Source organism: Triturus cristatus, chromosome 1_1 (genome assembly GCF_964204655.1).
Source record: "Triturus cristatus chromosome 1_1, aTriCri1.1, whole genome shotgun sequence".
Taxonomy (NCBI): Eukaryota; Metazoa; Chordata; class Amphibia; order Caudata; family Salamandridae; genus Triturus; species Triturus cristatus.
Window position 1 is genome coordinate 997881907 of NC_140579.1, and position 72089 is coordinate 997953995.

Genomic DNA, 72089 nt, shown 5'->3' on the forward strand with positions numbered 1-72089 from the left:
TTTGGAGGAATATTTGTACGTTTCAAAAATGGACATTTAGAAACTTTTCTGCTGAAAACCACACAATGGATTCCCATGGAAGGAAATACAATTTACTGGTAAGTATGCTTAGAATTACTTTCCAGGGTCAGTGCTGGGCTAAAAGATGCAGCCCTGGGTTCTCTCCTGATAACAGGTTAGTAAATCGGAATTCGTAGTTCGACGGATTTTGGAGGAATATTTGCACGTTTCAAAAATGGACACTTAGAAACTTTTCTGCTGAAACACACACAATGGATTCCAATGGAAGGAAATACAAGTTACTGGTAAGAATGCTTAGAATTACTTTTCAGGGTCAGTGCTGGGCTAAAAGATGCAGCACTGCGTTCTCTCATGATAGCAGGTGAATAAATCGGAATTCGTAGTTCGGCTGATTTTAGAGGAATATTTGTACGTTTCAAAAATGGACACTTAGAATAGTTTCTGGAGAAAACCACACAATGGATTCCTATGGAAGGAAATAAAAGGTACTGGTAAGTACACTTAGAATTACTTTTCAGGGTCAGTGCTGGGCTAAAAGATGCAGCACTGGGTTCTCTCCTGATAACAGGTGAGTAAATCGGAATTCGTAGTTCGGCTGATTTTAGAGGAATATTTGTACGTTTCAAAAATGGACACTTGGAAACTTTTCTGGTGAAAACCACACAATGGATTCCTATGAAAGGATTTACAAGTTACTTGTAAGTACGCTTAAATTTACTTTTCAGGGTCAGTGCTGAGCTAAAAGATTTAGCACTGGGTTCTCTCCTGATAACAGAAGAGTAAATTGGATATCGTAGTTCGGCTGATTTCAGAGGAATATTTGTATGTTTCAAAAATGGACACTTAGAATATTTTCTGGAGAAAACCACACAATGGATTCCTATGGAAGGAAATACAAGTTACTGGTAAGTACGCTTAGAATTACTTTTCAGGGTCAGTGCTGGGCTAAAAGATGCAGCACTGGGTTCTCTCCTGATAACAGGTGAGTAAATCGGAATTCGTAGTTCGGCTGATTTTAGAGGAATATTTGTACGTTTCAAAAATGGACACTTGGAAACTTTTCTGGTGAAAACCACACAATGGATTCCTATGAAAGGATTTACAAGTTACTGGTAAGTACTCTTAAATTTACTTTTCAGGGTCAGTGCTGAGCTAAAAGATTTAGCACTGGGTTCTCTCCTGATAACAGAAGAGTAAATTGGAATTCGTAGTTCGGCTGATTTTAGTGGAATATTTGTATGTTTCAAAAATGGACACTTAGAATATTTTCTGGAGAAAACCACACAATGGATTCCTATGGAAGGAAATACAAGTTACTGGTAAGTACGCTTAGAATTACTTTTCAGGGTCAGTGCTGGGCTAAAAGATGCAGCACTGGGTTCTCTCCTGATAGCAGGTGAATAAATCGGAATTCGTACTTCGGCTGATTTTAGAGGAATATATGTACATTTCAAAAATGGTCACTTAGAAAGTTTTCTGCTGAAAACCACACAATGGATTACTATGGAAGGAAATACAAGGTACTGGTAAGTACGCTTCGAATTACTTTTCAGGGTCAGTGCTGGGCTAAATGATGCAGCACTGGGTTCTCTCCTGACAACAATTGAGTAAATCGGAATTCGTAGTTCGGCTGATTTTAGAGGAATATTTGTACTTTTCAAAAATGGACACTTGGAAACTTTTCTGCTGAAAACCACACAATGGCTTCTTATGGAACGAAAGAAAAGTTACTGGTAAGTACGCTTAGGATTACTTTTCAGGGTCAGTGCTAGGCTAAAAATTGCAGCACTGGGTTCTCTCCTGATAACAGGTGAGTAAATCGGAATTCGTAGTTCGACTGATTTTGGAGGAATATTTGTACGTTTCAAAAATGGACATTTATTAACTTTTCTGCTGAAAAACACAATCGATTCCCATGGAAGGAAATACAATTTACTGGTAAGTACGCTTAGAATTACTTTTCAGGGTTAGTGCTGGGCTAAATGATGCAGCACTGGGTTCTCTCTTGACAACAATTGAGTAAATCGGAATTCGTAGTTCGACTAATTTTAGAGGAATATTTGGACGTTTCAAAAATGGACACTTAGAAACTTTTCTGGTGAAAACCACACAATGGATTCCTATGAAAGGATTTACAAGTTACTGGTAAGTACGCTTAGAATTACTTTTCAGGGTCAGTGCTGGGCTAAAAGATGCAGCACTGGGTTCTCTCCTGATAGCAGGTGAATAAATCGGAATTCGTACTTCGGCTGATTTTAGAGGAATATATGTACATTTCAAAAATGGTCACTTAGAAAGTTTTCTGCTGAAAACCACACAATGGCTTCTTATGGAAGGAAAGACAAGTTACTGGTAAGTACGCTTAGGATTACTTTTCAGGGTCAGTGCTAGGCTAAAAAATGCAGCACTGGGTTCTCTCCTGATAACAGGTGAGTAAATCGGAATTCGTAGTTCGACTGATTTTGGAGGAATATTTGTATGTTTCAAAAATGGACATTTAGAAACTTTTCTGCTGAAAACCACACAATGGATTCCCATGGAAGGAAATGCAATTTACTGGTAAGTACGCTTAGAATTACTTTTCAGGGTTAGTGCTGGGCTAAATGATGCAGCACTGGGTTCTCTCCTGACAACAATTGAGTAAATCGGAATTCGTAGTTCGACTAATTTTGGAGGAATATTTGTACGTTTCAAAAATGGACATTTAGAAACTTTTCTGCTGAAAACCACACAATGGATTCCCATGGAAGGAAATACAATTTACTGGTAAGTATGCTTAGAATTACTTTCCAGGGTCAGTGCTGGGCTAAAAGATGCAGCCCTGGGTTCTCTCCTGATAACAGGTTAGTAAATCGGAATTCGTAGTTCGACGGATTTTGGAGGAATATTTGCACGTTTCAAAAATGGACACTTAGAAACTTTTCTGCTGAAACACACACAATGGATTCCAATGGAAGGAAATACAAGTTACTGGTAAGAACGCTTAGAATTACTTTTCAGGGTCAGTGCTGGGCTAAAAGATGCAGCACTGCGTTCTCTCATGATAGCAGGTGAATAAATCGGAATTCGTAGTTCGGCTGATTTTAGAGGAATATTTGTACGTTTCAAAAATGGACACTTAGAATATTTTCTGGAGAAAACCACACAATGGATTCCTATGGAAGGAAATAAAAGGTACTGGTAAGTACACTTAGAATTACTTTTCAGGGTCAGTGCTGGGCTAAAAGATGCAGCACTGGGTTCTCTCCTGATAACAGGTGAGTAAATCGGAATTCGTAGTTCGGCTGATTTTAGAGGAATATTTGTACGTTTCAAAAATGGACACTTGGAAACTTTTCTGGTGAAAACCACACAATGGATTCCTATGAAAGGATTTACAAGTTACTTGTAAGTACGCTTAAATTTACTTTTCAGGGTCAGTGCTGAGCTAAAAGATGTAGCACTGGGTTCTCTCCTGATAACAGAAGAGTAAATTGGAATTCGTAGTTCGGCTAATTTTAGAGGAATATTTGTACGTTTCAAAAATGGACACTGAGAATATTTTCTGGAGAAAACCACACAATGGATTCCTATGGAAGGATTTACAAGTTACTGGTAAGTACGCTTAAATTTACTTTTCAGGGTCAGTGCTGAGCTAAAAGATTTAGCACTGGGTTCTCTCCTGATAACAGAAGAGTAAATTGGAATTCGTAGTTCGGCTGATTTCAGAGGAATATTTGTATGTTTCAAAAATGGACACTTAGAATATTTTCTGGAGAAAACCACACAATGGATTCCTATGGAAGGAAATACAAGTTACTGGTAAGTACGCTTAGAATTACTTTTCAGGGTCAGTGCTGGGCTAAAAGATGCAGCACTGGGTTCTCTCCTGATAACAGGTGAGTAAATCGGAATTCATAGTTCGGCTGATTTTAGAGGAATATTTGTACGTTTCAAAAATGGACACTTGGAAACTTTTCTGGTGAAAACCACACAATGGATTCCTATGAAAGGATTTACAAGTTACTGGTAAGTACGCTTAAATTTACTTTTCAGGGTCAGTGCTGAGCTAAAAGATTTAGCACTGGGTTCTCTCCTGATAACAGAAGAGTACATTGGAATTCGTAGTTCGGCTGATTTTAGTGGAATATTTGTATGTTTCAAAAATGGACACTTAGAATATTTTCTGGAGAAAACCACACAATGGATTCCTATGGAAGGAAATACAAGTTACTGGTAAGTACGCTTAGAATTACTTTTCAGGGTCAGTGCTGGGCTAAAAGATGCAGCACTGGGTTCTCTCCTGATAGCAGGTGAATAAATCGGAATTCGTACTTCGGCTGATTTTAGAGGAATATATGTACATTTCAAAAATGGTCACTTAGAAAGTTTTCTGCTGAAAACCACACAATGGATTACTATGGAAGGAAATACAAGGTACTGGTAAGTACGCTTCGAATTACTTTTCAGGGTCAGTGCTGGGCTAAATGATGCAGCACTGGGTTCTCTCCTGACAACAATTGAGTAAATCGGAATTCGTAGTTCGGCTGATTTTAGAGGAATATTTGTACTTTTCAAAAATGGACACTTGGAAACTTTTCTGCTGAAAACCACACAATGGCTTCTTATGGAACGAAAGAAAAGTTACTGGTAAGTACGCTTAGGATTACTTTTCAGGGTCAGTGCTAGGCTAAAAATTGCAGCACTGGGTTCTCTCCTGATAACAGGTGAGTAAATCGGAATTCGTAGTTCGACTGATTTTGGAGGAATATTTGTACGTTTCAAAAATGGACATTTAGAAACTTTTCTGCTGAAAAACACAATCGATTCCCATGGAAGGAAATACAATTTACTGGTAAGTACGCTTAGAATTACTTTTCAGGGTTAGTGCTGGGCTAAATGATGCAGCACTGGGTTCTCTCTTGACAACAATTGAGTAAATCGGAATTCGTAGTTCGACTAATTTTAGAGGAATATTTGGACGTTTCAAAAATGGACACTTAGAAACTTTTCTGCTGAAAACCACAGAATGGTTTCCTATGGAAGGAAATACAAGTTACTGGTAAGTACGCTTAAAATTACTTTTCAGGGTCAGTGCTGGACTAAAAGATGCAGCACAGGGTTCTCTCCTGACAACAGGTGAGTAAATCGGAATTCTTAGTTCGGCTGCTTTTATTGGAATATTTGTACGTTTCAAAAATGGACACTTGGAAACTTTTCTGGTGAAAACCACACAATCGATTCCTATGAAAGGATTTATAAGTTACTGGTAAGTACGCTTAGATTTACTTTTCAGGGTCAGTGCTGAGCTAAAAGATGTAGCACTGGGTTCTCTCCTGATAACAGAAGAGTAAATCGGAATTCGTAGTTCGGCTGATTTTAGAGGAATATTTGTACGTTTCAAAAATGGACACTTGGAATATTTTCTGGAGAAAACCACACAATGGATTCCTATGGAAGGAAATACAAGTTACTGGTAAGAACGCTTAGAATTACTTTTCAGGGTCAGTGCTGGGCTAAAAGATGCAGCACTGTGTTCTCTCATGATAGCAGGTGAATAAATCGGAATTCGTAGTTCGGCTGATTTTAGAGGAATATATGTACGTTTCAAAAATGGTCACTTAGAAACTTTTCTGCTGAAAACCACACAATGGATTACTATGGAAGGAAATACAATGTACTGGTAAGTACACTTCAAATTGCTTTCCAGGGTCAGCGCTGTGCTAAAAGATGCAGCACTGGGTTGTCTCCTGATAACAGGTGAGTAAATCGAAATTTGGAGTTCAGCTGATTTTAGAGGATTATTTGTACGTTTCAAAAATGGACACTTAGAAACTTAACTGCTGAAAACTACACAATGGATTCATATGGAAGGAAATACAAGTTACTGGTAAGTACGCTTAGAATTACTTTCCAGGGTCAGTGCTGGGCTAAAAAATGCAGCACTGGGTTCTCTCCTGATAACAGGTGGGTAAATTGGAATTCATAGTTCGACTGATTTTAGAGAAATATTTGTACGTTTCAAAAATGGACACTTGGAAACTTTTCTGGTGAAAACCACACAATGGATTCCTATGAAAGGATTTATAAGTTACTGGTAAGTACGCTTAGATTTACTTTTCAGGGTCAGTGCTGAGCTAAAAGATGTAGCACTGGGTTCTCTCCTGATAACAGGTGAGTAAATCGGAATTCGTAGTTCGGCTGATTTTAGAGGAATATTTGTACGTTTCAAAAATGGACGCTTGGAAACTTTTCTGGTAAAAACCACACAATGGATTCCTATGAAAGGATTTATAAGTTACTGGTAAGTACGCTTAGATTTACTTTTCAGGGTCAGTGCTGAGCTAAAAGATGTAGCACTGGGTTCTCTCCTGATAACAGGTGAGTAAATCGGAATTCGTAGTTCGGCTGATTTTAGAGGAATATTTGTACGTTTCAAAAATGGACACTTGGAAACTTTTCTGGTGAAAACCACACAATTGATTCCTATGAAAGGATTTACAAGTTACTGGTAAGTACGCTTAAATTTACTTTTCAGGGTCAGTGCTGAGCTAAATTATGTAGCACTGGGTTCTCTCCTGATAACAGAAGAGTAAATTGGAATTCGTAGTTCGGCTGATTTTAGAGGAATATTTGTACGTTTCAAAAATGGACACTTAGAATATTTTCTGGAGAAAACCACACAATGGAATCCTATGGAAGGAAATAAAAGTTACTGGTAAGTACACTTAGAATTACTTTTCAGGGTCAGTGCTGGGCTAAAAGATGCAGCACTGGGTTCTCTCCTGATAACAGGTGAGTAAATCGGAATTCGTAGTTCGACTGATTTTAGAGGAATATTTGTACGTTTCAAAAATGGACATTTAGAAACTTTTCTGCTGAAAACCACACAATGGATTCCCATGGAAGGAAATACAATTTACTGGTAAGTACGCTTAGAATTACTTTTCAGGGTTAGTGCTGGGCTAAATGATGCAGCACTGGGTTCTCTCCTGACAACAATTGAGTAAATCGGAATTCGTAGTTCGACTAATTTTAGAGGAATATTTGGACGTTTCAAAAATGGACACTTAGAAACTTTTCTGCTGAAAACCACAGAATGGTTTCCTATGGAAGGAAATACAAGTTACTGGTAAGTACGCTTAAAATTACTTTTCAGGGTCAGTGCTGGGCTAAAAGATGCAGCACAGGGTTCTCTCCTGACAACAGGTGAGTAAATCGGAATACTTAGTTCGGCTGATTTTAGAGGAATATTTGTATGTTTCAAAAATGGACACTTGGAAACTTTTCAGGTGAAAATCCTACAATGGATTCGTATGAAAGGATTTATAAGTTACTGGTAAGTACGCTTAGATTTACTTTTCAGGGTCAGTGCTGAGCTAAACGATGTAGCACTGGGTTCTCTCCTGATAACAGAAGAGTAAATCGGAATTCGTAGTTCGGCTGATTTTAGAGGAATATTTGTACGTTTCAAAAATGGACACTTGGAATATTTTCTGGAGAAAACCACACAATGGATTCCTATGGAAGTAAATACAAGTTACTGGTAAGAACGCTTAGAATTACTTTTCAGGGTCAGTGCTGGGCTAAAAAATGCAGCACTGCGTTCTCTCATGATAGCAGGTGAATAAATCGGACTTCGTAGTTCGGCTGATTTTAGAGGAATATATGTACGTTTCAAAAATGGTCACTTAGAAAGTTTTCTGCTGAAAACCACACAATGGAATACTATGGAAGTAAATACAAGGTACTGGTAAGTACGCTTCGAATTGCTTTCCAGGGTCAGCGCTGTGCTAAAAGATGCAGCTCTGGGTTCTCTCCTGATAACAGGTGAGTAAATCGAAATTTGGAGTTCAGCTGATTTTAGAGGATTATTTGTACGTTTCAAAAATGGACACTTAGAAACTTAACTGCTGAAAACTACACAATGGATTCCTATGGAAGGAAATACAAGTTACTGGTAAGTACGCTTAGAATTATTTTCCAGGGTCAGTGCTGGGCTAAAAGATGTAGCACTGGGTTCTCTCCTGATAACAGAAGAGTAAATTGGAATTCGTAGTTCGGCTGATTTAGAGGAATATTTGTACGTTTCAAAAATGGACACTTAGAATATTTTCTGGTGAAAACCACACAATGGATTACTATGGAAGGAAATACAAGGTACTGGTAAGTACGCTTCGAATTGCTTTCCAGGGTCAGCGCTGTGCTAAAAGATGCAGCTCTGGGTTCTCTCCTGATAACAGGTGAGTAAATCGAAATTTGGAGTTCAGCTGATTTTAGAGGATTATTTGTATGTTTCAAAAATGGACACTTAGAAACTTAACTGCTGAAAACTACACAATGGATTCCTATGGAAGGAAATACAAGTTACTGGTAAGTACGCTTAGAATTATTTTCCAGGGTCAGTGCTGGGCTAAAAGATGCAGCACTGGGTTCTCTCCTGATAACAGGTGGGTAAATTAGAATTCATAGTTCGACTGATTTTAGAGAAATATTTGTACGTTTCAAAAATGGCCACTTAGAAACTTTTCTGCTGAAAACCACACAATGGAATCCTAAGGAAGGAAATACAAGTTACTGGTAAGTACGCTTAGAATTACTTTCCAGAATCAGTGCTGGGCTAAAAGATGCAGCACTGGGTTCTCTCCTGAGAACAGGTGAGTAAATCGGAATTCGTAGTTTGGCTGATTTTAGAGGAATATTTGTACGTTTCAAAAATGGACGCTTGGAAACTTTTCTGGTGAAAACCACACAATGGATTCCTATGAAAGGATTTATAAGTTACTGGTAAGTACGCTTAGATTTACTTTTCAGGGTCAGTGCTGAGCTAAAAGATGTAGCACTGGGTTCTCTCCTGATAACAGGTGAGTAAATCGGAATTCGTAGTTCGGCTGATTTTAGAGGAATATTTGTACGTTTCAAAAAAGGACACTTGGAAACTTTTCTGGTGAAAATCACACAATGGATTCCTATGAAAGGATTTACAAGTTACTGGTAAGTACGCTTAAATTTACTTTTCAGGGTCAGTGCTGAGCTAAATTATGTAGCACTGGGTTCTCGCCTGATAACAGGTGAGTAAATCGGAATTCGTAGTTCGACTGATTTTGGAGGAATATTTGTACGTTTCAAAAATGGACATTTAGAAACTTTTCTGCTGAAAACCACACAATGGATTCCCATGGAAGGAAATACAATTTACTGGTAAGTACGCTTAGAATTACTTTTCAGGGTTAGTGCTGGGCTAAATGATGCAGCACTGGGTTCTCTCCTGACAACAATTGAGTAAATCGGAATTCGTAGTTCGACTAATTTTAGAGGAATATTTGGACGTTTCAAAAATGGACACTTAGAAACTTTTCTGCTGAAAACCACAGAATGGTTTCCTATGGAAGGAAATACAAGTTACTGGTAAGTACGCTTAAAATTACTTTTCAGGGTCAGTGCTGGGCTAAAAGATGCAGCACAGGGTTCTCTCCTGACAACAGGTGAGTAAATCGGAATACTTAGTTCGGCTGATTTTAGAGGAATATTTGTACGTTTCAAAAATGGACACTTGGAAACTTTTCAGGTGAAAATCCCACAATGGATTCCTATGAAAGGATTTATAAGTTACTGGTAAGTACGCTTAGATTTACTTTTCAGGGTCAGTGCTGAGCTAAAAGATGTAGAACTGGGTTCTCTCCTGATAACAGAAGAGTAAATCGTAATTCGTAGTTCGGCTGATTTTAGAGGAATATTTGTACGTTTCAAAAATGGACACTTAGAATATTTTCTGGAGAAAACCACACAATGGATTCCTATGGAAGGAAATACAAGTTACTGGTAAGTACGCTTAGAATTACTTTTCAGGGTCAGTGCTGGGCTAAAAGATGCAGCACTGGGTTCTCTCCTGATAGCAGGTGAATAAATCGGAATTCGTACTTCGGCTGATTTTAGAGGAATATATGTACATTTCAAAACTGGTCACTTAGAAAGTTTTCTGCTGAAAACCACACAATGGCTTCTTATGGAAGGAAAGACAAGTTACTGGTAAGTACGCTTAGGATTACTTTTCAGGGTCAGTGCTAGGCTAAAAAATGCAGCACTGGGTTCTCTCCTGATAACAGGTGAGTAAATCGGAATTCGTAGTTCGACTGATTTTGGAGGAATATTTGTATGTTTCAAAAATGGACATTTAGAAACTTTTCTGCTGAAAACCACACAATGGATTCCCATGGAAGGAAATACAATTTACTGGTAAGTACGCTTAGAATTACTTTTCAGGGTTAGTGCTGGGCTACATGATGCAGCACTGGGTTCTCTCCTGACAACAATTGAGTAAATCGGAATTCGTAGTTCGACTAATTTTGGAGGAATATTTGTACGTTTCAAAAATGGACATTTAGAAACTTTTCTGCTGAAAACCACACAATGGATTCCCATGGAAGGAAATACAATTTACTGGTAAGCATGCTTAGAATTACTTTCCAGGGTCAGTGCTGGGCTAAAAGATGCAGCCCTGGGTTCTCTCCTGATAACAGGTTAGTAAATCGGAATTCGTAGTTCGACGGATTTTGGAGGAATATTTGCACGTTTCAAAAATGGACACTTAGAAACTTTTCTGCTGAAACACACACAATGGATTCCAATGGAAGGAAATACAAGTTACTGGTAAGAACGCTTAGAATTACTTTTCAGGGTCAGTGCTGGGCTAAAAGATGCAGCACTGCGTTCTCTCATGATAGCAGGTGAATAAATCGGAATTCGTAGTTCGGCTGATTTTAGAGGAATATATGTACATTTCAAAAATGGTCACTTAGAAAGTTTTCTGCTGAAAACCACACAATGGATTACTATGGAAGGAAATACAAGGTACTGGTAAGTACGCTTCGAATTGCTTTCCAGGGTCAGTGCTGTGCTAAAAGATGCAGCTCTGGGTTCTCTCCTGATAACAGGTGAGTAAATCGAAATTTGGAGTTCAGCTGATTTTAGAGGATTATTTGTACGTTTCAAAAATGGACACTTAGAAACTTAACTGCTGAAAACTACACAATGGATTCCTATGGAAGGAAATACAAGTTACTGGTAAGTACGCTTAGAATTACTTTCCAGGGTCAGTGCTGGGCTAAAAGATGCAGCACTGGGTTCTCTCCTGATAACAGGTGGGTAAATTGGAATTCATAGTTCGACTGATTTTAGAGAAATATTTGTACGTTTCAAAAATGGCCACTTAGAAACTTTTCTGCTGAAAACCACACAATGGAATCCTAAGGAAGGAAATACAAGTTACTGGTAAGTACGCTTAGAATTACTTTCCAGAATCAGTGCTGGGCTAAAAGATACAGCACTGGGTTCTCTCCTGATAACAGGTGAGTAAATCGGAATTTGTAGTTCGGCTGATTTTAGAGGAATATTTGTACGTTTCAAAAATGGACACTTGGAAACTTTTCTGGTGAAAACCACACAATTGATTCCTATGAAAGGATTTACAAGTTACTGGTAAGTACGCTTAAATTTACTTTTCAGGGTCAGTGCTGAGCTAAATTATGTAGCACTGGGTTCTCTCCTGATAACAGAAGAGTAAATTGGAATTCGTAGTTCGGCTGATTTTAGAGGAATATTTGTACGTTTCAAAAATGGACACTTAGAATATTTTCTGGAGAAAACCACACAATGGAATCCTATGGAAGGAAATAAAAGTTACTGGTAAGTACACTTAGAATTACTTTTCAGGGTCAGTGCTGGGCTAAAAGATGCAGCACTGGGTTCTCTCCTGATAACAGGTGAGTAAATCGGAATTCGTAGTTCGACTGATTTCTGAGGAAAATTTGTACGTTTCAAAAATGGACATTTAGAAACTTTTCTGCTGAAAACCACACAATGGATTCCCATGGAAGGAAATACAATTTACTGGTAAGTACGCTTAGAATTACTTTTCAGGGTTAGTGCTGGGCTAAATGATGCAGCACTGGGTTCTCTCCTGACAACAATTGAGTAAATCGGAATTCGTAGTTCGACTAATTTTAGAGGAATATTTGGACGTTTCAAAAATGGACACTTAGAAACTTTTCTGCTGAAAACCACAGAATGGTTTCCTATGGAAGGAAATACAAGTTACTGGTAAGTACGCTTAAAATTACTTTTCAGGGTCAGTGCTGGGCTAAAAGATGCAGCACAGGGTTCTCTCCTGACAACAGGTGAGTAAATCGGAATACTTAGTTCGGCTGATTTTAGAGGAATATTTGTACGTTTCAAAAATGGACACTTGGAAACTTTTCAGGTGAAAATCCCACAATGGATTCCTATGAAAGGATTTATAAGTTACTGGTAAGTACGCTTAGATTTACTTTTCAGGGTCAGTGCTGAGCTAAACGATGTAGCACTGGGTTCTCTCCTGATAACAGAAGAGTAAATCGGAATTCGTAGTTCGGCTGATTTTAGAGGAATATTTGTACGTTTCAAAAATGGACACTTGGAATATTTTCTGGAGAAAACCACACAATGGATTCCTATGGAAGTAAATACAAGTTACTGGTAAGAACGCTTAGAATTACTTTTCAGGGTCAGTGCTGGGCTAAAAAATGCAGCACTGCGTTCTCTCATGATAGCAGGTGAATAAATCGGACTTCGTAGTTCGGCTGATTTTAGAGGAATATATGTACGTTTCAAAAATGGTCACTTAGAAAGTTTTCTGGTGAAAACCACACAATGAATTCCTAAGAAAGGATTTACAAGTTACTGGTAAGTACACTTAAATTTACTTTTCAGGGTCAGTGCTGAGCTAAAAGATGTAGCACTGGGTTCTCTCCTGATAACAGAAGAGTAAATTGGAATTCGTAGTTCGGCTGATTTAGAGGAATATTTGTACGTTTCAAAAATGGACACTTAGAATATTTTCTGGGGAAAACCACACAATGGATTACTATGGAAGGAAATACAAGGTACTGGTAAGTACGCTTCGAATTGCTTTCCAGGGTCAGCGCTGTGCTAAAAGATGCAGCTCTGGGTTCTCTCCTGATAACAGGTGAGTAAATCGAAATTTGGAGTTCAGCTGATTTTAGAGGATTATTTGTACGTTTCAAAAATGGACACTTAGAAACTTAACTGCTGAAAACTACACAATGGATTCCTATGGAAGGAAATACAAGTTACTGGTAAGTACGCTTAGAATTATTTTCCAGGGTCAGTGCTGGGCTAAAAGATGCAGCACTGGGTTCTCTCCTGATAACAGGTGGGTAAATTGGAATTCATAGTTCGACTAATTTTAGAGAAATATTTGTACGTTTCAAAAATGGCCACTTAGAAACTTTTCTGCTGAAAACCACACAATGGAATCCTAAGGAAGGAAATACAAGTTACTGGTAAGTACGCTTAGAATTACTTTCCAGAATCAGTGCTGGGCTAAAAGATACAGCACTGGGTTCTCTCCTGAGAACAGGTGAGTAAATCGGAATTCGTAGTTTGGCTGATTTTAGAGGAATATTTGTACGTTTCAAAAATGGACGCTTGGAAACTTTTCTGGTGAAAACCACACAATGGATTCCTATGAAAGGATTTATAAGTTACTGGTAAGTACGCTTAGATTTACTTTTCAGGGTCAGTGCTGAGCTAAAAGATGTAGCACTGGGTTCTCTCCTGATAACAGGTGAGTAAATCGGAATTCGTAGTTCGGCTGATTTTAGAGGAATATTTGTACGTTTCAAAAATGGACACTTGGAAACTTTTCTGGTGAAAATCACACAATGGATTCCTATGAAAGGATTTACAAGTTACTGGTAAGTACGCTTAAATTTACTTTTCAGGGTCAGTGCTGAGCTAAATTATGTAGCACTGGGTTCTCTCCTGATAACAGAAGAGTAAATTGGAATTCGTAGTTCGGCTGATTTTAGAGGAATATTTGTACGTTTCAAAAATGGACACTTAGAATATTTTCTGGAGAAAACCACACAATGGATTCCTATGGAAGGAAATAAAATTTACTGGTAAGTACACTTAGAATTACTTTTCAGGGTCAGTGCTGGGCTAAAAGATGCAGCACTGGGTTCTCTCCTGATAACAGGTGAGTAAATGGGAATTCGTAGTTTGGCTGATTTTAGAGGAATATTTGTACGTTTCAAAAATGGACACTTGGAAACTTTTCTGGTGAAAACCACACAATGGATTCCTATGAAAGGATTTACAAGTTACTGGTAAGTACGCTTAAATTTACTTTTCAGGGTCAGTGCTGAGCTTAAAGATGTAGCACTGGGTTCTCGCCTGATAACAGGTGAGTAAATCGGAATTCGTAGTTCGGCTGATTTTAGAGGAATATTTGTACTTTTCAAAAATGGACACTTGGAAACTTTTCTGCTGAAAACCTCACAATGGCTTCTTATGGAAGGAAAGACAAGTTACTGGTAAGTACGCTTAGGATTATTTTTCAGGGTCAGTGCTAGGCTAAAAAATGCAGCACTGGGTTCTCTCCTGATAACAGGTGAGTAAATCGGAATTCGTAGTTCGACTGATTTTGGAGGAATATTTGTACGTTTCAAAAATGGACATTTAGAAACTTTTCTGCTGAAAACCACACAATGGATTCCCATGGAAGGAAATACAATTTACTGGTAAGTACGCTTAGAATTACTTTTCAGGGTTAGTGCTGGGCTAAATGATGCAGCACTGGGTTCTCTCCTGACAACAATTGAGTAAATCGTAATTCGTAGTTCGACTAATTTTAGACGAATATTTGGACGTTTCAAAAATGGACACTTAGAAACTTTTCTGCTGAAAACCACAGAATGGTTTCCTATGGAAGGAAATACAAGTTACCGGTAAGTACGCTTAAAATTACTTTTCAGGGTCAGTGCTGGGCTAAAAGATGCAGCACAGGGTTCTCTCCTGACAACAGGTGAGTAAATCGGAATACTTAGTTCGGCTGATTTTAGAGGAATATTTGTACGTTTCAAAAATGGACACTTGGAAACTTTTCAGGTGAAAATCCCACAATGGATTCCTATGAAAGGATTTATAAGTTACTGGTAAGTACGCTTAGATTTACTTTTCAGGGTCAGTGCTGAGCTAAACGATGTAGCACTGGGTTCTCTCCTGATAACAGAAGAGTAAATCGGAATTCGTAGTTCGGCTGATTTTAGAGGAATATTTGTACGTTTCAAAAATGGACACTTGGAATAATTTCTGGAGAAAACCACACAATGGATTCCTATGGAAGGAAATACAAGTTACTGGTAAGAACGCTTAGAATTACTTTTCAGGGTCAGTGCTGGGCTAAAAAATGCAGCACTGCGTTCTCTCATGATAGCAGGTGAATAAATCGGAATTCGTAGTTCGGCTGATTTTAGAGGAATATATGTACGTTTCAAAAATGGTCACTTAGAAAGTTTTCTGCTGAAAACCACACAATGGATTACTATGGAAGGAAATACAAGGTACTGGTAAGTACGCTTTGAATTGCTTTCCAGGGTCAGCGCTGTGCTAAAAGATGCAGCACTGGGTTCTCTCCTGATAACAGGTGAGTAAATCGAAATTTGGAGTTCAGCTGATTTTAGAGGATTATTTGTACGTTTCAAAATTGGACACTTAGAAACTTAACTGCTGAAAACTACACAATGGATTCCTATGGAAGGAAATACAAGTTACTGGTAAGTACGCTTAGAATTACTTTCCAGGGTCAGTGCTGGGCTAAAAGATGCAGCACTGGGTTCTCTACTGATAACAGGTGGGTAAATTGGAATTCATAGTTCGACTGATTTTAGCGAAATATTTGTACGTTTCAAAAATGGCCACTTAGAAACTTTTCTGCTGAAAACCACACAATGGAATCCTAAGGAAGGAAATACAAGTTACTGGTAAGTACGCTTAGAATTACTTTCCAGAGTCAGTGCTGGGCTAAAAGATGCAGCACTGTGTTCTCTCTTGATAACAGGTGAGTAAATCGGAATTCGTAGTTTGGCTGATTTTAGAGGAATATTTGTACGTTTCAAAAATGGACGCTTGGAAACTTTTCTGGTAAAAACCACACAATGGATTCCTATGAAAGGATTTATAAGTTACTGGTAAGTACGCTTAGATTTACTTTTCAGGGTCAGTGCTGAGCTAAAAGATGTAGCACTGGGTTCTCTCCTGATAACAGGTGAGTAAATCGGAATTCGTAGTTCGGCTGATTTTAGAGGAATATTTGTACGTTTCAAAAATGGACACTTGGAATATTTTCTGGAGAAAACCACACAATGGATTCCTATGGAAGTAAATACAAGGTACTGGTAAGTACGCTTTGAATTGCTTTCCAGGGTCAGCGCTGTGCTAAAAGATGCAGCACTGGGTTCTCTCCTGATAACAGGTGAGTAAATCGAAATTTGGAGTTCAGCTGATTTTAGAGGATTATTTGTACGTTTCAAAATTGGACACTTAGAAACTTAACTGCTGAAAACTACACAATGGATTCCTATGGAAGGAAATACAAGTTACTGGTAAGTACGCTTAGAATTACTTTCCAGGGTCAGTGCTGGGCTAAAAGATGCAGCACTGGGTTCTCTACTGATAACAGGTGGGTAAATTGGAATTCATAGTTCGACTGATTTTAGCGAAATATTTGTACGTTTCAAAAATGGCCACTTAGAAACTTTTCTGCTGAAAACCACACAATGGAATCCTAAGGAAGGAAATACAAGTTACTGGTAAGTACGCTTAGAATTACTTTCCAGAGTCAGTGCTGGGCTAAAAGATGCAGCACTGGGTTCTCTCCTGATAACAGGTGAGTAAATCGGAATTCGTAGTTTGGCTGATTTTAGAGGAATATTTGTACGTTTCAAAAATGGACGCTTGGAAACTTTTCTGGTAAAAACCACACAATGGATTCCTATGAAAGGATTTATAAGTTACTGTAAGTACGCTTAGATTTACTTTTCAGGGTCAGTGCTGAGCTAAAAGATGTAGCACTGGGTTCTCTCCTGATAACAGGTGAGTAAATCGGAATTCGTAGTTCGGCTGATTTTAGAGGAATATTTGTACGTTTCAAAAATGGACACTTGGAATATTTTCTGGAGAAAACCACACAATGGATTCCTATGGAAGTAAATACAAGTTACTGGTAAGAACGCTTAGAATTACTTTTCAGGGTCAGTGCTGGGCTAAAAAATGCAGCACTGCGTTCTCTCATGATAGCAGGTGAATAAATCGGAATTCGTAGTTCGGCTGATTTTAGAGGAATATATGTACGTTTCAAAAATGGTCACTTAGAAAGTTTTCTGCTGAAAACCACACAATGGATTACTATGGAAGGAAATACAAGGTACTGGTAAGTACACTTAGAATTACTTTCCATGGTCAGTGCTGGGCTAAAAGATGCAGCACTGGGTTCTCTCCTGATGACAGGTGGGTAAAATGGAATTCATAGTTCGACTGATTTTAGCAAAATATTTGTACGTTTCAAAAATGGCCACTTAGAGACTTTTCTGCTGAAAACCACACAATGGAATCCTAAGGAAGGAAATACAAGTTACTGGTAAGTACGCTTAGAATTACTTTCCAGAGTCAGTGCTGGGCTAAAAGATGCAGCACTGGGTTCTCTCCTGATAACAGGTGAGTAAATCGGACTTCGTAGTTCGGCTGATTTTAGAGGAATATTTGTACGTTTCAAAAATGGACACTTGGAAACTTTTCTGGTGAAAACCACACAATGGATTCCTATGAAAGGATTTACAAGTTACTGGTAAGTACGCTTAAATTTACTTTTCAGGGTCAGTGCTGAGCTAAAAGATGTAGCACTGGGTTCTCTCCTGATAACAGAAGAGTAAATTGGAATTCGTAGTTCGGCTGATTTAGAGGAATATTTGTACGTTTCAAAAATGGACACTTAGAATATTTTCTGGTGAAAACCACACAATGGATTACTATGGAAGGAAATACAAGGTACTGGTAAGTACGCTTCGAATTGCTTTCCAGGGTTAGCGCTGTGCTAAAAGATGCAGCTCTGGGTTCTCTCCTGATAACAGGTGAGTAAATCGAAATTTGGAGTTCAGCTGATTTTAGAGGATTATTTGTACGTTTCAAAAATGGACACTTAGAAACTTAACTGCTGAAAACTACACAATGGATTCCTATGGAAGGAAATACAAGTTACTGGTAAGTACGCTTAGAATTATTTTCCAGGGTCAGTGCTGGGCTAAAAGATGCAGCACTGGGTTCTCTCCTGATAACAGGTGGGTAAATTGGAATTCATAGTTCGACTGATTTTAGAGAAATATTTGTACGTTTCAAAAATGGCCACTTAGAAACTTTTCTGCTGAAAACCACACAATGGAATCCTAAGGAAGGAAATACAAGTTACTGGTAAGTACGCTTAGAATTACTTTCCAGAATCAGTGCTGGGCTAAAAGATGCAGCACTGGGTTCTCTCCTGATAACAGGTGAGTAAATCGGAATTCGTAGTTTGGCTGATTTTAGAGGAATATTTGTACGTTTCAAAAATGGACGCTTGGAAACTTTTCTGGTGAAAACCACACAATGGATTCCTATGAAAGGATTTATAAGTTACTGGTAAGTACGCTTAGATTTACTTTTCAGGGTCAGTGCTGAGCTAAAAGATGTAGCACTGGGTTCTCTCCTGATAACAGGTGAGTAAATCGGAATTCGTAGTTCGGCTGATTTTAGAGGAATATTTGTATGTTTCAAAAATGAACACTTGGAAACTTTTCTGGTGAAAATCACACAATGGATTCCTATGAAAGGATTTACAAGTTACTGGTAAGTACGCTTAAATTTACTTTTCAGGGTCAGTGCTGAGCTAAATTATGTAGCACTGGGTTCTCTCCTGATAACAGAAGAGTAAATTGGAATTCGTAGTTCGGCTGATTTTAGAGGAATATTTGTACGTTTCAAAAATGGACACTTAGAATATTTTCTGGAGAAAACCACACAATGGATTCCTATGGAAGGAAATAAAAGTTACTGGTAAGTACACTTAGAATTACTTTTCAGGGTTGAGGAAATATGAATTTTGTGATCAGTTATGTCCCCTATCGTAGACCCCAACGGCTCCATGTACATGCTATAAGTACATGTATGTTCCCTCCTGCTCCAGTTTTGAAGACGCAAATATATGTGCGTCCACCGTCAACATGTCCTCTTTCAGACCCGCCATGAATGGGTCAGATATTCCATTCCTAAGTATGAAAGGCCACCGACTTTATGTGGTTCACTTTCCACATTTTACAGATTCAGGCGAGTAGGCCCTGAATTCTGTCATCAAGCCTTTTCCTGCCTTCTGCCTCTGAAAGCTCCAGTCTGAGCCTGCATCTGTATCCATGAACTTTGTCCTACTCCCTGCGCGGCTAACGGTGCCTGATCCAGCATATCGCCTGCCAAAAACTGTATTTCACCTTCAAGATTATCTCCTTTGTTCCTCATCCGATGCATTCCTGTCTAGTAGTTTAGGTAAACATTCCTCCAGCTACCGTGCAAAGGAGCCAGGCCTCGCTGTCCTCATGCAAGTAATTCATAGCCCCGTTACCATGGAATATTCCTACCCCCTCGCATCTAGTGTAGACACTTAGACGCTTGTACACGCACTAACAGTCAGTATAGAATAGATTCTATCCTAGAGACCTTTCCTTTTGGATAACACAGTTCTTTAAACATAGGATATTAGATATGATTTGGGATTAGGTTGACATAACCCCAGACTTCTGTCTCCACATGTAGGGCTAAATGTCAAGTCCCCTTCACCCTCTAGTTGCACGTCAATCACACGTCATGCGGCTGCGCGCGCATCTCTGCCAAATATTTCTGCTGACATTGCAGGATTCTTCTATGGATCCACCCACTTGTGACATCATGTTTAATGACGTATTTTAGTTACACCCATGTTTACGCCTCTATTAGTTACGTATGCACAGTTTTTCTGTATTATCAGCTGTTACGCCTCTTGCATCTGTTTAACTGTAATACATTTTCTATAAAACTGCTCATCTGTCAATAATATATGCCCCTTCCTTCCTGAACTTTCGTGGTGATGGAATAGAAGGCCCACAATTCGAATTGTATTCCTTTGTATAGGAATAAAGCCTTTTAAAACCTCTAATACCACGGATTCTGCCTCTTATTTTTACTGAGTTATTCTCACTAAGACTTTACCGCATAAAAAATAGTACCGGTAACGAAATATTTACCACATAAATTGGCGCCCAAATAGGGACACTTTCTCATCTCACGCGCCGGCGGTGCGTTGCAGGCCCGGTCTCCTGCCACAGCTGAACGGACAAAAACGCGTACCCGCAGGATTTCCTGTATCTCCCTCCGGCCAAGCGGGAGCGACTGAGGCTGCGATCAACACCCAGACGAGGCGGTGAGAAGTGCGAAGTATCCCGACCAGAGCCTAGCTGAGAGAGCAAGATCCGAGGTATACAGAGGCCCACCAGGTTCCGAAGTTCCGAGTCCAGTCGAGTCGAGTCCAGTCCGGTCCAGTTTCAGTTCCGTTCCGAGGCCTTCCGTTCCGAGCTACCCGGTGAGTACCATTACCGGGGAGGCATTTTACGTGCACATAGTCTGTGCCGGTCAAGACGGGTTTGGGTACACAAATCCGGTCTGCACTGTTTCAGCAGTGTATCTGTACTGTTTAGCAGTATATATAGTATGTCTTGCATATAAATAAGTATTATCTAGTGTCAGTATTATGTCAGTAACTAGTTTTCTATTAGTTATCATTGTTCGTTAAAACTGTTAAATGTTAAAATGTTTTAATACGTTCTATATATTGTGGTGTGAATGACTGTTCATTATTGTGTTCATCGTATAAAGTGTGTTCTAGAAACAAGATCTAAAAATGCCGCTCTTTTCGAAACTAAGACAGATCAAAACTAGAAAAGGTGTACTCGAAGAAGCTGTTCCCATTCCACCTAGGGATACTCCAGGATACTTTATGTATCATAAGCATGGTTTAGATGCCGTATTATTTCTTGATTTATGGGTGGACTACACAAAAGAATTACCAGAGAGTCAGAGATGGCCCGCAGCAGGGACCTGGGATGCAGATTGCATCATGAGAGTACAAGAAGAATTGTGGAAAAAGAAAGCCAGACAGTCACAGAAAGATGCCATTGAATTATGGCGTAAAGAATCATATAGACGTACAGAAAAAGCGCTCAGACAGGAAGAGAAAGGTAGAGAGAATTCAAATAAAACTCGAGAAAATCTATTACTTGAGGAAGGTACCCGAGTAAACTCAGAACAAGTAGATAGACAAAGAAACACTCTTATGAATGGTATGTATCCTCTTCTGGCCGAAGGGTTACCTAAGGCTACCCCGGAAATACCAAAAGATTTAACTCCTCCATTGCTCCCGATAAAAGCACATCCCAAAACAGCAAAGGACGTTTTCCTTTCCTCCTATTTAGATGACGTAGCTCCCGAGTATGCTAATGCCATACCACACATACCGCTTGCCGATGGTGTTCAACACCAAGAGCATCCGTCTGTATCCCGGCAATTACAAACTCCTACACAAGTTCCCACAGGTCCGTCCGTTTCCACAGTTTTTCCCGCATCTACAATCTCTATCTTACGCCCAACGAATCCTTTCGTGCCTAGCACCTCAGACGGTGCTACAGGAGGTACGACAGACATGTTTGCCACCCCGCCGCGAAATAAACAGACTCTTAGAGATTTAGCGCTCCAACGTACACCCCAATTAGCGACATCCGACATGTTCAAAGAACAACTTGTGGATTGTAGATACGACCCAGTACCAGGTAGACAGGATAAATTGCTCATATCATCACTACGTATAAGACGAGCTACATTATATTTAATGACGATACCAGGAATGGGTGAACACCTAGACAAAATATATCGCTTTGTCCACACAGGGCGAGGTCCAGAAAGTATTAACGAAGCTATGGAATATCAGAAAGTGGATGTCCAAAGACAACTACTACGTTTTTTCATAAATTGTGTAATTAGGAATCAAGACAGGCCCGGGGCAGATCACGATACCATGCAAAGACTTGTCAAATGGGGTCAGAACATATCAGAAGAGAAACACGATAGACAAGCGTGTATAATAGCCATGAGTCGAAAGATCCGCAAGGAAGTAGAACGAATACATAAAGAAAGACGAGAAACAGACAGAGTAGAATCAGAGGAGGAGGAGGAGCAAGAATCAGAACAAGTCGAAACAATAGCTTATGTAGGTAGAGGAAGACCCCATAATAATACTAGAGACTTTAACGACCCGATACGTCCAATACGTCCAGAATATAATAGACATTTTCCAAACCCTATGTTAAATACAAAATCCCCCGAACACCTATTCCAAGCCGTTGATAAATTACTCCGAGATCGAAGAGGGTACCATATGCTCGATTCCATGGACGAACAAGAATTAGCCAGGTCAGCAGTACAATGGGCTGACGGTCCCGGCGAATACAATGATGATGTACTTGCACACACGTTTCTGAATCTTGACCCGTACGAACAGCGTTTAGCTAGTATATACATGATTCAACACCTCCTTGTATTATATAAAAGCCAACACTCCGATCCAGGACCCTTACCTGACATATTGACAGAACTGCTCACGATTATATGGAGAGGGTCAAGTACTGATTTGATTAAAGAAATTCTAGAATTCCGAAACCAATATTTAAATTTCGTATGCCCAGAACACGTTCCAGTTCCCATCATGGGAAGAAAAATGTATCACATAGATAGACAGAACCCGTTACGCGAAGTGCACCCAATTAGAGGTGCCGGTGATAATTTTACACGCGTGTTTGTGTACACGCCTATAACTAAATTAGAATTATTAGAAATGAAGAAAGTAGTACCCAGCCATGACAAGGACCCAGCAGGTTTCCACCGTGAAATAAAGGACATGTTACTCATGGGAGAGTATACCTATCCCGACATTATGAAAATATTAAAAGTCCTATTACCCGCCGGTGTTTATGAGAAACTCAAAGAAAAGGAATGGGAGGTGGGAGACCAAAAGATAGATTGGACAGCATTAGAAAACGAAGAAAGGGCCCGAGCTGCAGGAGCAGGGCTTGGGGAAAAGACTACAGCACTAGCAGGACTACTAGTGCAGGTACTGCCACGTTTATTAACTACGAAAAAGGAAGACTGGGGTGCAATCTCAGCCTGTAAACAAAAGCCAGACGAAGACACTAGTGATTTCTATTCCCGATTTGAAAAATGTTTTGGTATAAATAGTGGCATAAAAGCCAGTAGTGAGTCATATCCACATCTGTTCGTGACAAAATTAGTTGAAAATTCTCTGCTACAAGTTAAGAATAGAGTATTGAAATTCGAAAGTACCTGGCAAGGTAATACCCCATCACAGATGTTACAGATGTTACAATATCATCACAATAGAATTAGAGAAGAACAAGAACACGAACAAAGACGTATGAAAGATACAAAAATGAAAATGCTTGTTGCTCAGTCAGTTCCAGCCGACAGTCATCAAAAGGGTAATTCCGCAGGTCCTACGAAAGGGACATGCAACTATTGTAAACAACCAGGTCATTATATACACGATTGTCCAGTCCTGAAACATAATATTGCTACAGGTAAAACTCAGGAGAGACCACGTCCACCTAGACAGGATCAGAATCAACAACAAATGCCTCAGCATGCACAACCTAGATTAGCTCCGCAACAACTAGCTCCGCAACAGGGAGCTCCACAACAGACCATAGCACCACCACAAGCGCAGCCTATTGCTGCAACACAAGCAACAACACAACAGATGTATCAGTATGCACAAGCAGATTATCCCGATTATCAGCGATACTCATGAGATAGCCTAGAGAGGGAAGTTGGCTTACCCCTTATTGAGGTTCCTGTAGACCAAGAGGGACCTTATGTACATAGTGAACTATTAGGGGAAGACAGAAAGTTTTTACTTGATACAGGGGCAAGCAGAACAACTATAAGACGCAGTGAAGTTCCAGGGGCACCCCTCTCAGGCTCACAGAAGATTTCCCTTGGATTCTCAGGAAAACCTATAATAAATGACGTGACACAACCTCTTCCACTTACGATTGGTCCATTGACACGTACTACAGATTTATTGCTTACTAAATCATGTCCAGAAAACTTGTTAGGTATAAAAACATTGAAAGCTCTAGGAGCTATAATATGTTGTTCTCCGGAAGGAGTACGACTATTTTTACGTGACTTTAAAGGTCACTACGTGTCCAGAGACATGGACCACCGACTGCAGAATTTACCTACACATTTATGGGCACAAGGCCCCACTGATGTTGGTTGCATGAATATTACACCATATCGTGTCACACTAAAAACAGGAGTAATACTACCACGAATACGACAATACAAGTTACCACCCGATGCTGTTGTGGCTTTGCTGCAAATCATTGACGAGCTCATTACACAAGGAGTGGTTGTCGAAACGGACTCCAATGTATGTAATTCACCGATAATTCCGATTCTTAAAAGAACGGATCCAAAAGCACCACCAGTATATCGATTAGTTATTGATCTGCGCGAATTAAATAAATGTATTGTACCACAATACCCTGTGGTCCCCGATATCTCTTCATTACTAACAACTATTGACTCAGAAGCAACGTTCTTCACTGTAATTGATCTCAAGAATGCTTTCTTTAGTGTCCCAATCGATCCGGAAAGTCAATATTTGTTCGGATTCAGTTTAAATGGACGAAGTTTTAAATTCACACGCGCACCTCAAGGATTTACAGAAAGCCCCAGCATCTATAGCCAAGCACTGAAACGAGAACTTGACAGTATCCACATGCCAGTTAACACTGCCTTGCTTCAATATGTCGATGATCTGCTGATCACCGCCCGAAGCGAACCTGAATGTGAAAAAGCGTCACTGACGGTTTTAAAATTTTTGGCTGACAAGGGGCACAAGGTGTCCCCTTCTAAGCTGCAATTCTGTGTCCAGCGAGTTGTTTACCTTGGGCACTCGCTGTCCAAGGAGGGAAGGCAGCTTACACCCGACCGCATCCAGTTAATCGCTAACATGCCACTACCCAAGACACAAAAGGAGGTACGGGCTTTTATAGGCCTCACTTCATACTGTAGGCAGTGGATCCATCAATATGCATTCCTAGAAAAACCACTCATCCAGCTGACAACACAGGAGGCAGCCACATTGACTGTCCTCCCTTGGACTCAAGAACATACACACGCCTTTGAAAGCTTAAAGAAAGCTTTATGTCAAGCACCTGTTTTAGCAACACCATGTTACAGCAAACAGTTTACACTCTTTGTTACCGTACGCAAAGGTACTGCTTTGTCAGTACTCACTCAGGAACAAGCAGGATCACACAAACCATGTGCTTATTTCTCTAGTACATTAGATCCAGTAGCTCAGGCTCTTCCTGCGTGCCTGAAATCGGTGGCAGCAACAGCTTTAGCAATCAGACAAAGCGATGCCATAGTGTTAGGACATCAATTGACAGTACAACTACCACATGCAGTAGAGGTTCTCTTGAACCGCACACAAACACAACACTTGACTATAGCGAGACTCACCGGTTACGAACTGACATTGTTTTAGCCACACATAGAAATCAGACGTTGCAATACGTTAAATCCTGCCACACTGCTACCAGTGAGCGGAACAGATCCATTGGCACATGATTGTGTCGAAGTCATTACTATCACGACGAAACCCAGACAAGACTTGACAGATATCCCTTTGTCAGATCCAGACTTGACATTGTATGTAGATGGGTCATGTATGAGAACAAGTACAGGAGAGTTAGTGGCTGCTTACGCAGTCACAACAGACACTGAAGTCATTGAAACAAATCGTATTAACACTTTGTCAGCTCAAGCAGCAGAGCTCATCGCTCTGACACAAGCCTGTATTCAAGCCAAAAATAAGAAAGTCAACATATACACAGATTCACGTTATGCATTCGGAGTCGTCCATGACTTCGGCGTACTGTGGCGAGAGAGAGGTTATTTAACTTCTCACGGTGCCCACATCCAACACGGACCCCTCATTCAAGCCCTATTAGATGCGATTCATCTACCCACTACAATATCGATTATGAAATGCAAAGCCCATACAAAAGTTACCGATATCATTTCTCAGGGTAATGACCTAGCTGACAGAACAGCTAAACAGACTGCTCAGAATCAGACTCACACAACTGACATGACAAAGACAATAGTTCCGACACTAACACATTGCATGATAGTTAAGGATCCCGCCCTTGATGTAATTGACATACAGACACATGCTACACCAGAAGAAATAAAGAAATGGACTTAATTAGGAGGGATCCAAACGGATCAAGGATGGATGACGAAGGAAAAATCTATATGGTTTCTTCCCGACTCTATGGTTCAAGTTATCATTAACACAATACATAGTCCAGCGCACCTAGGAGAAAAAGCTATGCTAGACAGCATTCAACACATTTGGTTCAACAAGCACTTGCGAGCAGCAGCTAAACAAAAAGTTCGTACCTGTATGATATGTTGTCAGTTTAATCCAGGTAAAAGCATCCCCATAGAGCAGGGTGGATTTCAAACTCCCGATCATGCTTTTGAAGTCCTCCAGATGGATTATATCCAGATGGAACGATGTCGGGGATTCAAATATGTTCTCGTAGTTGTCTGTGCTCTTTCCCGTTGGACAGAAGCATACCCGGTTTCAGATTACACTGCCCCGACTACTGCCAAACAGTTAGTTCGAGAATTCTTCCCACGGTACGGTTTACCACGTGTTGTCTACTCAGATAACGGCCAGCCGTTCTCATCCGAACTAATGAAACACGTTTCCCTTTTGTTAGGCTATCAATGGAAATTCCACTGTGTCCGGCATCCCGAGGCCGCAGGTCTTGTGGAACGCCATAATCAAACTCTGAAAATTAGACTGTCCAAAATATGTAGGGAAAAAGGTGTCGACTGGATAGTAGCCTTACCAGTTGCGCTCTTTTACATGAGAATGGTAGCACATTCTCGAACTGGGCTATCCCCGTACGAGGTGATCTTCGGTAGACCACCAAATATGTGGGGGACGCCTATACCTCGCAAAATAACTGATGTTGACTGTAATATGCTGACAGATTACCTGGCTTCCTTGATGTCTGCACTACAATCTTGTCGTTCACAGGTAACCGCAGCTTTTCCCGATAATACTGAGGTGAAGCCCCATGACGTGGTTCCTGGTGACCTGGTTTTGGTCAGGAATTTCGACCGGAAGACCCAACTGGATCCTAGGTGGAAGTCGCCTAAATTGGTTCTACTGACTACAAGGACTGCCGTGAAGATTGAGGGTCGCAAAGGGTGGTTGCACTCGAGTCATATCAAGAAATTTTATGGACTACCATCCAGTATAAATACTCAACCTTGTATTCCCTCAAAGACAGACTCAAAGCTCCCCTTGGTTGAATTAACCAAACCAGAACTTTACAAACAAAAATTGAGGTCTAGTAAGTCAGACAATTTGATTGTTTAAGTCCTCTCCAAGGTGAATCGGTTGAATTTGTCTCTGACATGTATCCTCTAGACCGGAATAGAGAAAGAAATCATCAGATGCAGCTCAAAAAGCATGCGTATTGTAAATCACTTCGTAGTCACTGTACAGTAACATTATTAATTTTGTTTTTTCTAAGATCATTATTTTCAGCATACTATTGCATATGTATTACCCTATTCTTAAGCATGCTTACAATATAACTGCAGAACATTCTTTTAGCGAATTACCTCCGCATGAGTTGTCATATAGATTTGTGCTGCGCAACAACACATTCATTAGTATGTTACATCATTCCCATCAAACCAGCAATGCCACAAATTGTTGGATATGTGGCCGACTCCCTCCCTATCAAAACTATAAGGGAGTTTTGCCCCTTTTTCCATATCCGTTCACACATAATGGCTCCTGTGGAGCATGGTTTAGTTTGATTAATTCCCTAGATTCAAATTCCGCAGTTTATCAAGACAACTGGGTTTGGGGAAACCTGAACCTAGTTTTACTTAAAGTCTGCTACCCTAACAAGGAGGGACTCCCCAAAAGAACAGGAACTGATCTAGAAAATGAAGTATATGGATTAGGTAATTTTACACTTAACCTCATGATCCTGAACGTTGAATCTGAAGCTGCACCAATCTTGCCCGCCATGTCAGTATTCACAGTAAAAGGGGAATTATGTATAAGAAAGAATGGTTCCATACACATGGGCCACAGTAAATGCACCACTGTAATAAAATTCAGTGATCAAGGCAAGTCTACATTTAGAGCTTCCCATCATTCCTACTTCATATGTGGCCAGACCGCATATATATGTCTACCTTTAGATTGGGACGGTACCTGTTACATAGCATTCCTTCTGCCACCTGTTTTCCTAGCTCCTCCTGATTATCATAGAAATACCCATTTAGTACACAATAGACAGCAGAGAGATCTCCCAATTGTCGATTACACTGAAACAGCATGGGAAAAATACACAGATTTCAATAAAGGATTCTTTCCCTATATAGGTACAGTCACTAATAGTAAGCTGATACGTAGATTAACCAGAACCCTTGAAGCAGTAGTGAATGAGACTATTTCCGCCTTAGGCAATTTAACAGAAGAGCAGTCTGCTATGCGGATTGTTGTGCTTCAAAATCGTCTTGTCCTTGACGTCATCCTGGCCGATAGGGGCGGAGCTTGTAGGGTCATCGGATCAAGTTGTTGCATTTTCATACCAGAAAATTCGCCGTCAGTATATAAAGCCATAACCCGCCTTCATAAGATTATAAGCCAGATACACCAGAGTCCAGGCACCTGGACTTGGTCCGGTTGGTTCTGGGGCGTGTTGTCAGCCTGGGGATGGAGAATCCTATCCTTCCTAGGTATTGGCTTTCTCATACTATTCAGTTGTTGTTTATGTCTACAATGTGGGCCAGCGATTTGTGGTCTGTGTGCCACATCGTGTATCCCACATCCACGTTTTCACTCAAGATCCCGGAAGAAGAAAGAAGAACAAATGATGCTATATGAACAGATCGATGGATTAATGAAGATCGATATCTCCTGAGGGTCCGTAGGGGACAAGGAGGGAATGAGGAAATATGAATTTTGTGATCAGTTATGTCCCCTATCGTAGACCCCAACGGCTCCATGTACATGCTATAAGTACATGTATGTTCCCTCCTGCTCCAGTTTTGAAGACGCAAATATATGTGCGTCCACCGTCAACATGTCCTCTTTCAGACCCGCCATGAATGGGTCAGATATTCCATTCCTAAGTATGAAAGGCCACCGACTTTATGTGGTTCACTTTCCACATTTTACAGATTCAGGCGAGTAGGCCCTGAATTCTGTCATCAAGCCTTTTCCTGCCTTCTGCCTCTGAAAGCTCCAGTCTGAGCCTGCATCTGTATCCATGAACTTTGTCCTACTCCCTGCGCGGCTAACGGTGCCTGATCCAGCATATCGCCTGCCAAAAACTGTATTTCACCTTCAAGATTATCTCCTTTGTTCCTCATCCGATGCATTCCTGTCTAGTAGTTTAGGTAAACATTCCTCCAGCTACTGTGCAAAGGAGCCAGGCCTCGCTGTCCTCATGCAAGTAATTCATAGCCCCGTTACCATGGAATATTCCTACCCCCTCGCATCTAGTGTAGACACTTAGACGCTTGTACACGCACTAACAGTCAGTATAGAATAGATTCTATCCTAGAGACCTTTCCTTTTGGATAACACAGTTCTTTAAACATAGGATATTAGATATGATTTGGGATTAGGTTGACATAACCCCAGACTTCTCTCTCCACATGTAGGGCTAAATGTCAAGTCCCCTTCACCCTCTAGTTGCACGTCAATCACACGTCATGCGGCTGCGCGCGCATCTCTGCCAAATATTTCTGCTGACATTGCAGGATTCTTCTATGGATCCACCCACTTGTGACATCATGTTTAATGACGTATTTTAGTTACACCCATGTTTACGCCTCTATTAGTTACGTATGCACAGTTTTTCTGTATTATCAGCTGTTACGCCTCTTGCATCTGTTTAACTGTAATACATTTTCTATAAAACTGCTCATCTGTCAATAATATATGCCCCTTCCTTCCTGAACTTTCGTGGTGATGGAATAGAAGGCCCACAATTCGAATTGTATTCCTTTGTATAGGAATAAAGCCTTTTAAAACCTCTAATACCACGGATTCTGCCTCTTATTTTTACTGAGTTATTCTCACTAAGACTTTACCGCATAAAAAATAGTACCGGTAACGAAATATTTACCACATGGTCAGTGCTGGGCTAAAAGATGCAGCACTGGGTTCTCTCCTGATAACAGGTGAGTAAATCGGAATTCGTAGTTTGGCTGATTTTAGAGGAATATTTGTACGTTTCAAAAATGGACACTTGGAAACTTTTCTGGTGAAAACCACACAATGGATTCCTATGAAAGGATTTACAAGTTACTGATAAGTACGCTTAAATTTACTTTTCAGGGTCAGTGCTGAGCTTAAAGATGTAGCACTGGGTTCTCTCCTGATAACAGGTGAGTAAATCGGAATTCGTAGTTCGGATGATTTTAGAGGAATATTTGTACTTTTCAAAAATGGACACTTGGAAACTTTTCTGCTGAAAACCTCACAATGGCTTCTTATGGAAGGAAAGACAAGTTACTGGTAAGTACGCTTAGGATTATTTATCAGGGTCAGTGCTAGGCTAAAAAATGCAGCACTGGGTTCTCTCCTGATAACAGGTGAGTAAATCGGAATTCGTAGTTCGACTGATTTTGGAGGAATATTTGTACGTTTCAAAAATGGACATTTAGAAACTTTTCTGCTGAAAACCACACAATGGATTCCCATGGAAGGAAATACAATTTACTGGTAAGTACGCTTAGAATTACTTTTCAGGGTTAGTGCTGGGCTAAATGATGCAGCACTGGGTTCTCTCCTGACAACAATTGAGTAAATCGGAATTCGTAGTTCGACTAATTTTAGAGGAATATTTGGACGTTTCAAAAATGGACACTTAGAAACTTTTCTGCTGAAAACCACAGAATGGTTTCCTATGGAAGGAAATACAAGTTACTGGTAAGTACGCTTAAAATTACTTTTCAGGGTCAGTGCTGGGCTAAAAGATGCAGCACAGGGTTCTCTCCTGACAACAGGTGAGTAAATCGGAATACTTAGTTCGGCTGATTTTAGAGGAATATTTGTACGTTTCAAAAATGGACACTTGGAAACTTTTCAGGTGAAAATACCACAATGGATTCCTATGAAAGGATTTATAAGTTACTGGTAAGTACGCTTAGATTTACTTTTCAGGGTCAGTGCTGAGCTAAACGATGTAGCACTGGGTTCTCTCCTGATAACAGAAGAGTAAATCGGAATTCGTAGTTCGGCTGATTTTAGAGGAATATTTGTACGTTTCAAAAATGGACACTTGGAATATTTTCTGGAGAAAACCACACAATGGATTCCTATGGAAGGAAATACAAGTTACTGGTAAGAACGCTTAGAATTACTTTTCAGGGTCAGTGCTGGGCTAAAAAATGCAGCACTGCGTTCTCTCATGATAGCAGGTGAATAAATCGGAATTCGTAGTTCGGCTGATTTTAGAGGAATATATGTACGTTTCAAAAATGGTCACTTAGAAAGTTTTCTGCTGAAAACCACACAATGGATTACTATGGAAGGAAATACAAGGTACTGGTAAGTACGCTTTGAATTGCTTTCCAGGGCCAGCGCTGTGCTAAAAGATGCAGCACTGGGTTCTCTCCTGATAACAGGTGAGTAAATCGAAATTTGGAGTTCAGCTGATTTTAGAGGATTATTTGTACGTTTCAAAATTGGACACTTAGAAACTTAACTGCTGAAAACTACACAATGGATTCCTATGGAAGGAAATACAAGTTACTGGTAAGTACGCTTAGAATTACTTTCCAGGGTCAGTGCTGGGCTAAAATATGCAGCACTGGGTTCTCTACTGATAACAGGTGGGTAAATTGGAATTCATAGTTCGACTGATTTTAGCGAAATATTTGTACGTTTCAAAAATGGCCACTTAGAAACTTTTCTGCTGAAAACCACACAATGGAATCCTAAGGAAGGAAATACAAGTTACTGGTAAGTACGCTTAGAATTACTTTCCAGAGTCAGTGCTGGGCTAAACGATGCAGCACTGGGTTCTCTCCTGATAACAGGTGAGTAAATCGGAATTCGTAGTTTGGCTGATTTTAGAGGAATATTTGTACGTTTCAAAAATGGACGCTTGGAAACTTTTCTGGTAAAAACCACACAATGGATTCCTATGAAAGGATTTATAAGTTACTGGTAAGTACGCTTAGATTTATTTTTCAGGGTCAGTGCTGAGCTAAAAGATGTAGCACTGGGTTCTCTCCTGATAACAGGTGAGTAAATCGGAATTCGTAGTTCGGCTGATTTTAGAAGAATATTTGTACGTTTCAAAAATGGACACTTGGAAACTTTTCTGGTGAAAACCACACAATGGATTCCCATGAAAGGATTTAAAAGTTACTGGTAAGTACGCTTAAATTTACTTTTCAGGGTCAGTGCTGAGCTAAAAGATGTAGCACTGGGTTATCTCCTGATAACAGAAGAGTAAATTGGAATTCGTAGTTCGGCTGATTTTAGAGGAATATTTGTACGTTTCAAAAATGGACACTTAGAATATTTTCTGGTGAAAACCACACAATGGATTCCTATGAAAGGATTTACAAGTTACTGGTAAGTACGCTTAAATTTACTTTTCAGGGTAAGTGCTGAGCTAAAAGATGTAGCACTGGGTTCTCTCCTGATAACAGAAGAGTAAATTGGAATTCGTAATTCGGCTGATTTTAGAAGAATATTTGTACGTTAAAAAAATGGACACTTGGAAACTTTTCTGGTGAAAACCACAAAATGGATTCCTATGGAAGGAAATACAAGTTACTGGTAAGTACGCTTAGAATTACTTTTCAGGGTCAGTGCTGGGCTAAAAGATGCAGCACTGGGTTCTCTCCTGATAGCAGGTGAATAAATCGGAATTCGTACTTCGGCTGATTTTAGAGGAATATATGTACATTTTAAAAATGGTCACTTAGAAAGTTTTCTGCTGAAAACCACACAATGGATTACTATGGAAGGAAATACAAGGTACTGGTAAGTACGCTTCGAATTACTTTTCAGGGTCAGTGCTGGGCTAAATGATGCAGCACTGGGTTCTCTCCTGACAACAATTGAGTAAATCGGAATTCGTAGTTCGGCTGATTTTGGAGGAATATTTGTACGTTTCAAAAATGGACATTTAGAAACTTTTCTGCTGAAAACCACACAATGGATTCCCATGGAAGGAAATACAATTTACTGGTAAGTATGCTTAGAATTACTTTCCAGGGTCAGTGCTGGGCTAAAAGATGCAGCCCTGTGTTCTCTCCTGATAACAGGTTAGTACATCGGAATTCGTAGTTCGACGGATTTTGGAGGAATATTTGTACGTTTCAAAAATGGACACTTAGAAACTTTTCTGCTGAAAACCACACAATGGATTACTATGGAAGGAAATACAAGGTACTGGTAAGTACGCTTCGAATTGCTTTCCAGGGTCAGCGCTGTGCTAAAAGATGCAGCTCTGGGTTCTCTCCTGATAACAGGTGAGTAAATCGAAATTTGGAGTTCAGCTGATTTTAGAGGATTATTTGTACGTTTCAAAAATGGACACTTAGAAACTTAACTGCTGAAAACTACACAATGGATTCCTATGGAAGGAAATACAAGTTACTGGTAAGTACGCTTAGAATTACTTTCCAGGGTCAGTGCTGGGCTAAAAGATGCAGCACTGGGTTCTCTCCTGATAACAGGTGGGTAAATTGGAATTCATAGTTCGACTGATTTTAGAGAAATATTTGTACGTTTCAAAAATGGCCACTTAGAAACTTTTCTGCTGAAAACCACACAATGGAATCCTAAGGAAGTAAATACAAGTTACTGGTAAGTACGCTTAGAATTACTTTCCAGAATCAGTGCTGGGCTAAAAGATGCAGCACTGGGTTCTCTCCTGATAACAGGTGAGTAAATCGGAATTCGTAGTTTGGCTGATTTTAGAGGAATATTTGTACGTTTCAAAAATGGACACTTGGAAACTTTTCTGGTGAAAACCACACAATGGATTCCTATGAAAGGATTTACAAGTTACTGATAAGTACGCTTAAATTTACTTTTCAGGGTCAGTGCTGAGCTTAAAGATGTAGCACTGGGTTCTCTCCTGATAACAGGTGAGTAAATCGGAATTCGTAGTTCGGCTGATTTTAGAGGAATATTTGTACTTTTCAAAAATGGACACTTGGAAACTTTTCTGCTGAAAACCTCACAATGGCTTCTTATGGAAGGAAAGACAAGTTACTGGTAAGTACGCTTAGGATTATTTATCAGGGTCAGTGCTAGGCTAAAAAATGCAGCACTGGGTTCTCTCCTGATAACAGGTGAGTAAATCGGAATTCGTAGTTCGACTGATTTTGGAGGAATATTTGTACGTTTCAAAAATGGACATTTAGAAACTTTTCTGCTGAAAACCACACAATGGATTCCCATGGAAGGAAATACAATTTACTGGTAAGTACGCTTAGAATTACTTTTCAGGGTTAGTGCTGGGCTAAATGATGCAGCACTGGGTTCTCTCCTGACAACAATTGAGTAAATCGGAATTCGTAGTTCGACTAATTTTAGAGGAATATTTGGACGTTTCAAAAATGGACACTTAGAAACTTTTCTGCTGAAAACCACAGAATGGTTTCCTATGGAAGGAAATACAAGTTACTGGTAAGTACGCTTAAAATTACTTTTCAGGGTCAGTGCTGGGCTAAAAGATGCAGCACAGGGTTCTCTCCTGACAACAGGTGAGTAAATCGGAATACTTAGTTCGGCTGATTTTAGAGGAATATTTGTACGTTTCAAAAATGGACACTTGGAAACTTTTCAGGTGAAAATCCCACAATGGATTCCTATGAAAGGATTTATAAGTTACTGGTAAGTACGCTTAGATTTACTTTTCAGGGTCAGTGCTGAGCTAAACGATGTAGCACTGGGTTCTCTCCTGATAACAGAAGAGTAAATCGGAATTCGTAGTTCGGCTGATTTTAGAGGAATATTTGTACGTTTCAAAAATGGACACTTGGAATATTTTCTGGAGAAAACCACACAATGGATTCCTATGGAAGGAAATACAAGTTACTGGTAAGAACGCTTAGAATTACTTTTCAGGGTCAGTGCTGGGCTAAAAAATGCAGCACTGCGTTCTCTCATGATAGCAGGTGAATAAATCGGAATTCGTAGTTCGGCTGATTTTAGAGGAATATATGTACGTTTCAAAAATGGTCACTTAGAAAGTTTTCTGCTGAAAACCACACAATGGATTACTATGGAAGGAAATACAAGGTACTGGTAAGTACGCTTTGAATTGCTTTCCAGGGCCAGCGCTGTGCTAAAAGATGCAGCACTGGGTTCTCTCCTGATAACAGGTGAGTAAATCGAAATTTGGAGTTCAGCTGATTTTAGAGGATTATTTGTACGTTTCAAAATTGGACACTTAGAAACTTAACTGCTGAAAACTACACAATGGATTCCTATGGAAGGAAATACAAGTTACTGGTAAGTACGCTTAGAATTACTTTCCAGGGTCAGTGCTGGGCTAAAATATGCAGCACTGGGTTCTCTACTGATAACAGGTGGGTAAATTGGAATTCATAGTTCGACTGATTTTAGCGAAATATTTGTACGTTTCAAAAATGGCCACTTAGAAACTTTTCTGCTGAAAACCACACAATGGAATCCTAAGGAAGGAAATACAAGTTACTGGTAAGTACGCTTAGAATTACTTTCCAGAGTCAGTGCTGGGCTAAAAGATGCAGCACTGGGTTCTCTCCTGATAACAGGTGAGTAAATCGGAATTCGTAGTTTGGCTGATTTTAGAGGAATATTTGTACGTTTCAAAAATGGACGCTTGGAAACTTTTCTGGTAAAAACCACACAATGGATTCCTATGAAAGGATTTATAAGTTACTGGTAAGTACGCTTAGATTTATTTTTCAGGGTCAGTGCTGAGCTAAAAGATGTAGCACTGGGTTCTCTCTTGATAACAGGTGAGTAAATCGGAATTCGTAGTTCGGCTGATTTTAGAAGAATATTTGTACGTTTCAAAAATGGACACTTGGAAACTTTTCTGGTGAAAACCACACAATGGATTCCCATGAAAGGATTTAAAAGTTACTGGTAAGTACGCTTAAATTTACTTTTCAGGGTCAGTGCTGAGCTAAAAGATGTAGCACTGGGTTCTCTCCTGATAACAGAAGAGTAAATTGGAATTCGTAGTTCGTCTGATTTTAGAGGAATATTTGTACGTTTCAAAAATGGACACTTAGAATATTTTCTGGTGAAAACCACACAATGGATTCCTATGAAAGGATTTACAAGCTACTGGTAAGTACGCTTAAATTTACTTTTCAGGGTAAGTGCTGAGCTAAAAGATGTAGCACTGGGTTCTCTCCTGATAACAGAAGAGTAAATTGGAATTCGTAGTTCGGCTGATTTTAGAAGAATATTTGTACGTTAAAAAAATGGACACTTGGAAACTTTTCTGGTGAAAACCACAAAATGGATTCCTATGGAAGGAAATACAAGTTACTGGTAAGTACGCTTAGAATTACTTTTCAGGGTCAGTGCTGGGCTAAAAGATGCAGCACTGGGTTCTCTCCTGATAGCAGGTGAATAAATCGGAATTCGTACTTCGGCTGATTTTAGAGGAATATATGTACATTTTAAAAATGGTCACTTAGAAAGTTTTCTGCTGAAAACCACACAATGGATTACTATGGAAGGAAATACAAGGTACTGGTAAGTATGCTTCGAATTACTTTTCAGGGTCAGTGCTGGGCTAAATGATGCAGCACTGGGTTCTCTCCTGACAACAATTGAGTAAATCGGAATTCGTAGTTCGGCTGATTTTGGAGGAATATTTGTACGTTTCAAAAATGGACATTTAGAAACTTTTCTGCTGAAAACCACACAATGGATTCCCATGGAAGGAAATACAATTTACTGGTAAGTATGCTTAGAATTACTTTCCAGGGTCAGTGCTGGGCTAAAAGATGCAGCCCTGGGTTCTCTCCTGATAACAGGTTTGTAAATCGGAATTCGTAGTTCGACGGATTTTGGAGGAATATTTGTACGTTTCAAAAATGGACACTTAGAAACTTTTCTGCTGAAAACCACACAATGGATTACTATGGAAGGAAATACAAGGTACTGGTAAGTACGCTTCGAATTGCTTTCCAGGGTCAGCGCTGTGCTAAAAGATGCAGCTCTGGGTTCTCTCCTGATAACAGGTGAGTAAATCAAAATTTGGAGTTCAGCTGATTTTAGAGGATTATTTGTACGTTTCAAAAATGGACACTTAGAAACTTTTCTGCTGAAAACCACACAATGGAATCCTAAGGAAGTAAATACAAGTTACTGGTAAGTACGCTTAGAATTACTTTCCAGAATCAGTGCTGGGCTAAAAGATGCAGCACTGGGTTCTCTCCTGATAACAGGTGGGTAAATTGGAATTCATAGTTCGACTGATTTTAGAGAAATATTTGTATGTTTCAAAAATGGCCACTTAGAAACTTTTCTGCTGAAAACCACACAATGGAATCCTAAGGAAGTAAATACAAGTTACTGGTAAGTACGCTTAGAATTACTTTCCAGAATCAGTGCTGGGCTAAAAGATGCAGCACTGGGTTCTCTCCTGATAACAGGTGAGTAAATCGGAATTCGTAGTTTGGCTGATTTTAGAGGAATATTTGTACGTTTCAAAAATGGACGCTTGGAAACTTTTCTGGTGAAAACCACACAATGGATTCCTATGAAAGGATTTATAAGTTACTGGTAAGTACGCTTAGATTTACTTTTCAGGGTCAGTGCTGAGCTAAAAGATGTAGCACTGGGTTCTCTCCTGATAACAGGTGAGTAAATCGGAATTCGTAGTTCGGCTGATTTTAGAGGAATATTTGTACGTTTCAAAAATGGACACTTAGAAACTTTTCTGGTGAAAAGCACACAATGGATTCCTATGAAAGGATTTACAAGTTACTGGTAAGTAGGCTTAAATTTACTTTTCAGGGTCAGTGCTGAGCTAAATTATGTAGCACTGGGTTCTCTCCTGATAACAGGTGAGTAAATCGGAATTCGTAGTTTGGCTGATTTTAGAGGAATATTTGTACGTTTCAAAAATGGACACTTAGAATATTTTCTGGAGAAAACCACACAATGGATTCCTATTGAAGGAAATACAAGTTACTGGTAAGTACACTTAGAATTACTTTTCAGGGTCAGTGCTGGGCTAAAAGATGCAGCACTGGGTTCTCTCCTGATAGCAGGTGAATAAATCGGAATTCGTACTTCGGCTGATTTTAGAGGAATATATGTACATTTCAAAAATGGTCACTTAGAAAGTTTTCTGCTGAAAACCACACAATGGATTACTATGGAAGGAAATACAAGATACTGGTAAGTACGCTTCGAATTACTTTTCAGGGTCAGTGCTGGGCTAAATGATGCAGCACTGGGTTCTCTCCTGAAAACAATTGAGTAAATCGGAATTCGTAGTTCGGCTGATTTTAGAGGAATATTTGTACTTTTCAAAAATGGACACTTGGAAACTTTTCTGCTGAAAACCTCACAATGGCTTCTTATGGAAGGAAAGACAAGTTACTGGTAAGTACGCTTAGGATTACTTTTCAGGGTCAGTGCTAGGCTAAAAAATGCAGCACTGGGTTCTCTCCTGATAACAGGTGAGTAAATCAGAATTCGTAGTTCGACTGATTTTGGAGGAATATTTGTACGTTTCAAAAATGGACATTTAGAAACTTTTCTGCTGAAAACCACACAATGGATTCCCATGGAAGGAAATACAATTTACTGGTAAGTACGCTTAGAATTACTTTTCAGGGTTAGTGCTGGGCTAAATGATGCAGCACTGGGTTCTCTCCTGACAACAATTGAGTAAATCGGAATTCGTAGTTCGACTAATTTTAGAGGAATATTTGGACGTTTCAAAAATGGACACTTAGAAACTTTTCTGCTGAAAACCACAGAATGGTTTCCTATGGAAGGAAATACAAGTTACTGGTAAGTACGCTTAAAATTACTTTTCAGGGTCAGTGCTGGGCTAAAAGATGCAGCACAGGGTTCTCTCCTGACAACAGGTGGGTAAATCGGAATTCTTAGTTCGGCTGATTTTAGAGGAATATTTGTACGTTTCAAAGATGGACACTTGGAAACTTTTCTGGTGAGAATCCCACAATGGATTCCTATGAAAGGATTTATAAGTTACTGGTAAGTACGCTTAGATTTACTTTTCAGGGTCAGTGCTGAGCTAAAAGATGTAGCACTGGGTTCTCTCCTGATAACAGAAGAGTAAATCGGAATTCGTAGTTCGGCTGATTTTAGAGGAATATTTGTACGTTTCAAAAATGGACACTTGGAATATTTTTTGGAGAAAACCACACAATGGATTCCTATGGAAGGAAATACAAGTTACTGGTAAGAACGCTTAGAATTACTTTTAAGGGTCAGTGCTGGGCTAAAAGATGCAGCACTGCGTTGTCTCATGATAGCAGGTGAATAAATCGGAATTCGTAGTTCGGCTGATTTTAGAGGAATATTTGTACGTTTCAAAAATGGACGCTTGGAAACTTTTCTGGTAAAAACCACACAATGGATTCCTATGAAAGGATTTATAAGTTACTGGTAAGTACGCTTAGATTTACTTTTCAGGGTCAGTGCTGAGCTAAAACATGTAGCACTGGGTTCTCTCCTGATAACAGGTGAGTAAATCGGAATTCGTAGTTCGGCTGATTTTAGAGGAATATTTGTACGTTTCAAAAATGGACACTTAGAATATTTTCTGGTGAAAACCACACAATGGATCCCTATGAAAGGATTTAAAAGTTACTGGTAAGTACGCTTAAATTTACTTTTCAGGGTCAGTGCTGAGCTAAAAGATGTAGCACTGGGTTCTCTCCTGATAACAGAAGAGTAAATTGGAATTCGTAGTTCGGCTGATTTTAGAGGAATATTTGTACGTTTCAAAAATGGACACTTAGAATATTTTCTGGTGAAAACCACACAATGGATTCCTATGAAAGGATTTACAAGTTACTGGTAAGTACGCTTAAATTTACTTTTCAGGGTCAGTGCTGAGCTAAAAGATGTAGCACTGGGTTCTCTCCTGATAACAGAAGAGTAAATTGGAATTCGTAGTTCGGCTGATTTTAGAGGAATATTTGTACGTTAAAAAAATGGTCACTTGGAAACTTTTCTGGTGAAAACCACACAATGGATTCCTATGGAAGGAAATACAAGTTACTGGTAAGTACGCTTAGAATTACTTTTCAGGGTCAGTGCTGGGCTAAAAGATGCAGCACTGGGTTCTCTCCTGATAGCAGGTGAATAAATCGGAATTCGTACTTCGGCTGATTTTAGAGGAATATATGTACATTTTAAAAATGGTCACTTAGAAAGTTTTCTGCTGAAAACCACACAATGGATTACTATGGAAGGAAATACAAGGTACTGGTAAGTACGCTTCGAATTACTTTTCAGGGTCAGTGCTGGGCTAAATGATGCAGCACTGGGTTCTCTCCTGACAACAATTGAGTAAATCGGAATTCGTAGTTCGGCTGATTTTGGAGGAATATTTGTACGTTTCAAAAATGGACATTTAGAAAATTTTCTGCTGAAAACCACACAATGGATTCCCATGGAAGGAAATACAATTTACTGGTAAGTATGCTTAGAATTACTTTCCAGGGTCAGTGCTGGGCTAAAAGATGCAGCCCTGGCTTCTCTCCTGATAACAGGTTAGTAAATCGGAATTCGTAGTTCGACGGATTTTGGAGGAATATTTGTACGTTTCAAAAATGGACACTTAGAAACTTTTCTGCTGAAAACCACACAATGGATTACTATGGAAGGAAATACAAGGTACTGGTAAGTACGCTTCGAATTGCTTTCCAGGGTCAGCGCTGTGCTAAAAGATGCAGCTCTGGGTTCTCTCCTGATAACAGGTGAGTAAATCGAAATTTGGAGTTCAGCTGATTTTAGAGGATTATTTGTACGTTTCAAAAATGGACACTTAGAAACTTAACTGCTGAAAACTACACAATGGATTCCTATGGAAGGAAATACAAGTTACTGGTAAGTACGCTTAGAATTACTTTCCAGGGTCAGTGCTGGGCTAAAAGATGCAGCACTGGGTTCTCTCCTGATAACAGGTGGGTAAATTGGAATTCATAGTTCGACTGATTTTAGAGAAATATTTGTACGTTTCAAAAATGGCCACTTAGAAACTTTTCTGCTGAAAACCACACAATGGAATCCTAAGGAAGGAAATACAAGTTACTGGTAAGTACGCTTAGAATTACTTTCCAGAATCAGTGCTGGGCTAAAAGATGCAGCACTGGGTTCTCTCCTGATAACAGGTGAGTAAATCGGAATTCGTAGTTTGGCTGATTTTAGAGGAATATTTGTACGTTTCAAAAATGGACGCTTGGAAACTTTTCTGGTGAAAACCACACAATGGATTCCTATGAAAGGATTTATAAGTTACTGGTAAGTACGCTTAGATTTACTTTTCAGGGTCAGTGCTGAGCTAAAAGATGTAGCACTGGGTTCTCTCCTGATAACAGGTGAGTAAATCGGAATTCGTAGTTCGGCTGATTTTAGAGGAATATTTGTACGTTTCAAAAATGGACACTTAGAAACTTTTCTGGTGAAAACCAAACAATGGATTCCTATGAAAGGATTTACAAGTTACTGGTAAGTACGCTTAAATTTACTTTTCAGGGTCAGTGCTGAGCTAAATTATGTAGCACTGGGTTCTCTCCTGATAACAGAAGAGTAAATTGGAATTCGTAGTTCGGCTGATTTTAGAGGAATATTTGTACGTTTCAAAAATGGACACTTAGAATATTTTCTGGACAAAACCACACAATGGATTCCTATGGAAGGAAATAAAAGTTACTGGTAAGTACACTTAGAATTACTTTTCAGGGTCAGTGCTGGGCTAAAAGATGCAGCACTGGGTTCTCTCCTGATAACAGGTGAGTAAATCGGAATTCGTAGTTTGGCTGATTTTAGAGGAATATTTGTACGTTTCAAAAATGGACACTTGGAAACTTTTCTGGTGAAAACCACACAATGGATTCCTATGAAAGGATTTACAAGTTACTGGTAAGTACGCTTAAATTTACTTTTCAGGGTCAGTGCTGAGCTAAATTATGTAGCACTGGGTTCTCTCCTGATAACAGGTGAGTAAATCGGAATTCGTAGTTCGGCTGATTTTAGAGGAATATTTGTACGTTTCAAAAATGGACACTTAGAATATTTTCTGGAGAAAACCACACAATGGATTCCTATTGAAGGAAATACAAGTTACTGGTAAGTACACTTAGAATTACTTTTCAGGGTCAGTGCTGGGCTAAAAGATGCAGCACTGGGTTCTCTCCTGATAGCAGATGAATAAATCGGAATTCGTACTTCGGCTGATTTTAGAGGAATATATGTACATTTCAAAAATGGTCACTTAGAAAGTTTTCTGCTGAAAACCACACAATGGATTACTATGGAAGGAAATACAAGATACTGGTAAGTACGCTTCGAATTACTTTTCAGGGTCAGTGCTGGGCTAAATGATGCAGCACTGGGTTCTCTCCTGAAAACAATTGAGTAAATCGTAATTCGTAGTTCGGCTGATTTTAGAGGAATATTTGTACTTTTCAAAAATGGACACTTGGAAACTTTTCTGCTGAAAACCTCACAATGGATTCTTATGGAAGGAAAGACAAGTTACTGGTAAGTACGCTTAGAATTACTTTTCAGGGTTAGTGCTGGGCTAAATGATGCAGCACTGGGTTCTCTCCTGATAACAGGTGAGTAAATCGGAATTCGTAGTTCGGCTGATTTTAGAGGAATATTTGTACGTTTCAAAAATGGACACTTGGAATATTTTTTGGAGAAAACCACACAATGGATTCCTATGGAAGGAAATACAAGTTACTGGTAAGTATGCTTAGAATTACTTTTCAGGGTCAGTGCTGGGCTAAAAGATGCAGCACTGCATTCTCTCATGATAGCAGGTGAATAAATCGGAATTCGTAGTTCGGCTGATTTTAGAGGAATATATGTACGTTTAAAAAATGGTCATTTAGAAAGTTTTCTGCTAAAAAACACACAATGGATTACTATGGAAGGAAATACAAGGTACTGGTAAGTACGCTTTGAATTGCTTTCCAGGGTCAGCGCTGTGCTAAAAGATGCAGCACTGGGTTCTCTCCTGATAACAGGTGAGTAAATCGAAATTTGGATTTCAGCTGATTTTAGAGGATTATTTGTATGTTTCAAAATTGGACACTTAGAAACTTAACTGCTGAAAACTACACAATGGATTCCTATGGAAGGAAATACAAGTTACTGGTAAGTACGCTTAGAATTACTTTCCAGGGTCAGTGCTGGGCTAAAAGATGCAGCACTGGGTTCTCTCCTGATAACAGGTGGGTAAATTGTAATTCATAGTTCGACTGATTTTAGCGAAATATTTGTACGTTTCAAAAATGGCCACTTAGAAACTTTTCTGGTGAAAACCACACAATGGAATCCTAAGGAAGGAAATACAAGTTACTGGTAAGTACGCTTAGAATTACTTTCCAGAGTCAGTGCTGGGCTAAAAGATGCAGCACTGGGTTCTCTCCTGATAACAGGTGAGTAAATCGGAATTCGTAGTTTGGCTGTTTTAGAGGAATATTTGTACATTTCAAAAATGGACGCTTGGAAACTTTTCTGGTAAAAACCACACAATGGATTCCTATGAAAGGATTTATAAGTTACTGGTAAGTACGCTTAGATTTACTTTTCAGGGTCAGTGCTGAGCTAAAAGATGTAGCACTGGGTTCTCTCCTGATAACAGGTGAGTAAATCGGAATTCGTAGTTCGGATGACTTTAGAGCAATATTTGTACGTTTCAAAAATGGACACTTGGAAACTTTTCTGGTGAAAACCACACAATGGATTCCTATGAAAGGATTTACAATTTACTGGTAAGTACGCTTAAATTTACTTTTCAGGGTCAGTGCTGAGCTAAAAGATGTAGCACTGGGTTCTCTCCTGATAACAGAAGAGTAAATTGGAATTCGTAGTTTGGCTGATTTTAGAGGAATATTTGTACGTTTCAAAAATGGACACTTAGAATATTTTCTGGAGAAAACCACTCACTGGATTCCTATGGAAGGAAATAAAAGTTACTGGTAAGTACACTTAGAATTACTTTTCAGGGTCAGTGCTGGGCTAAAAGATGCAGCACTGGGTTCTCTCCTGATAACAGGTGAGTAAATCGGAATTCGTAGTTTGGCTGATTTTAGAGGAATATTTGTACGTTTCAAAAATGGACACTTGGAAACTTTTCTGGTGAAAACCACACAATGGATTCCTATGAAAGGATTTACAAGTTACTGGTAAGTACGCTTAAATTTACTTTTCAGGGTCAGTGCTGAGCTAAAAGATGTAGCACTGGGTTCTCTCCTGATAACAGAAGAGTAAATTGGAATTTGTAGTTCGGCTGATTTTAGAGGAATATTTGTACGTTTCAAAAATGGACACTTAGAATATTTTCTGGAGAAAACCACACAATGGATTCCTATGGAAGGAAATACAAGTTACTGGTAAGTACGCTTAGAATTACTTTCCAGAGTCAGTGCTGGGCTAAAAGATGCAGCACTGGGTTCTCTCCTGATAACAGGTGAGTAAATTGGAATTCATAGTACGACTGATTTTAGAGGAATATTTGTACGTTTCAAAAATGGACACTTAGAATATTTTCTGCTGAAAACCACACAATGGATTCCTATGAAAGGATTTATAAGTTACTGGTAAGTACGCTTAGATTTACTTTTCAGGGTCAGTGCTGAGCTAAAAGATGTAGCACTGGGTTCTCTCCTGATAACAGGTGAGTAAATCAGAATTTGTAGTTCGGCTGATTTTAGAGGAATATTAGTAAGTTTCAAAAATGGACACTTGGAAACTTTTCTGGTGAAAACCACACAATGGATTCCTATGAAAGGATTTACAAGTTACTGATAAGTACGCTTAAATTTAATTTTCAGGGTCAGTGCTGAGCTAAAAGATGTAGCACTGGGTTCTCTCCTGATAACAGAAGAGTAAATTGGAATTCGTAGTTCGGCTGATTTTAGAGGAATATTTGTACGTTTCAAAAATGGACACTTGGAATATTTACTGGAGAAAACCAAACAATGGATTCCTATGGAAGGAAATACAAGTTACTGGTAAGTACGCTTAGAATTACTTTTCAGGGTCAGTGCTGGGCTAAAAGATGCAGCACTGGGTTCTCTCCTGATAACAAGTGAGTGAATCGGAATTCGTAGTTCGGCTGATTTTAGAGGAATATTTGTACGTTTCAAAAATGGACACCTGGAAACTTTTCTGGTGAAAACCACACAATGGATTCCTATGAAAAGATTTACAAGTTACTGGTAAGTACGCTTAAATTTACTTTTCAGGGTCAGTGCTGAGCTAAAAGATGTAGCACTGGGTTCTCTCCTGATAACAGAAGAGTAAATTGGAATTCGTAGTTCGGCTGATTTTAGAGGAATATTTGCACGTTTCAAAAATGGACACTTAGAGAATTTTCTGGAGAAAACCACACAATGGATTCCTATGGAAGGAAATACAAGTTACTGGTAAGTACGCTTAGAATTACTTTTCAGGGTCAGTGCTGGGCTAAAAGATGCACCACTGGGTTCTCTCCTGATAGCAGGTGAATAAATCAAAATTCGTACTTCGGCTGATTTTAGAGGAATATATGTACATTTCAAAAAAGGTCACTTAGAAAGTTTTCTGCTGAAAACCACACAATGGATTACTATGGAAGGAAATACAAGGTACTGGTAAGTACGCTTCGAATTGCTTTCCAGGGTCAGCGCTGGGCTAAAAGATGCAGCACTGGGTTCTCTCCTGATAACAGGTGAGTAAATCGGAATTCGTAGTTCGGCTGACTTTAGAGGAATATTTGTACGTTTCAAAAAAGGACACTTGGAAACTTTTCTGGTGAAAACCACACAATGGATTCCTATGAAAGGATTCATAAGTTAATGGTAAGTACGCTTAGAATTACTTTTCAGGGTCAGTGCTGGTCTAAAAGTTGCAGCACTGGGTTCTCTCCTGATAACAGGTGAGTAAATCGAAATTTGGAGTTCGGCTGATTTTAGAGGAATATTTGTACGTTTCAAAAATGGACACTTAGAAACTTAACTGCTGAAAACTACACAATGGATTCCTATGGAAGGAAATACAAGTTACTGGTAAGTACGCTTAGAATTACTTTCCAGGGTCAGTGCTGGGCTAAAAGATGCAGCACTGGGTTCTCTCCTGATAACAGGTGAGTAAATCAGAATTCTGTGTTCGGCTTATTTTAGAGGAATATTTGTACGTTTCAAAAATGGAAAATTAGAAACTTTTCTGCTGAAAACCACACAATGGATTCCTTAGGAAGAAAATACAAGTTACTGGTAAGTACGCTTAGAACTACTTTTCAGGGTCAATGCTGGTCTAAAAGATGCAGCTCTGGGTTCTCTCCTGATAACAGGTGAGTAAATCGGAATTCGTAGTTCGGCTGATTTTAGAGGAATATTTGTACCTTTCAAAAATGGACACTTAGAAACGTTTCTGGTGATAACCACACAATGGTTGCCTATGGAAGGAAATACAAGTTACTGGTAAGTATGCTTAGAATTACTTTCCAGGGTCAGTGCTGGGCTAAAAGATGCAGCCCTGGGTTCTCTCCTGATAACAGGTTAGTAAATCGGAATTCGTAGTTCGACGGATTTTGGAGGAATATTTGTACGTTTCAAAAATGGACACTTAGAAACTTTTCTGCTGAAACACACACAATGGATTCCAATGGAAGGAAATACAAGTTACTGGTAAGTACGCTTAGAATTACATTTCAGGGTCAGTGCTAGGCTAAAAGATGCAGCACTGGGTTCTCTCCTGAAAACAGGTGATTAAATCGGAATTCGTAGTTCGGCTGATTTTAGAGGAATATTTGTACGTTTCAAAAATGGACAATTAGAAACTTTTCAGCTGAAAACCACCCAATGGATTCATATGGAAGAAAATACAAGTTACTGGCAAGTATGCTTAGAATTACTTTTCAGGGTCAGTGCTGGGCTCAAAGAGGCAGCACTGGGTTCTCTCCTGATAACAGGTGAGTAAATCGGAATTCGTAGTTCGGCTAATTTTAGAGGAATATTTGTACGTTTCAAAAATGGACACTTGGAAACTTTTCTGCTGAAAACCACACAATGGATTCTTATGGAAAGAAAGACAAGTTACTGGTAAGTTCACTTAGGATTACTTTTCAGGGTCAGTGCTGGGCTAAATAATGTAGCACTGGGTTCTCTCCTGACAACAATTGAGTAAATCGGAATTCGTAGTTTGAATAATTTTAAAGGAATATTTGGACGTTTCAAAAATGGACACTTAGAAACTTTTCTGCTGAAAACCACAGAATGGTTTCCTATGGAAGGAAATACAAGTTACTGGTAAGTACGCTTAAAATTACTTTTCAGGGTCAGTGCTGAGCTAAAAGATGTAGCACTGGGTTCTCTCCTGATAACAGAAGAGTAAATTGGAATTCGTAGTTCGGCTGATTTTAGAGGAATATTTGTACGTTTCAAAAATGGACACTTAGAATATTTTCTGGAGAAAACCACACAATGGATTCCTATTGAAGGAAATACAAGTTACTGGTAAGTACACTTAGAATTACTTTTCAGGGTCAGTGCTGGGCTAAAAGATGCAGCACTGGGTTCTCTCCTGATAGCAGGTGAATAAATCGGAATTCGTACTTCGGCTGATTTTAGAGGAATATATGTACATTTCAAAAATGGTCACTTAGAAAGTTTTCTGCTGAAAACCACACAATGGATTACTATGGAAGGAAATACAAGATACTGGTAAGTACGCTTCGAATTACTTTTCAGGGTCAGTGCTGGGCTAAATGATGCAGCACTGGGTTCTCTCCTGAAAACAATTGAGTAAATCGTAATTCGTAGTTCGGCTGATTTTAGAGGAATATTTGTACTTTTCAAAAATGGACAATTGGAAACTTTTCTGCTGAAAACCTCACAATGGATTCTTATGGAAGGAAAGACAAGTTACTGGTAAGTACGCTTAGAATTACTTTTCAGGGTTAGTGCTGGGCTAAATGATGCAGCACTGGGTTCTCTCCTGATAACAGGTGAGTAAATCGGAATTCGTAGTTCGGCTGATTTTAGAGGAATATTTGTACGTTTCAAAAATGGACACTTGGAATATTTTTTGGAGAAAACCACACAATGGATTCCTATGGAAGGAAATACAAGTTACTGGTAAGTATGCTTAGAATTACTTTTCAGGGTCAGTGCTGGGCTAAAAGATGCAGCACTGCATTCTCTCATGATAGCAGGTGAATAAATCGGAATTCGTAGTTCGGCTGATTTTAGAGGAATATATGTACGTTTCAAAAATGGTCATTTAGAAAGTTTTCTGCTAAAAAACACACAATGGATTACTATGGAAGGAAATACAAGGTACTGGTAAGTACGCTTTGAATTGCTTTCCAGGGTCAGCGCTGTGCTAAAAGATGCAGCACTGGGTTCTCTCCTGATAACAGGTGAGTAAATCGAAATTTGGATTTCAGCTGATTTTAGAGGATTATTTGTACGTTTCAAAATTGGACACTTAGAAACTTAACTGCTGAAAACTACACAATGGATTCCTATGGAAGGAAATACAAGTTACTGGTAAGTACGCTTAGAATTACTTTCCAGGGTCAGTGCTGGGCTAAAAGATGCAGCACTGGGTTCTCTCCTGATAACAGGTGGGTAAATTGGAATTCATAGTTCGACTGATTTTAGCGAAATATTTGTACGTTTCAAAAATGGCCACTTAGAAACTTTTCTGGTGAAAACCACACAATGGAATCCTAAGGAAGGAAATACAAGTTACTGGTAAGTACGCTTAGAATTACTTTCCAGAGTCAGTGCTGGGCTAAAAGATGCAGCACTGGGTTCTCTCCTGATAACAGGTGAGTAAATCGGAATTCGTAGTTTGGCTGTTTTAGAGGAATATTTGTACGTTTCAAAAATGGACGCTTGGAAACTTTTCTGGTAAAAACCACACAATGGATTCCTATGAAAGGATTTATAAGTTACTGGTAAGTACGCTTAGATTTACTTTTCAGGGTCAGTGCTGAGCTAAAAGATGTAGCACTGGGTTCTCTCCTGATAACAGGTGAGTAAATCGGAATTCGTAGTTCGGATGACTTTAGAGCAATATTTGTACGTTTCAAAAATGGACACTTGGAAACTTTTCTGGAGAAAACCACACAATGGATTCCTATGGAAGGAAATAAAAGTTACTGGTAAGTACACTTAGAATAACTTTTCAGGGTCAGTGCTGGGCTAAAAGATGCAGCACTGGGTTCTCTCCTGATAACAGGTGAGTAAATCGGAATTCGTAGTTTGGCTGATTTTAGAGGAATATTTGTACGTTTCAAAAATGGACACTTGGAAACTTTTCTGGTGAAAACCACACAATGGATTCCTATGAAAGGATTTACAAGTTACTGGTAAGTACGCTTAAATTTACTTTTCAGGGTCAGTGCTGAGCTAAAAGATGTAGCACTGGGTTCTCTCCTGATAACAGAAGAGTAAATTGGAATTCGTAGTTCGGCTGATTTTAGAGGAATATTTGTACGTTTCAAAAATGGACACTTAGAAACTTTTCTGCTGAAAACCACACAATGTAATCCTAAGGAAGGAAATACAAGTTACTGGTAAGTACGCTTAGAATTACTTTCCAGAGTCAGTGCTGGGCTAAAAGATGCAGCACTGGGTTCTCTCCTGATAACAGGTGAGTAAATCGGAATTCGTAGTTTGGCTGATTTTAGAGGAATATTTGACGTTTCAAAAATGGACACTTGGAAACTTTTCTGGTGAAAACCACACAATGGATTCCTATGAAAGGATTTATAAGTTACTGGTAAGTACGCTTAGATTTACTTTTCAGGGTCAGTGCTGAGCTAAAAGATGTAGCACTGGGTTCTCTCCTGATAACAGGTGAGTAAATCAGAATTTGTAGTTCGGCTGATTTTAGAGGAATATTAGTAAGTTTCAAAAATGGACACTTGGAAACTTTTCTGGTGAAAACCACACAATGGATTCCTATGAAAGGATTTACAAGTTACTGATAAGTACGCTTAAATTTAATTTTCAGGGTCAGTGCTGAGCTAAAAGATGTAGCACTGGGTTCTCTCCTGATAACAGAAGAGTAAATTGGAATTCGTAGTTCGGCTGATTTTAGAGGAATATTTGTACGTTTCAAAAATGGACACTTGGAATATTTTCTGGAGAAAACCAAACAATGGATTCCTATGGAAGGAAATACAAGTTACTGGTAAGTACGCTTAGAATTACTTTTCAGGGTCAGTGCTGGGCTAAAAGGTGCAGCACTGGGTTCTCTCCTGATAACAAGTGAGTGAATCGGAATTCGTAGTTCGGCTGATTTTAGAGGAATATTTGTACGTTTCAAAAATGGACACCTGGAAACTTTTCTGGTGAAAACCACACAATGGATTCCTATGAAAAGATTTACAAGTTACTGGTAAGTACGCTTAAATTTACTTTTCAGGGTCAGTGCTGAGCTAAAAGATGTAGCACTGGGTTCTCTCCTGATAACAGAAGAGTAAATTGGAATTCGTAGTTCGGCTGATTTTAGAGGAATATTTGCACGTTTCAAAAATGGACACTTAGAATATTTTCTGGAGAAAACCACACAATGGATTCCTATGGAAGGAAATACAAGTTACTGGTAAGTACGCTTAGAATTACTTTTCAGGGTCAGTGCTGGGCTAAAAGATGCAGCACTGGGTTCTCTCCTGATAGCAGGTGAATAAATCAGAATTCGTACTTCGGCTGATTTTAGAGGAATATATGTACATTTCAAAAATGGTCACTTAGAAAGTTTTCTGCTGAAAACCACACAATGGATTACTATGGAAGGAAATACAAGGTACTGGTAAGTACGCTTCGAATTGCTTTCCAGGGTCAGCGCTGGGCTAAAAGATGCAGCACTGGGTTCTCTCCTGATAACAGGTGAGTAAATCGGAATTCGTAGTTCGGCTGACTTTAGAGGAATATTTGTACGTTTCAAAAAAGGACACTTGGAAAATTTTCTGGTGAAAACCACACAATGGATTCCTATGAAAGGATTCATAAGTTAATGGTAAGTACGCTTAGAATTACTTTTCAGGGTCAGTGCTGGTCTAAAAGTTGCAGCACTGGGTTCTCTCCTGATAACAGGTGAGTAAATCGAAATTTGGAGTTCGGCTGATTTTAGAGGAATATTTGTACGTTTCAAAAATGGACACTTAGAAACTTAACTGTTGAAAACTACACAATGGATTCCTATGGAAGGAAATACAAGTTACTGGTAAGTACGCTTAGAATTACTTTCCAGGGTCAGTGCTGGGCTAAAAGATGTAGCACTGGGTTCTCTCCAGATGACAGGTGATTAAATTGGAATTCGTAGTTCGACTTATTTTAGTGGAATATTTGTACGTTTCAAAAATGGACACTTAAAAACTTTTTTGCTGAAAACCACACAATGGATTCCTATGGAAGGAAATACAAGTTACTGGTAAGTACGCTTAGAATTACTTTCTAGGGTCAGTGCTGGGCTAAAAGATGCAGCCCTGGGTTCTCTCCTGATAACAGGTGAGTAAATAGGAATTCTTAGTTCGGCTGACTTTAGAAGAATATTTGTACGTTTCAAAAAAGGACACTTGGAAACTTTTCTGGTGAAAACCACACAATGGATTCCTATGAAAGGATTCATAAGTTAATGGTAAGTACGCTTAGAATTACTTTTCAGGGTCAGTGATGGGCTAAAAGTTGCAGCACTGGGTTCTCTCCTGATAACAGGTGAGTAAATCGAAATTTGGAGTTTGGCTGATTTTAGAGGAATATTTGTACGTTTCAAAAATGGACACTTAGAAACTTAACTGCTGAAAACTACACAATGGATTCCTATGTAAGGAAATACAAGTTACTGGTAAGTACGCTTAGAATTGCTTTTCAGGGTCAGTGCTGGGCTAATAGATGCAGCACTGGGTTCTCTCCTGATAACAGGTGAGTAAATCAGAATTCTGTGTTCGGCTTATTTTAGAGGAATATTTGTACGTTTCAAAAATGGAAAATTAGAAACTTTTCTGCTGAAAACCACACAATGGATTCCTTAGGAAGAAAATACAAGTTACTGGTAAGTACGCTTAGAACTACTTTTCAGGGTCAATGCTGGTCTAAAAGATGCAGCTCTGGGTTCTCTCCTGATAACAGGTGAGTAAATCGGAATTCCTAGTTCGGCTGATTTTAGAGGAATATTTGTACCTTTCAAAAATGGACACTTAGAAACGTTTCTGGTGATAACCACACAATGGTTGCCTATGGAAGGAAATACAAGTTACTGGTAAGTATGCTTAGAATTACTTTCCAGGGTCAGTGCTGGGCTAAAAGATGCAGCCCTGGGTTCTCTCCTGATAACAGGTTAGTAAATCGGAATTCGTAGTTCGACGGATTTTGGAGGAATATTTGTACGTTTCAAAAATGGACACTTAGAAACTTTTCTGCTGAAACACACACAATGGATTCCAATGGAAGGAAATACAAGTTACTGGTAAGTACGCTTAGAATTACATTTCAGGGTCAGTGCTAGGCTAAAAGATGCAGCACTGGGTTCTCTCCTGAAAACAGGTGATTAAATCGGAATTCGTAGTTCGGCTGATTTTAGAGGAATATTTGTACGTTTCAAAAATGGACAATTAGAAACTTTTCAGCTGAAAACCACCCAATGGATTCATATGGAAGAAAATACAAGTTACTGGCAAGTATGCTTAGAATTACTTTTCAGGGTCAGTGCTGGGCTCAAAGAGGCAGCACTGGGTTCTCTCCTGATAACAGGTGAGTAAATCGGAATTCGTAGTTCGGCTGATTTTAGAGGAATATTTGTACGTTTCAAAAATGGACACTTGGAAACTTTTCTGCTGAAAACCACACAATGGATTCTTATGGAAAGAAAGACAAGTTACTGGTAAGTTCACTTAGGATTACTTTTCAGGGTCAGTGCTGGGCTAAATAATGTAGCACTGGGTTCTCTCCTGACAACAATGGAGTAAATCGGAATTCGTAGTTTGAATAATTTTAAAGGAATATTTGGACGTTTCAAAAATGGACACTTAGAAACTTTTCTGCTGAAAACCACAGAATGGTTTCCTATGGAAGGAAATACAAGTTACTGGTAAGTACGCTTAAAATTACTTTTCAGGGTCAGTGCTGAGCTAAAAGATGTAGCACTGGGTTCTCTCCTGATAACAGAAGAGTAAATTGGAATTCGTAGTTCGGCTGACTTTAGATGAATATTTGCACGTTTCAAAAATGGACACTTAGAATATTTTCTTGAGAAAACCACACAATGGATTCCTATGGAAGGAAATACAAGTTACTGGTAAGTACGCTTAAAATTACTTTTCAGGGTCAGTGCTGGGCTAAAAGATGCAGCACTGGGTTCTCTCCTGATAACAGGTGAGTAAATCGGAATTCGTAGTTCGGCTGATTTTAGAGGAATATTTGTACGTTTCAAAAATGGACACTTGGAAACTTTTCTGGTGAAAACCACACAATGGATTCCTATGAAAGGATTTACAAGTTACTGGTAAGTACGCTTACATTTACTTTTCAGGGTCAGTGCTGAGCTAAAAGATGTAGCACTGGGTTCTCTCCTGATAACAGAAGAGTAAATTGGAATTCGTAGTTCGGCTGATTTTAGAGGAATATTTGTACGTTTCAAAAATGGACACTTAGAATATTTTCTGGAGAAAACCACACAATGGATTCCTATGGAAGGAAATACAAGTTACTGGTAAGTACGCTTGGAATTACTTTTCAGGGTCAGTGCTGGGCTAAAAGATGCAGCACTGTGTTCTCTCCTGATAGCAGGTGAATAAATCAGAATTCGTACTTCGGCTGATTTTAGAGGAATATATGTACATTTCAAAAATGGTCACTTAGAAAGTTTTCTGCTGAAAACCACACAATGGATTACTATGGAAGGAAATACAAGGTACTGGTAAGTATGCTTCGAATTGCTTTCCAGGGTCAGCGCTGGGCTAAAAGATGCAGCACTGGGTTCTCTCCTGATAACAGGTGAGTAAATCGGAATTCGTAGTTCGGCTGACTTTAGAGGAATATTTGTACGTTTCAAAAAAGGACACTTGGAAACTTTTCTGGTGAAAACCACACAATGGATTCCTATGAAAGGATTCATAAGTTAATGGTAAGTACGCTTAGAATTACTTTTCAGGGTCAGTGCTGGTCTAAAAGTTGCAGCACTGGGTTCTCTCCTGATAACAGGTGAGTAAATCGAAATTTGGAGTTCGGCTGATTTTAGAGGAATATTTGTACGTTTCAAAAATGGACACTTAGAAACTTAACTGCTGAAAACTACACAATGGATTCCTATGGAAGGAAATACAAGTTACTGGTAAGTACGCTTAGAATTACTTTCCAGGGTCAGTGCTGGGCTAAAAGATGTAGCACTGGGTTCTCTCCAGATGACAGGTGATTAAATTGGAATTCGTAGTTCGACTTATTTTAGAGGAATATTTGTACGTTTCAAAAATGGACACTTAAAAACTTTTTTGCTGAAAACCACACAATGGATTCCTATGGAAGGAAATACAAGTTACTGGTAAGTACGCTTAGAATTACTTTCTAGGGTCAGTGCTGGGCTAAAAGATGCAGCCCTGGGTTCTCTCCTGATAACAGGTGAGTAAATAGGAATTCTTAGTTCGGCTGACTTTAGAGGAATATTTGTACGTTTCAAAAAAGGACACTTGGAAACTTTTCTGGTGAAAACCACACAATGGATTCCTATGAAAGGATTCATAAGTTAATGGTAAGTACGCTTAGAATTACTTTTCAGGGTCAGTGATGGGCTAAAAGTTGCAGCACTGGGTTCTCTCCTGATAACAGGTGAGTAAATCGAAATTTGGAGTTTGGCTGATTTTAGAGGAATATTTGTACGTTTCAAAAATGGACACTTAGAAACTTAACTGCTGAAAACTACACAATGGATTCCTATGTGAGGAAATACAAGTTACTGGTAAGTACGCTTAGAATTGCTTTTCAGGGTCAGTGCTGGGCTAATAGATGCAGCACTGGGTTCTCTCCTGATAACAGGTGAGTAAATCAGAATTCTGTGTTCGGCTTATTTTAGAGGAATATTTGTACGTTTCAAAAATGGAAAATTAGAAACTTTTCTGCTGAAAACCACACAATGGATTCCTTAGGAAGAAAATACAAGTTACTGGTAAGTACGCTTAGAACTACTTTTCAGGGTCAATGCTGGTCTAAAAGATGCAGCTCTGGGTTCTCTCCTGATAACAGGTGAGTAAATCGGAATTCGTAGTTCGGCTGATTTTAGAGGAATATTTATACCTTTCAAAAATGGACACTTAGAAACGTTTCTGGTGATAACCACACAATGGTTGCCTATGGAAGGAAATACAAGTTACTGGTAAGTATGCTTAGAATTACTTTCCAGGGTCAGTGCTGGGCTAAAAGATGCAGCCCTGGGTTCTCTCCTGATAACAGGTTAGTAAATCGGAATTCGTAGTTCGACGGATTTTGGAGGAATATTTGTACGTTTCAAAAATGGACACTTAGAAACTTTTCTGCTGAAACACACACAATGGATTCCAATGTAAGGAAATACAAGTTACTGGTAAGTACGCTTAGAATTACATTTCAGGGTCAGTGCTAGGCTAAAAGATGCAGCACTGGGTTCTCTCCTGAAAACAGGTGATTAAATCGGAATTCGTAGTTCGGCTGATTTTAGAGGAATATTTGTACGTTTCAAAAATGGACAATTAGAAACTTTTCAGCTGAAAACCACCCAATGGATTCATATGGAAGAAAATACAAGTTACTGGCAAGTATGCTTAGAATTACTTTTCAGGGTCAGTGCTGGGCTCAAAGAGGCAGCACTGGGTTCTCTCCTGATAACAGGTGAGTAAATCGGAATTCGTAGTTCGGCTGATTTTAGAGGAATATTTGTACGTTTCAAAAATGGACACTTGGAAACTTTTCTGCTGAAAACCACACAATGGATTCTTATGGAAAGAAAGACAAGTTACTGGTAAGTTCACTTAGGATTACTTTTCAGGGTCAGTGCTGGGCTAAATAATGTAGCACTGGGTTCTCGCCTGACAACAATTGAGTAAATCGGAATTCGTAGTTTGAATAATTTTAAAGGAATATTTGGACGTTTCAAAAATGGACACTTAGAAACTTTTCTGCTGAAAACCACAGAATGGTTTCCTATGGAAGGAAATACAAGTTACTGGTAAGTACGCTTAAAATTACTTTTCAGGGTCAGTGCTGAGCTAAAAGATGTAGCACTGGGTTCTCTCCTGATAACAGAAGAGTAAATTGGAATTCGTAGTTCGGCTGATTTTAGAGGAATATTTGTACGTTTCAAAAATGGACACTTAGAATATTTTCTGGAGAAAACCACACAATGGATTCCTATGGAAGGAAATACAAGTTACTGGTAAGTACGCTTAGAATTACTTTTCAGGGTCAGTGCTGGGCTAAAAGATGCAGCACTGGGTTCTCTCCTGATAACAGGTGAGTAAATCGGAATTCGTAGTTCGGCTGATTTTAGAGGAATATTTGTACTTTTCAAAAATGGACACTTGGAAACTTTTCTGGTGAAAACCACACAATGGATTCCTATGAAAGGATTTACAAGTTACTGGTAAGTACGCTTACATTTACTTTTCAGGGTCAGTGCTGAGCTAAAAGATGTAGCACTGGGTTCTCTCCTGATAACAGAAGAGTAAATTGGAATTCGTAGTTCGGCTGATTTTAGAGGAATATTTGTACGTTTCAAAAATGGACACTTAGAATATTTTCTGGAGAAAACCACACAATGGATTCCTATGGAAGGAAATACAAGTTACTGGTAAGTACGCTTAGAATTACTTTTCAGGGTCAGTGCTGGGCTAAAAGATGCAGTACTGGGTTCTCTCCTGATAGCAGGTGAATAAATCGGAATTCGTACTTCGGCTGATTTTAGAGGAATATATGTACATTTCAAAAATGGTCACTTAGAAAGTTTTCTGCTGAAAACCACACAATGGAATACTATGGAAGTAAATACAAGGTACTGGTAAGTACGCTTCGAATTACTTTTCAGGGTCAGTGCTGGGCTAACTGATGCAGCACTGGATCCTCTCCTGACAACAATTGAGTAAATCGGAATTCGTAGTTTGGCTGATTTTAGAGGAATATTTGTACTTTTCAAAAATGGACAGTTGGAAACTTTTCTGCTGAAAACCACACAATGGATTCTTATGGTAAGAAAGACAAGTTACTGGTAAGTACGCTTAGGATTACTTTTCAGGGTCAGTGCTAGGCTAAAAAATGCAGCACTGGGTTCTCTCCTGATAACAGGTGAGTAAATCGGAATTCGTAGTTCGACTGATTTTGGAGGAATATTTGTACGTTTCAAAAATGGAAAATTAGAAACTTTTCTGCTGAAAACCACACAATGGATTCCTTAGGAAGAAAATACAAGTTACTGGTAAGTACGCTTAGAACTACTTTTCAGGGTCAATGCTGGTCTAAAAGATGCAGCTCTGGGTTCTCTCCTGATAACAGGTGAGTAAATCGGAATTCGTAGTTCGGCTGATTTTAGAGGAATATTTATACCTTTCAAAAATGGACACTTAGAAACGTTTCTGGTGATAACCACACAATGGTTGCCTATGGAAGGAAATACAAGTTACTGGTAAGTATGCTTAGAATTACTTTCCAGGGTCAGTGCTGGGCTAAAAGATGCAGCCCTGGGTTCTCTCCTGATAACAGGTTAGTAAATCGGAATTCGTAGTTCGACGGATTTTGGAGGAATATTTGTACGTTTCAAAAATGGACACTTAGAAACTTTTCTGCTGAAACACACACAATGGATTCCAATGGAAGGAAATACAAGTTACTGGTAAGTACGCTTAGAATTACATTTCAGGGTCAGTGCTAGGCTAAAAGATGCAGCACTGGGTTCTCTCCTGAAAACAGGTGATTAAATCGGAATTCGTAGTTCGGCTGATTTTAGAGGAATATTTGTACGTTTCAAAAATGGACAATTAGAAACTTTTCAGCTGAAAACCACCCAATGGATTCATATGGAAGAAAATACAAGTTACTGGCAAGTATGCTTAGAATTACTTTTCAGGGTCAGTGCTGGGCTCAAAGAGGCAGCACTGTGTTCTCTCCTGATAACAGGTGAGTAAATCGGAATTCGTAGTTCGGCTGATTTTAGAGGAATATTTGTACGTTTCAAAAATGGACACTTGGAAACTTTTCTGCTGAAAACCACACAATGGATTCTTATGGAAAGAAAGACAAGTTACTGGTAAGTTCACTTAGGATTACTTTTCAGGGTCAGTGCTGGGCTAAATAATGTAGCACTGGGTTCTCGCCTGACAACAATTGAGTAAATCGGAATTCGTAGTTTGAATAATTTTAAAGGAATATTTGGACGTTTCAAAAATGGACACTTAGAAACTTTTCTGCTGAAAACCACAGAATGGTTTCCTATGGAAGGAAATACAAGTTACTGGTAAGTACGCTTAAAATTACTTTTCAGGGTCAGTGCTGAGCTAAAAGATGTAGCACTGGGTTCTCTCCTGATAACAGAAGAGTAAATTGGAATTCGTAGTTCGGCTGATTTTAGAGGAATATTTGTACGTTTCAAAAATGGACACTTAGAATATTTTCTGGAGAAAACCACACAATGGATTCCTATGGAAGGAAATACAAGTTACTGGTAAGTACGCTTAGAATTACTTTTCAGGGTCAGTGCTGGGCTAAAAGATGCAGCACTGGGTTCTCTCCTGATAACAGGTGAGTAAATCGGAATTCGTAGTTCGGCTGATTTTAGAGGAATATTTGTACTTTTCAAAAATGGACACTTGGAAACTTTTCTGGTGAAAACCACACAATGGATTCCTATGAAAGGATTTACAAGTTACTGGTAAGTACGCTTACATTTACTTTTCAGGGTCAGTGCTGAGCTAAAAGATGTAGCACTGGGTTCTCTCCTGATAACAGAAGAGTAAATTGGAATTCGTAGTTCGGCTGATTTTAGAGGAATATTTGTACGTTTCAAAAATGGACACTTAGAATATTTTCTGGAGAAAACCACACAATGGATTCCTATGGAAGGAAATACAAGTTACTGGTAAGTACGCTTAGAATTACTTTTCAGGGTCAGTGCTGGGCTAAAAGATGCAGCACTGGGTTCTCTCCTGATAGCAGGTGAATAAATCGGAATTCGTACTTCGGCTGATTTTAGAGGAATATATGTACATTTCAAAAATGGTCACTTAGAAAGTTTTCTGCTGAAAACCACACAATGGAATACTATGGAAGTAAATACAAGGTACTGGTAAGTACGCTTCGAATTACTTTTCAGGGTCAGTGCTGGGCTAACTGATGCAGCACTGGATCCTCTCCTGACAACAATTGAGTAAATCGGAATTCGTAGTTTGGCTGATTTTAGAGGAATATTTGTACTTTTCAAAAATGGACAGTTGGAAACTTTTCTGCTGAAAACCACACAATGGATTCTTATGGTAAGAAAGACAAGTTACTGGTAAGTACGCTTAGGATTACTTTTCAGGGTCAGTGCTAGGCTAAAAAATGCAGCACTGGGTTCTCTCCTGATAACAGGTGAGTAAATCGGAATTCGTAGTTCGACTGATTTTGGAGGAATATTTGTACGTTTCAAAAATGGACGTTTAGAAACTTTTCTGCTGAAAACCACACAATGGATTCCCATGGAAGGAAATACAATTTACTGGTAAGTACGCTTAGAATTACTTTTCAGGGTCAGTGCTGGGCTAAATGATGCAGCACTGGGTTCTCTCCTGACAACAATTGAGTAAATCGGAATTTGTAGTTCGAAAAATTTTAGAGGAATATTTGGACGTTTCAAAAATGGACACTTAGAAACTTTTCTGCTGAAAACCACAGAATGGTTTCCTATGGAAGGAAATACAAGTTACTGGTAAGTACGCTTAAAATTACTTTTCAGGGTCAGTGCTGGGCTAAAAGATGCAGCACAGGGTTCTCTCCTAATAACAGGTGAGTAAACCGGAATTCTTAGTTCGGCTGATTTTAGAGGAATATTTGTACGTTTCAAAAATGGACACTTGGAAACTTTTTTGGTGAAAACCACACAATGGATTCCTATGAAAGGATTTATAAGTTACTGGTAAGTACGCTTAGATTTACTTTTCAGGGTCAGTGCTGAGCTAAAAGATGTAGCACTGGGTTCTCTTCTGACAACAATTGAGTAAATCGGAATTCGTAGTTCGGCTGATTTTGGAGGAATATTTGTACGTTTCAAAAATGGACACTTAGAATATTTTCTGGAGAAAACCACACAATGGATTCCTATGGAAGGAAATACAAGTTACTGGTAAGAACGCTTAGAATTACTTTTCAGGGTCAGTGCTGGGCTAAAAGATGCAGCACTGCGTTCTCTCATGATAGCAGGTGAATAAATCGGAATTCGTTGTTCGGCTGATTTTAGAGGAATATATGTACGTTTCAAAAATGGTCACTTAGAAAGTTTTCTGCTGAAAACCACACAATGGATTACTATGGAAGGAAATACAAGGTACTGGTAAGTACGCTTCAAATTGCTTTCCAGGGTCAGCGCTGTGCTAAAAGATGCAGCACTGGGTTCTCTCCTGATAACAGGTGAGTAAATCGAAATTTGGAGTTCAGATGATTTTAGAGGATTATTTGTACGTTTCAAAAATGGACACTTAGAAACTTAACTGCTGAAAACTACACAATGGATTCCTATGGAAGGAATTACAAGTTACTGGTAAGTACGCTTAGAATTACTTTCCAGGGTCAGTGCTGGGCTAAAAGATGCAGCACTGGGTTCTCTCCTGATAACAGGTGAGTAAATTGGAATTCATAGTTCGACTGATTTTAGAGAAATATTTGTACGTTTCAAAAATGGCCACTTAGAAACTTTTCTGCTGAAAACCACACAATGTAATCCTAAGGAAGGAAATACAAGTTACTGGTAAGTACACTTAGAATTACTTTCCAGAGTCAGTGCTGGGCTAAAAGATGCAGCACTGGGTTCTCTCCTGATAACAGGTGAGCAAATTGGAATTCATAGTACGACTGATTTTAGAGAAATATTTGTACGGTTCAAAAATGGCCACTTAGAAACTTTTCTGCTGAAAACCACACAATGTAATCCTATGGAAGGAAATACAAGTTACTGGTAAGTACGCTTAGAATTACTTTCCAGAGTCAATGCTGGGCTAAAAGATGCAGCACTGGGTTCTCTCCTGATAACAGGTGAGTAAATCGGAATTCGTAGTTTGGCTGATTTTAGAGGAATATTTGACGTTTCAAAAATGGACACTTGGAAACTTTTCTGGTGAAAACCACACAATGGATTCCTATGAAAGGATTTATAAGTTACTGGTAAGTACGCTTAGATTTACTTTTCAGGGTCAGTGCTGAGCTAAAGGATGTAGCACTGGGTTCTCTCCTGATAACAGGTGAGTAAATCAGAATTCGTAGTTCGGCTGATTTTAGAGGAATATTAGTAAGTTTCAAAAATGGACACTTGGAAACTTTTCTGGTGAAAACCACACAATGGATTCCTATGAAAGGATTTACAAGTTACTGATAAGTATGCTTAAATTTACTTTTCAGGGTCAGTGCTGAGCTAAAAGATGTAGCACTGGGTTCTCTCCTGATAACAGAAGAGTAAATTGGAATTCGTAGTTCGGCTGATTTTAGAGGAATATTTGTACGTTTCAAAAATGGACACTTAGAATATTTTCTGGAGAAAACCACACAATGGATTCCTATGGAAGGAAATACAAGTTACTGGTAAGTACGCTTAGAATTACTTTTCAGGGTCAGTGCTGGGCTAAAAGATGCAGCACTGGGTTCTCTCCTGATAGCAGGTGAATAAATCAGAATTCGTACTTCGGCTGATTTTAGAGAAATATATGTACATTTCAAAAATGGTCACTTAGAAAGTTTTCTGCTGAAAACCACACAATGGATTACTGTGGAAGGAAATACAAGGTACTGGTAAGTACGCTTCGAATTGCTTTCCAGGGTCAGCGCTGGGCTAAAAGATGCAGCACTGGGTTTTCTCCTGATAACAGGTGAGTAAATCGGAATTCGTAGTTCGGCTGACTTTAGAGGAATATTTGTACGTTTCAAAAAAGGACACTTGGAAACTTTTCTGGTGAAAACCACACAATGGATTCCTATGAAAGAATTCATAAGTTAATGGTAATTACGCTTAGAATTACTTTTCAGGGTCAGTGCTGGTCTGAAAGTTGCAGCACTGGGTTCTCTCCTGATAACAGGTGAGTAAATCGAAATTTGGAGTTCGGCTGATTTTAGAGGAATATTTGTATGTTTCAAAAATGGACACTTAGAAACTTAACTGCTGAAAACTACACAATGGATTCCTATGGAAGGAAATACAAGTTACTGGTAAGTACGCTTAGAATTACTTTCCAGGGTCAGTGCTGGGCTAAAAGATGTAGCACTGGGTTCTCTCCAGATGACAGGTGATTAAATTGGAATTCGTAGTTCGACTTATTTTAGAGGAATATTTGTACGTTTCAAAAATGGACACTTAAAAACTTTTTTGCTGAAAACCACACAATGGATTCCTATGGAAGGAAATACAAGTTACTGGTAAGTACGCTTAGAATTACTTTCTAGGGTCAGTGCTGGGCTAAAAGATGCAGCCCTGGGTTCTCTCCTGATAACAGGTGAGTAAATAGGAATTCTTAGTTCGGCTGACTTTAGAGGAATATTTGTACATTTCAAAAAAGGACACTTGGAAACTTTTCTGGTGAAAACCACACAATGGATTCCTATGAAAGGATTCATAAGTTAATGGTAAGTACGCTTAGAATTACTTTTCAGGGTCAGTGATGGGCTAAAAGTTGCAGCACTGGGTTCTCTCCTGATAACAGGTGAGTAAATCGAAATTTGGAGTTCGGCTGATTTTAGAGGAATATTTGTACGTTTCAAAAATGGACACTTAGAAACTTAACTGCTGAAAACTACACAATGGATTCCTATGGAAGGAAATACAAGTTACTGGTAAGTACGCTTAGAATTACTTTCCAGGGTCAGTGCTGGGCTAAAAGATGCAGCACTGGGTTCTCTCCAGATGACAGGTGATTAAATTGGAATTCGTAGTTCGACTTATTTTAGAGGAATATTTGTACGTTTCAAAAATGGAAAATTAGAAACTTTTCTGCTGAAAACCACACAATGGATTCCTTAGGAAGAAAATACAAGTTACTGGTATGTACGCTTAGAATTGCTTTTCAGGGTCAGTGCTGGGCTAATAGATGCAGCACTGGGTTCTCTCCTGATAACAAGTGACTAAATAGGAATTTGTAGTTCGGCTGATTTTAGAAGAATATTTGTAAGTTTCAAAAATGGACACTTAGAAACGTTTCTGGTGAAAACCACACAATGGTTTCCTATGGAAGGAAATACAAGTTACTGGTAAGTACGCTTAGAATTACTTTTCAGGGTCAGTGCTGGGCTAAAAGATGCAGCACTGGGTTCTCTCCTGATAACAGGTGAGTAAATCAGAATTCGAAGTTCGGCTGATATTAGAGGAATATTTGTACGTTTCAAAAATGGACACTTGGAAACTTTTCTGGTGAAAACTACTCAATGGATTCCTATGGAAGGAAATACAAGTTACTTGTAAGTACGCTTAGAACTACTTTTCAGGGTCAGTGCTGGGCTAAAAGGTGCAGCACTGGGTTCTCTCCTGATAACAAGTGAGTGAATCGGAATTCGTAGTTCGGCTGATTTTAGAGGAATATTTGTACGTTTCAAAAATGGACACCTGGAAACTTTTCTGGTGAAAACCACACAATGGATTCCTATGAAAAGATTTACAAGTTACTGGTAAGTACGCTTAAATTTACTTTTCAGGGTCAGTGCTGAGCTAAAAGATGTAGCACTGGGTTCTCTCCTGATAACAGAAGAGTAAATTGGAATTCGTAGTTCGGCTGATTTTAGAGGAATATTTGCACGTTTCAAAAATGGAAAATTAGAAACTTTTCTGCTGAAAACCACACAATGGATTCCTTAGGAAGAAAATACAAGTTACTGGTAAGTACGCTTAGAACTACTTTTCAGGGTCAATGCTGGTCTAAAAGATGCAGCTCTGGGTTCTCTCCTGATAACAGGTGAGTAAATCGGATCTCGTAGTTCGGCTGATTTTAGAGGAATATTTGTACCTTTCAAAAATGGACACTTAGAAACGTTTCTGGTGATAACCACACAATGGTTGCCTATGGAAGGAAATACAAGTTACTGGTAAGTATGCTTAGAATTACTTTCCAGGGTCAGTGCTGGGCTAAAAGATGCAGCCCTGGGTTCTCTCCTGATAACAGGTTAGTAAATCGGAATTCGTAGTTCGACGGATTTTGGAGGAATATTTGTACGTTTCAAAAATGGACACTTAGAAACTTTTCTGCTGAAACACACACATTGGATTCCAATGGAAGGAAATACAAGTTACTGGTAAGTACGCTTAGAATTACATTTCAGGGTCAGTGCTAGGCTAAAAGATGCAGCACTGGGTTCTCTCCTGAAAACAGGTGATTAAATCGGAATTCGTAGTTCGGCTGATTTTAGAGGAATATTTGTACGTTTCAAAAATGGACAATTAGAAACTTTTCAGCTGAAAACCACACAATGGATTCATATGGAAGAAAATACAAGTTACTGGCAAGTATGCTTAGAATTACTTTTCAGGGTCAGTGCTGGGCTCAAAGAGGCAGCACTGGGTTCTCTCCTGATAACAGGTGAGTAAATCGGAATTCGTAGTTCGGCTGATTTTAGAGGAATATTTGTACGTTTCAAAAATGGACACTTGGAAACTTTTCTGCTGAAAACCACACAATGGATTCTTATGGAAGGAAAGACAAGTTACTGGTAAGTTCGCTTAGGATTACTTTTCAGGGTCAGTGCTGGGCTAAATAATGCAGCACTGGGTTCTCTCCTGACAACAATTGAGTAAATCGGAATTCGTAGTTTGAATAATTTTAAAGGAATATTTGGACGTTTCAAAAATGGACACTTAGAAACTTTTCTGCTGAAAACCACAGAATGGTTTCCTATGGAAGGAAATACAAGTTACTGGTAAGTACGCTTAAAATTAATTTTCAGGGTCAGTGCTGAGCTAAAAGATGTAGCACTGGGTTCTCTCCTGATAACAGAAGAGTAAATTAGAATTCGTAGTTAGGCTGATTTTAGAGGAATATTTGTACGTTTCAAAAATGGACACTTAGAATATTTTCTGGAGAAAACCACACAATGGATTCCTATGGAAGGAAATACAAGTTACTGGTAAGTACGCTTAGAATTACTTTTCAGGGTCAGTGCTGGGCTAAAAGATGCAGCACTGGGTTCTCTCCTGATAGCAGGTGAATAAATCGGAATTCGTACTTCGGCTGATTTTAGAGGAATATATGTACATTTCAAAAATGGTCACTTAGAAAGTTTTCTGCTGAAAACCACACAATGGAATACTATGGAAGTAAATACAAGGTACTGGTAAGTACGCTTCGAATTACTTTTCAGGGTCAGTGCTGGGCTAACTGATGCAGCACTGGATCCTCTCCTGACAACAATTGAGTAAATCGGAATTCGTAGTTTGGCTGATTTTAGAGGAATATTTGTACTTTTCAAAAATGGACAGTTGGAAACTTTTCTGCTGAAAACCACAGAATGGTTTCCTATGGAAGGAAATACAAGTTACTGGTAAGTACGCTTAAAATTACTTTTCAGGGTCAGTGCTGGGCTAAAAGATGCAGCACAGGGTTCTCTCCTAATAACAGGTGAGTAAATCGGAATTCGTAGTTCGACTGATTTTGGAGGAATATTTGTACGTTTCAAAAATGGACGTTTAGAAACTTTTCTGCTGAAAACCACACAATGGATTCCCATGGAAGGAAATACAATTTACTGGTAAGTACGCTTAGAATTACTTTTCAGGGTCAGTGCTGGGCTAAATGATGCAGCACTGGGTTCTCTCCTGACAACAATTGAGTAAATCGGAATTTGTAGTTCGAATAATTTTAGAGGAATATTTGGACGTTTCAAAAATGGACACTTAGAAACTTTTCTGCTGAAAACCACAGAATGGTTTCCTATGGAAGGAAATACAAGTTACTGGTAAGTACGCTTAAAATTACTTTTCAGGGTCAGTGCTGGGCTAAAAGATGCAGCACAGGGTTCTCTCCTAATAACAGGTGAGTAAATCGGAATTCTTAGTTCGGCTGATTTTAGAGGAATATTTGTACGTTTCAAAAATGGACACTTGGAAACTTTTTTGGTGAAAACCACACAATGGATTCTTATGGTAAGAAAAACAAGTTACTGGGAAGTACGCTTAGGATTACTTTTCAGGGTCATTGCTAGGCTAAAAAATGCAGCACTGAGTTCTCTCCTGATAACAGGTGAGTAAATCGGAATTCGTAGTTCGACTGATTTTGGAGGAATATTTGTACGTTTCAAAAATGGACGTTTAGAAACTTTTCTGCTGAAAACCACACAATGGATTCCCATGGAAGGAAATACAATTTACTGGTAAGTACGCTTAGAATTACTTTTCAGGGTCAGTGCTGGGCTAAATGATGCAGCACTGGGTTCTCTCCTGACAACAATTGAGTAAATCGTAATTCGTAGTTCGGCTGATTTTAGAGGAATATTTGTACTTTTCAAAAATGGACACTTGGAAACTTTTCTGGTGAAAACCACACAATGGATTCCTATGAAAGGATTTACAAGTTACTGGTAAGTACGCTTACATTTACTTTTCAGGGTCAGTGCTGAGCTAAAAGATGTAGCACTGGGTTCTCTCCTGATAACAGAAGAGTAAATTGGAATTCGTAGTTCGGCTGATTTTAGAGGAATATTTGTACGTTTCAAAAATGGACACTTAGAATATTTTCTGGAGAAAACCACACAATGGATTCCTATGGAAGGAAATACAAGTTACTGGTAAGTACGCTTAGAATTACTTTTCAGGGTCAGTGCTGGGCTAAAAGATGCAGCACTGGGTTCTCTCCTGATAGCAGGTGAATAAATCGGAATTCGTACTTCGGCTGATTTTAGAGGAATATATGTACATTTCAAAAATGGTCACTTAGAAAGTTTTCTGCTGAAAACCACACAATGGAATACTATGGAAGTAAATACAAGGTACTGGTAAGTACGCTTCGAATTACTTTTCAGGGTCAGTGCTGGGCTAACTGATGCAGCACTGGATCCTCTCCTGACAACAATTGAGTAAATCGGAATTCGTAGTTTGGCTGATTTTAGAGGAATATTTGTACTTTTCAAAAATGGACAGTTGGAAACTTTTCTGCTGAAAACCACACAATGGATTCTTATGGTAAGAAAGACAAGTTACTGGTAAGTACGCTTAGGATTACTTTTCAGGGTCAGTGCTAGGCTAAAAAATGCAGCACTGGGTTCTCTCCTGATAACAGGTGAGTAAATCGGAATTCGTAGTTCGACTGATTTTGGAGGAATATTTGTACGTTTCAAAAATGGACGTTTAGAAACTTTTCTGCTGAAAACCACACAATGGATTCCCATGGAAGGAAATACAATTTACTGGTAAGTACGCTTAGAATTACTTTTCAGGGTCAGTGCTGGGCTAAATGATGCAGCACTGGGTTCTCTCCTGACAACAATTGAGTAAATCGGAATTTGTAGTTCGAAAAATTTTAGAGGAATATTTGGACGTTTCAAAAATGGACACTTAGAAACTTTTCTGCTGAAAACCACAGAATGGTTTCCTATGGAAGGAAATACAAGTTACTGGTAAGTACGCTTAAAATTACTTTTCAGGGTCAGTGCTGGGCTAAAAGATGCAGCACAGGGTTCTCTCCTAATAACAGGTGAGTAAACCGGAATTCTTAGTTCGGCTGATTTTAGAGGAATATTTGTACGTTTCAAAAATGGACACTTGGAAACTTTTTTGGTGAAAACCACACAATGGATTCCTATGAAAGGATTTATAAGTTACTGGTAAGTACGCTTAGATTTACTTTTCAGGGTCAGTGCTGAGCTAAAAGATGTAGCACTGGGTTCTCTTCTGACAACAATTGAGTAAATAGGAATTCGTAGTTCGGCTGATTTTGGAGGAATATTTGTACGTTTCAAAAATGGACACTTAGAATATTTTCTGGAGAAAACCACACAATGGATTCCTATGGAAGGAAATACAAGTTACTGGTAAGAACGCTTAGAATTACTTTTCAGGGTCAGTGCTGGGCTAAAAGATGCAGCACTGCGTTCTCTCATGATAGCAGGTGAATAAATCGGAATTCGTTGTTCGGCTGATTTTAGAGGAATATATGTACGTTTCAAAAATGGTCACTTAGAAAGTTTTCTGCTGAAAACCACACAATGGATTACTATGGAAGGAAATACAAGGTACTGGTAAGTACGCTTCGAATTGCTTTCCAGGGTCAGCGCTGTGCTAAAAGATGCAGCACTGGGTTCTCTCCTGATAACAGGTGAGTAAATCGAAATTTGGAGTTCAGATGATTTTAGAGGATTATTTGTACGTTTCAAAAATGGACACTTAGAAACTTAACTGCTGAAAACTACACAATGGATTCCTATGGAAGGAATTACAAGTTACTGGTAAGTACGCTTAGAATTACTTTCCAGGGTCAGTGCTGGGCTAAAAGATGCAGCACTGGGTTCTCTCCTGATAACAGGTGAGTAAATTGGAATTCATAGTTCGACTGATTTTAGAGAAATATTTGTACGTTTCAAAAATGGCCACTTAGAAACTTTTCTGCTGAAAACCACACAATGTAATCCTAAGGAAGGAAATACAAGTTACTGGTAAGTACACTTAGAATTACTTTCCAGAGTCAGTGCTGGGCTAAAAGATGCAGCACTGGGTTCTCTCCTGATAACAGGTGAGCAAATTGGAATTCATAGTACGACTGATTTTAGAGAAATATTTGTACGGTTCAAAAATGGCCACTTAGAAACTTTTCTGCTGAAAACCACACAATGTAATCCTATGGAAGGAAATACAAGTTACTGGTAAGTACGCTTAGAATTACTTTCCAGAGTCAATGCTGGGCTAAAAGATGCAGCACTGGGTTCTCTCCTGATAACAGGTGAGTAAATCGGAATTCGTAGTTTGGCTGATTTTAGAGGAATATTTGACGTTTCAAAAATGGACACTTGGAAACTTTTCTGGTGAAAACCACACAATGGATTCCTATGAAAGGATTTATAAGTTACTGGTAAGTACGCTTAGATTTACTTTTCAGGGTCAGTGCTGAGCTAAAGGATGTAGCACTGGGTTCTCTCCTGATAACAGGTGAGTAAATCAGAATTCGTAGTTCGGCTGATTTTAGAGGAATATTAGTAAGTTTCAAAAATGGACACTTGGAAACTTTTCTGGTGAAAACCACACAATGGATTCCTATGAAAGGATTTACAAGTTACTGATAAGTATGCTTAAATTTACTTTTCAGGGTCAGTGCTGAGCTAAAAGATGTAGCACTGGGTTCTCTCCTGATAACAGAAGAGTAAATTGGAATTCGTAGTTCGGCTGATTTTAGAGGAATATTTGTACGTTTCAAAAATGGACACTTAGAATATTTTCTGGAGAAAACCACACAATGGATTCCTATGGAAGGAAATACAAGTTACTGGTAAGTACGCTTAGAATTACTTTTCAGGGTCAGTGCTGGGCTAAAAGATGCAGCACTGGGTTCTCTCCTGATAGCAGGTGAATAAATCAGAATTCGTACTTCGGCTGATTTTAGAGAAATATATGTACATTTCAAAAATGGTCACTTAGAAAGTTTTCTGCTGAAAACCACACAATGGATTACTGTGGAAGGAAATACAAGGTACTGGTAAGTACGCTTCGAATTGCTTTCCAGGGTCAGCGCTGGGCTAAAAGATGCAGCACTGGGTTTTCTCCTGATAACAGGTGAGTAAATCGGAATTCGTAGTTCAGATGATTTTAGAGGAATATTTGTACGTTTCAAAAAAGGACACTTGGAAACTTTTCTGGTGAAAACCACACAATGGATTCCTATGAAAGAATTCATAAGTTAATGGTAATTACGCTTAGAATTACTTTTCAGGGTCAGTGCTGGTCTGAAAGTTGCAGCACTGGGTTCTCTCCTGATAACAGGTGAGTAAATCGAAATTTGGAGTTCGGCTGATTTTAGAGGAATATTTGTATGTTTCAAAAATGGACACTTAGAAACTTAACTGCTGAAAACTACACAATGGATTCCTATGGAAGGAAATACAAGTTACTGGTAAGTACGCTTAGAATTACTTTCCAGGGTCAGTGCTGGGCTAAAAGATGTAGCACTGGGTTCTCTCCAGATGACAGGTGATTAAATTGGAATTCGTAGTTCGACTTATTTTAGAGGAATATTTGTACGTTTCAAAAATGGACACTTAAAAACTTTTTTGCTGAAAACCACACAATGGATTCCTATGGAAGGAAATACAAGTTACTGGTAAGTACGCTTAGAATTACTTTCTAGGGTCAGTGCTGGGCTAAAAGATGCAGCCCTGGGTTCTCTCCTGATAACAGGTGAGTAAATAGGAATTCTTAGTTCGGCTGACTTTAGAGGAATATTTGTACATTTCAAAAAAGGACACTTGGAAACTTTTCTGGTGAAAACCACACAATGGATTCCTATGAAAGGATTCATAAGTTAATGGTAAGTACGCTTAGAATTACTTTTCAGGGTCAGTGATGGGCTAAAAGTTGCAGCACTGGGTTCTCTCCTGATAACAGGTGAGTAAATCGAAATTTGGAGTTCGGCTGATTTTAGAGGAATATTTGTACGTTTCAAAAATGGACACTTAGAAACTTAACTGCTGAAAACTACACAATGGATTCCTATGGAAGGAAATACAAGTTACTGGTAAGTACGCTTAGAATTACTTTCCAGGGTCAGTGCTGGGCTAGAAGATGCAGCACTGGGTTCTCTCCAGATGACAGGTGATTAAATTGGAATTCGTAGTTCGACTTATTTTAGAGGAATATTTGTACGTTTCAAAAATGGAAAATTAGAAACTTTTCTGCTGAAAACCACACAATGGATTCCTTAGGAAGAAAATACAAGTTACTGGTATGTACGCTTAGAATTGCTTTTCAGGGTCAGTGCTGGGCTAATAGATGCAGCACTGGGTTCTCTCCTGATAACAAGTGACTAAATAGGAATTTGTAGTTCGGCTGATTTTAGAAGAATATTTGTAAGTTTCAAAAATGGACACTTAGAAACGTTTCTGGTGAAAACCACACAATGGTTTCCTATGGAAGGAAATACAAGTTACTGGTAAGTACGCTTAGAATTACTTTTCAGGGTCAGTGCTGGGCTAAAAGATGCAGCACTGGGTTCTCTCCTGATAACAGGTGAGTAAATCAGAATTCGAAGTTCGGCTGATATTAGAGGAATATTTGTACGTTTCAAAAATGGACACTTGGAAACTTTTCTGGTGAAAACTACTCAATGGATTCCTATGGAAGGAAATACAAGTTACTTGTAAGTACGCTTAGAACTACTTTTCAGGGTCAGTGCTGGGCTAAAAGGTGCAGCACTGGGTTCTCTCCTGATAACAAGTGAGTGAATCGGAATTCGTAGTTCAGCTGATTTTAGAGGAATATTTGTACGTTTCAAAAATGGACACCTGGAAACTTTTCTGGTGAAAACCACACAATGGATTCCTATGAAAAGATTTACAAGTTACTGGTAAGTACGCTTAAATTTACTTTTCAGGGTCAGTGCTGAGCTAAAAGATGTAGCACTGGGTTCTCTCCTGATAACAGAAGAGTA